Source organism: Peromyscus californicus, unplaced genomic scaffold, assembly GCF_007827085.1.
Source record: "Peromyscus californicus insignis strain IS unplaced genomic scaffold, ASM782708v3 Scaffold_19__1_contigs__length_69161282, whole genome shotgun sequence".
Lineage (NCBI taxonomy): Eukaryota > Metazoa > Chordata > Mammalia > Rodentia > Cricetidae > Peromyscus > Peromyscus californicus.
Window position 1 is genome coordinate 55,614,873 of NW_026294491.1, and position 72,089 is coordinate 55,686,961.

Sequence of the window (72,089 nt, forward strand, 5' to 3'; positions counted from 1 at the left end):
GGAAAGACTTGTCCCAACTGCCCTCTGGGCAGGACATAGGAAAACCTTCAGGCTACAATGTCTTCCTTAAATCTTCAAATTCCTTGATACAATTTTTGATGTTTTAAAGATTTTGTACCCTGAGGTTCATTCTCATTGTAAAGTATTTTTGTAAAAGTACAGGATTTGGTGGAATGGGGTCACACTGTTGGGGCCGTACATATTATGTTTTAGCAATTTGACCAGGAAATGTGGATTTCTTTCATTGATTTTATGTCTGATGTTAGATTCTATGGTGCATCAGAGTTATCCCAGTGCACAGGATGTCTTAAAGATAGGATTATTCAGGTGTTCTAGGGTCCATTGTACTCAGCAGTCTGTGTGGGCATAGAAGATATAAGATCTGGGTAGGCCAGAAAATTGGATATGCCAGGGGTAGGATCAGGAATATTTATCAAACTCGGTTCCACTATTGCATATTAATTGAAGTGTGTACTGACTAGTGTAAACACTTGTGAAGACTAAGAACCTTAATGTCAATAAAAATTAAGTAACTGTATTATAAATATTATAATACCATACTGGAATTAACAAACCTCAAATCATAAATTCAAACAAATACTAGGAGAGGATTAATATGCAAATAGTAAGATTTATTTAAATTTTTTCAAACAATCAAAGTCAACACAGTCACCTGGACATGCAAATTCTGCTCATTACATTTCATTTTTATAAGGTGCTTGAAAAACTCAACAACTAAAATGTAAATTGAAGTTTAGAATTTGAACCACTAATTCCAGCGCATGTGAAGAAGATCAAATGGTGGGAAGAGATCAAAGAAAGCTAATGGGGATTTGTTTTCAGATATAATAGCTAGGTAGAGCTAGGAAAGATGACTGACAGTTACAGTGGAAGTATAGGCTGTTCCTTTACTCCGTTGTGCTCTGGGAATCTGATTCTTATTTTCAGGATGGAGTTTCAGTGACCTTAGTCATACTGACAAACAGTATATCTTTGAGCTTGACTCAACTCCATAAATGTGTCACAGAATTCAGAGGTCAAGGTCCAAAGGTATTATTGATTATGTTATTTCAGAATCTTTGGATGTAAAATATTTCTACTAAATAGAACAACAGAGAAGAAAGGAATATTTACTGTTTGGAATCATTTCAATGTATCTGTACCTCTAATTTTCTAGTGGAAGGTGACCAGCCTAAGCAGAGGAGGTGCTCTTTCTTCACATAGCCCTGTTCATTTGTACTGGAAATTTAATGAATTTTGCCTTCACAGTTACATGTAGCTTTGCAGTTTTCTTTAACCATTGGATAGTGACAGAATAGTGAAGGATCGAATGTTACACAGTTCATATTCACATCTTCATATTCACAACTATTTGCTGAAAAAAAACAAAAGAATTCATTATTTAGAGACAAAATAAAACATATGAATTGGTAGAAGGGGATTGAGCAAATGAATGAATGTCCTTTAAAAATAGAGCTTTATGACATGTCTTTGATATGAATTAATGTATTTCTTCACTCATAAAATGCTTGAGAAATTTAAATTCAGTGGTTCTTTGAGGAACTAAGCTATCTAGAGGCTAGAAAGATGGCTCAGTGATTAAGAGTCCTTGCTCTTCTTTCAGAGAACCTGGTTTTGATTTTCAGAATCCACATCATGGCTTAAGATAACCTATAACTTCAGTTCCATGGGACCCAATGCTCTCTTCTGTTCTTCATGGTCACTGGGTTCAATTGAATGTGCATGAATACATACATGCACACAAACATTTATAAACATAAAATAAAGATAAATACTAAAAAAGAACCCCACTATTTAAAATGTCAGTCATTATGCAAGTAATTTCTAAACTTGTGAATGGTAAAAATTTAAACTCTATATTCTTAGCAAAACAAGTTTCATAAACATGTTCTATAGCTACTGTTCCTAGCAGCCAGCCTCTTTATGTAAAAATACTGACCATTAAATCATTCCAGAATATTCTGTTGTCCATGATTGCCCTAGATTATGGTGATATTTTATTTGTATTAAAATGTTATTTGTATGTTAATAAATGAAGTTGCCTGGGGGTCAGAGCTACTAGCAAGCCATCGGAAAGCAGGGCAGTGGTGCCGTACGCTTGTAATCCCAGCACTTGGTATAGTAAGTCTCTGTGTGTTCAGGGATACATCCAGTATTGGATACACATGCCTTTAATTTCAATACTAATCATAGTCTATACAGACAGGCCGTGAAGAGGTGGTCACGTGGTTGGGTTTACAACCAATGAGAAGGCAGAACAGGAACTCTATATAAAGACTTTAACACAGGGGTAGCTCTGGTTCAGAGAGGTAGGACCACTGCAGAAGGAAGGGTAAGATTTTAGCTATTAGCTCTGACCTCTTGGCTTTCTTCTTTGCATTGGTTCTGTGTTTCTTATTTAAAAAGACGGTTGGTTACATCTACACTAGACTTTGAATCTGTTTTTCATACAAGATGAGCTAATTTTGTGAAAACAGAGGCTTGGAAAAGTAGGTAGTGGAGAATTTTCTTCTGATTATTAAATATTTATACTCAAATGTACAGTAGTGACCAGAAACCCAACAAACTCAATTGAAATTCATGACCCTACAGTCTTTGTCATGTCTTTGATGTATTTCGACAGCTCATGAACCTCCATTCAGCTCACCCAGTCTCAGAGAATTGGAAACTCATAATTACCAAATAATTAAAAATATCTTGTTTATATCCTGTACTTTTGGTACCTTTTATTGAGAGAGAGTCTTATTTGTTGCCTAGGCTAGAGTCTAGTCCATACACTCATATACCTCTGCTAATTCAACCTCCAGAGAAGCACCACTACAGCCACATGGCTAGTCCTCTTTCACTTTGTGTGGTGGTTGTCTGCAGGCTTTACAGCCAGCAGGAGAAAAAAAAAAAACATGATCCATGAAGAGATAAAAATGAAAGTCAGCCTGACTTTATGATAACGGTGCTGGTCCAGAACTTCTAGAGTCTGGCCGAGATCATTTTATATTAGCCATGTTTAAGTCCAGCACAATTTTGGAAAAAAAGTTATCTGATAACAATTAACTCAGTCCCAAGTACACAGCAATTGAAGACATGTTTACATTGAGATTCTTTACAAAGTACATCTGGCTTCTTTCATAAGAATGGATACCATTGACTCAGAGATAGTGTCCAAGATTTAGGGTCTAGGGAGATGATTGAAGTAAACATAACACCTGCGGGTATCAGGATTGACCAGGCCCTAAGATGACATAGAAGTCACTTAGGCTGTTGTAAAGCACAAGTGACATCACTTGTAAGAATGGGTTTTATGACCTAAAATCAATGCTGAAGATTTACAGGTAAAGGGTCTAGGATAAGTACAACAAATTCTGGGAGATACAGTGGAGACTGTCTCATGAGCTAGCAAAGGATCACCAGGATGTAAAACCTTGTAATACCTGACATTCCAGAAAGAGCAGTTATGCATCTCATTCCACTGAAGAGATAAACTCTATGTTTAACTTTCCTGACTTCCCTGGTGCTTATCTGTGTGCACTAGGCCTTTTGGCCCTTTATACCTCTCCATATGCTTGTATATATTCATCATCACTGAACAAGCACAATTAACATAAAAGTGTTAGTATTCTTCCTCCTCTCTCTGCAACCCATTTTCATAACTTTTGTATTAATAACACAAAATGACTAGTTCTTAATCGATATCTCCTATTATGCTTTGTCTAAGAGCTCTTTGAAGGATACACTATACATAACACCTGGGAGATTGATACATGAAGATCAAGAAGATTGGTATCAGACTAGACTACATAGTGAGTTCTAGGTGAGCTTGTTTACATAGTGAGACCCTATTTCAAAACTTAAAACAGCCTACACCACAAATAAGTAAATTTAAACTTCAAAAATAAAAATAAAGGTCATTTTCTTTCTCTTTCCGTTTGTTAATTTTTCAATTTGCTATTTGTTAGTGCTGGGATAGTCTCCTTTAAAAGCACATTAAGCAGAGCTGTGGATATTTGGTTTTTCCTTTTTTAGTTTATAATCTTAATATCATTAGTACTGTGAACTTTATTTAAACAAATGCACAATAAAGAATTCTGTAATTCACTGGAGAATGCACAAAAATCCCAGTGAATTGCCACCAGAATTTTTTATATGAACTTTGATGTTATTTTTTATTTTTATAAATACCTTATTGCTGTTACAGTTCCTTTATGTAGCCTGGGCTAACCTGGAGTTTGATCAATACTCCAACCTGGGTTTGAACTCCTGATTATCCTTCCTCTGCCCACAGAATGTTGGGGTTAAATTAATTCTGTGTATTTATATTCATAATAATACTAAAAAAGAGATACTATGACATTCATTTCACTTCCTTCCTGTGATGAAATCTCTCATACCTTTATTATGGAAGGAGAGAATTAACTCACACAAGTTGTCCTCTAACCTCAACACACAATCACACACAGAAGCCATTTCACACATGCATGTGCCTGTACATATACAGAGTGACACAAATATCCATTCACAAATAAATAAAATAAAAATGTAACACAAAATTCAAATGATGCTCTAGAGGAGCTTAAGAATTTATTGTATTAAGCTCCTTGGTGGCCAAAGAATTGTAGTATATTTCTTCCTTCTCTGGGCTGACCTGTTTACTATTATCTCAACCACTTAGATTTATATTGCTTTGTCTTCTTAAAATGCCAACATTAAGATCCTACTGTTATTGAAGATAAGAAAATTCACTTGAAATTTATGGAATTATAGCCACAGGAATATTTCTGTAGACTCCAAATAGCAATAATACCAATATAGTTGCAAGTATGCACTGATTCAGATGTTTTCTTAGACAATACAGAGTATCCTGTTTTTCAATGTCAAAAGTACATACATCCTAAACAAAGGAAAATTTGTAATTCTAAATTCTCTTGAAAATAAGACCATGCTATTAAATCTTAAAACAGATTTGATATTATTATATTAATAAGTTAATAAAACTTACTGCAGAGTCGATCTTCACAGTGATAAGGACAAAGGACACACGGTTCCCCTATTGTGTAAGGGATGTATTCCCGTCTTAAAATATTACCACTGAAAATGAAATATAAATCATCAAATACTTTTAATTTTTCCTGTACACTCAAATACTTGCATATATCACACACACATTGTATATGTGTATATATACATATATATACATGGAATCCTATTGAAAGCTTTAGTTATGCCATACAAAAAATCCCTAACATTTCCTAAGAGTATTCAGATATAAATGTGAAATAATAGGATGATTAATCCAGTCACTTTTTCCCTCAACCATCATGTCAGAACCTGAGCAACTGAAATAGAATAAATAAGAATCTAAAAGTTTAGAAATGTTTTATTGTTGAAACACTCTCTTCATTTCCTGATAAACCTGGAAAATACATAAGAGAGGAATGCTGCTTGAGTGTAAAAGATATTTCCTATAGAGAAACTTAGATACAAGACAATGCTGTGATTCCTATAGTGTGGATGAGGTACCGATGATGATGTACTGAGCTTTAGGTATTTAGTGTATAATTGTTAAAGTCCTAATGCTTAAGAATGTTTGGGGTTTTCTAAAGGTAGCATGAGGGTTTGAGACTTCTATGCTTATCAAAATGAGAATATTAATGAGAAAAACTCTTTATATATACTCTCTGAAGGGTGCAGTACTCTGAAAGTGCCAAGCCGACGCCTCAGTAGGAGCATCACTTAGCTGATCATCACAGGAAATTAGAAAAGTCAGATTCTCCATTGCACTAAGGGTGGCAGGGTGGTGTGTGCAATGCCCAAGGGCTTGCAGCAGAACCTCTCCTCTATATGCAGAACACAGCTCTAGGTGTTAAGAGCAATGTTAAGAATGAAAAAGTCAGAAAGCAGTGTACAAGATATGTTACTTGCTCCTCTTCATTACTCCTCTGACACTTCTAGGTACCAGGCTCCAGATGCTTGCTTGACCAGGCAGCTGGATGGTGTCCAGTAGCTTCCTTTTTTGTATTACTTAGTGCCAACAGAAACATGCTTGAAAATTCTTTGAGGATCCTACTATTCAACCCACAAACAGATTAGAAATGAGTCATTTAAAAGACTTGATTTGTAGACCCTCAGCCTCTTGTATAAGTTTCTTGTATTAAAAGAATAATAGAGCTGGAGAGATGTCTCAGGACTTAAGAGCACATTCCCCTTTAATAGACTTGGGTTTGGTTCCCAGCATCCACTTCAGGTGCCTTGCAGATGTCTGTAACTCCAGTTCCAGGGGATTTGATGACTTTGGTGTCCACAAGTGTTTAGGGTTGACAAACTGGGGTTGGATAACTTATTAGGCGTCTTCTCCAATGAGAAAACTGATCCTTTCTTAACACCCATAGCTTACCCATAATTCCTTGTCCAGGTCTATGTAACCTTTTGTTATCACCCTTGATTGCCTCCCTGAACTCAAAGATAAGAGCCTATTGTTAAAAACATCACCAACTTCAGACACAGGAGTTGGAGAAATTGAGCTGGAATTGACCTGTAAGCCTCTTTCCTCCAGATTAGCTCTCATAGTATTAAAAGATCCTATGTAAGCTGCCAAGGGAAAAAATAACCAATAGTTTTATCTTTCTGCAAAACTGTAACAATGACTAGCCTGCTTGCTATTTTTCCAAGCTTAATTTCTGTTGCTTTATTTATGCATGTGAACACCCATACACCCACAAAGGCCAGAACAGGTCCTTAGTCCTAAAGTTAAAAATAGATATGACCTACTTGACATGGTTTGTTGGGTATCAAACTTGGATTCTCTGAAAGAACAGTAAAAATTCTCCTCTACTGAGTCATCTCTATAGCCCAAATGTTGCTACCTTATGCCTTTAAGAATTCACTAAGTCTTAAACTTCAAAGGCTCTTTGAGAGGTCCTTAATATATTTCAAATAGTTAAGAAAGCTAAAATCTTAACACTTTTTCCTTAGAATTTACTAAAAAATTCTGAAAAATTCATTTATTATATCTTTATTTTAAAGCCAGAAATTTACTTCCCTTCTATGCTATGTTTGAGCTCTTAAAAAAATTCCCATGGAAAAAATGAATATATATTCATAATCTGAATGTTAGCTGAATTTTTCTTTAAAAATCTTTAATTACATCTGCATCTATGTTTGTCCATGTTAGGCTTTGTGCGTGTACAATAACAAAGCTGAGATCAAAAATTTGTGAGGAAGTGTGGGATAAGAAGATTTCAAGCAGAGGGAAGTATGGAAATGAAGGAAATACAGTACTCCTATATGAAATTCACAAAAAAATAAAACAAACTCTTTTTTTGGAATTTTGAGAAACTATTTTCTGTGTTGTCCTGTCTGGTCTCAAACTCACAAAGACTGCCTGACTCTGTCTCCCAAGTCCTAGGATTAAAGGTGTGAAACACTACCGCACCTCAACAATTAAATTTTAAAAACAGATACAACAACCTATATAATAAGGGGTAGAATCAATTAATTAGAAGCACCACAATCACTAACCTGTGTCATTCACTCATGTTCACTCCTGGTCTACTCTTAAAAGTTTGCTTTGTAGCCTACAATCATAGCATGAACAGACAATAGGAATTCACAATCTTTATACTTGGGTCCTCATGAGGTTACCATTAAGTCCAGAAAACAGCAATGGAGGAGGGAGAAAAATCATTTTTAAAGATGAGGAAAACGCTTCCGAGGATGATTCATGGAACTGATGAGATGGACATTTCAAAGATTTAGTTAAATAAGTTTCAACTCTAGGGAATATTTAGAAGTTTTTATTTCCCTCTCCATGTGTAAAATATCTTTAATTTGCTTTTATACTATGATAATTTAAAAATGTCAAATTGCATTTGAAAATGAACTTTGAAGCAGATACTTACAGAGGACAATAAGGACAAACATATAAGAATTTCAATGACTGGTCAGGGCAGTCAGCAACTCCACAAGCAACTTGGAAAGATGAATTCCAAGCAACCTATACACCCAGAGACAAAGACAAGGCACAGGTCAGATAGGAAAACAATGCAGAAAAGCAAATACAAAATTAAAAACACCATTGGTATATTTTATTTCTATATGCCTTATAGATATATTTAAGTGACTGAATCAAACTACAGATGTGAGAACATCCCTAAGGGGCTGCTGTTTTTCAGCCAGTCTGGCAAAACTTTCAGGAAGCACTCAGTGGAGTTTATAAAGGCAGAGAGTGACTTCAGCCCCATCTCCAAGAAGCTTTCTTCTTCTTTGTCGTCTTTGACAGTTTCCATGATGATGAGGATGCAGAAGGCTGGGATGAGGCCAAGGAGCTTCATGTCAAAATGAAAGTCATCAAAGAATCTGTGGACACCAGGAAGACCCTGGTGTGATGGATAACTCCTCTGACACTACTTTCAGCCCTATAGGCATGTGACCATAAACAGCTAAAGGGTCATCTGGATATCGGGTCAATTCCTGGTCAGACACCAAATTGACCAAGATGTTGCTGGTGACCTCTCTGAGTGCCTTTGCAAAAACAAGTATCCTATGTCCATAGAGCCCTGGCCTTGAAAGATGAACCAGAACTTCCCCCCAGTATCATAGAAGAGATGGTTCAGTTTGATACTCTAAGCTGTGATCATGAGTATCTTCTTATCTGTGTGGACAGGGATCATGAGTGGCTTGCAAACCTTTCTGGTTCATCGTGATGGAAGGCCAACACTCAGCATATTTCCTACAAGTTGTGTGTGGTAGATGCTTCTTTGTGGAGCTCTGGCCTTGGATATCCTAGTTTCCTCCTGAAACTGTGTTTCAGCTCAAGTCTCTCAGCCTACAGGTTCTAATCAGGTCAGGGATTGTGAGCTGACCCATGCCTGTACTACAGATGGATCTTTCCTTTACCAAGCCAAGCAGGATCCCCACATTACCTACTTCCTAGTTATTGAAGGCCCTCTTTGACAGTGGACAGGATGGAGTCACAATCTTATAATTCTTGCTAAAAGAGTCATTTTATTTGATAGGAAAGGGCCCAAGGCCCTGGCCTTTAGATCCAGCAGGAAGGTAGCTGTCAGGGTTTTTGGTAATAAAAGTCCAGGAGACTTTCCCCTTTTCACTCAGGAGCCATACAGACCTGATGTACAGTCCTGTTAAAGTCTGGGGAGGTGCCTTAGAATACAGGCCATTACCCCTGTTTGGGGACTTGAGTCAAGAAATTATTAGTTAGAAAAATAATCAAGTATGTTCCATTACAAAGATTAGATAAGCCATTGAAAGCTGGCAGCTCAAATAGCCAATGAGTGTCAAGACCAATGAACAACCAACAACTCAAGATCTTCCCCAAGGTGTACAGATGGTGTGCACTCTCTCTATACTCCCTGAAATTGGGAGAATGTGATAGGATGACAGGAAGTTCAAAGCCATTCTGGGCTACATAGTGAGACCATGTCTCAAAAAGAAAATAAAAACTCTCTCCTGAAATTCTTTATTGAAATCAATCAAGTAATTAAAAATATTTCCTTGCCTAGCACTTACAGAGACAGTAATTTTTCTTACCTGAGTATAATTTCCAACTATTGCATCAGCTGGATGTGGGCCTGAACCAAACTTGAAATCTTTGGCTTCATCAAACCAACTTTGGATTACATGAGACCATGATGCTGGATAACTTGCCATAAATATATTCTCACCACATGTTGTGTCTAAGAAAAAAGACAGACCACTCACAAAGACAGCAATAAAGGAAAAAGGAGGAACTCCCACACACACACATACACACACACACACACACACACACACACACACACACACACACACAATCCCTGCTTTTTAAAGTCATTACTCATATTACTTTTGAATATTGCTTAAGAAAAATGATTCAGACCTGATGAACCTTTAGCTGAACAGTAGCCATAGGTATTCAATATGTGTGTGCTAAACACGATGAGCACTAAGTAGATAGAGAAATCTTTTCTTCAGTAGCTTCTATCCTCAAACTCATTCATTCACACATTAAATTCTCCACACCTGTGTGCATATGTGTATGTGTGTGTGCATGCCTGTGCCTCAAGTGTACCAAATGTGGATTTGCAGTCTTAAAGAAGACCAAGATTAACTCCTTTCATTTCTCTCCTGAGTAGCTAGAGATTTTTTTATAACAATTTTATGTATTTAGGATTATTGTTCTGTGTGAGCCTTCTTTACAGTCAGTCTTTAAAAACTACAAGTACAAAGCAAACAAAACAGAAAGGATTATATTTTCAAAGTATATAGGTCATCTGTGGTGATATTTTATTTGTGCTCTAATAAACAAAGCTTGCATGGAGATGAGAGGAAAAAGCTAGAAACTATGTTAAGCATAGAGGCTAGCAGTGGTAGCCCATGCCTTTAATTCTAGCATTCGGGAGGCACAGAGTCATCTGGATCTCTGTGAGTTCAAGGTCACATTGGGAACAGAGCCTGGCATGGTGGCACACACCTTTAAACCCACCACTAGTTGACCATAGAAGTCTGGAGGTCTATACAGACAGATAGGAAGTGATAGAACTGGAAGGGAAGAGGAAGTGATACAGCTGGATGGAGAGAAGAAGTAAGATGACAGAGCTCAGAAAGGTATATAGGCATGAGTGTACAGGAAGTAGTTGTCTCTTTGGCTGAGGATTTCCTAGAAGTAAGACGTGGCTGGCTTGCTCTCTGATCTTTCAGCTTTCACCACAATTCATAGCTCCGGGTTTTTTATTAATAAGACTGTTTAGCAATTCATGTTACAGTCATGTCTTACCTAGAATATTAAAACTTCATAGGCCATATTTTCTTCAAAGAATGGGAAAAAAGCATCTTTAAACCTCCAAAAATAGCTTATTATTTTTATCAAGCTCTGTAAATAAAAAATTACTTTAAACTTTAACAATATTGTAGCCTTTTAAATTATCTTTTAGTCATTATGTTATTAAATTAGAAATGTCTAAGAAGTAAAACCTTTAAAAGAGATAATTAATTTATTAGGTTTAAATTGGGCCAAAGGTGATCATTTTTAATGTTTTAAGAAATATATTATCTCATGGTCCATTTATTAATTTTGTTATCATTTTTACACTTCCTTATGTAAATATTGTTTCATAGTTTATTTTTAATTTAACATAATATGTCCTTTTAGGCTTTCATAAGTTGAGCTCACAAAAAATGAAGGAAGAGCTGGGTGCACACACATTGGTGGCTTTCACACAAAATCCCAGGACTTAGGAAGCTAAGGTGGGAAGGTCAGAAATTTGAAGATATCCTGGGATATACAGTGAGACCTGTTCCTCCCCATCAAAAATAATGAAGGAAATAGTAAATGTAAATACTAAGATATTTGATATTTTTTGAGAAAAATGAAGAATTAGTTGATCAAATTAAATTTATTTTTTATAATTAAAAAGATAGCACGGAAACACAAAAAGCCATTTCATTAATAATTGGGTTGAAAACAGAAATTCTAATTTCAGAGTGCTGGAGAAATGGCTGAGCATGTAGGAATATATCTCCCTATTTCAGCAGACTTCAATCCAACGCCTAACATCCATACAGTGTAGCTTACCATCACCTGTGACAACAGCACTGTGACAACCACCTGTAACCTGTAAGCTCCAGAGGATCTGGTGCCTTCTTCTGGCCTCTAGAAGCATTCTTACATACATACATACATGCATAAATATACATGATACACATACACATAGATAAAACCATAATAGGATAACATTAAAAAGAGAATCTAATTTCACATTTTCTTTATAAGGCCATAATTAGCAATTATTTTCATCCAGACATCAGTTTCCAATCTTCAAAGCAGAGAAAGAGACGATCCATATCTTGCTTCAATGGGAAACTGGTTGCAAGGCACAAAACTGGCCTCAGGAAAGACAGTTTGTGTAAAATATAAAACATTCAATAAGCTCAAACTGCAGACTTTCAGAGCCATCTCTGCCCCAGAGATATTTAAATTTTTAAAAAGGCAGTAACAGAATGGGTGTTTATTTACAATTTTTTGTTAGCACAATATGAGAAAATGGGCTTTCCTGTGTTACTCTCCATTTAAATATAAGTGATTTTTAGTTTACATACTGGTGGTCCTGGAATCTTCAGGACTGTGCATTCACTCGGGCATCATTGCTCCATTGCTAAAGAGGAAAAAAAAGAAGATATCCATGGAGTAACTCAAACATCAGAGTCACATGATCTTTGCACACAGGCTGATATCATTGCAAAATTTCTGTAGGTGCCTTCTGATTTTCATCATAATCAATATATAATATAGTATATGTCTAATTTTTTATGTTAGCATGTATATTATCAGCTTTCATGGTAGTGGTTATAAATAAGTTTATTTTGTATGTTTTCCTCCTCCCATCTTCCTGATTCTGTCCATCCTCCCATGCATGCCCTCTCACCCACAGCCTCCATTTGATGTCACACTTGTTCTCTTTCCTTCCATTTGCCATGCCTTCTATAGTCCTTCCCAACCCCCAACACTGATCTTCTTAGTAGTTTCATAAACTATGTCCGAAGATACTCGCTCTTATCTGTGGACTGTTCTGTACCCAATAAATATAAGTAGTCTGTCTTCCCAAGGCCACAAAAAAGTACTAAAACTTTTAATGGTCTAAAATTACTGAAATCACAAAAGGAATCATTAAAGACTGAATAATTGCTATAGAGTGTGTATCACTAACAATGTTGAAGGACTAAGACTATTTTTACAGCTGTAAGAAGATGCCTCATAAATCCTAGCTTCATTTTTTACCTCATTAAATAAATTTAAGAGACACATGGACTTTGGATCTGGATCCAGAGAGTAGACTATTTAGATGAAAGGTCATTGGACCTTAAAGGAGAAATCTTCTGACTTTAGGAAAAAAGAGTGAGCCAAAATAACATCATGACTTTTCACTGGAGACCAAACTCAAAATATTTGATTTTAGTTCAGTAACTATAATTGATGTAGCTCCATAATACCAATGAGTCACTGTTATAAAAGAAATTTAATGAATACTACTCTGATCGTTGCACAGCTAAACACAGTAGAGAAGTAGAGAACCAACTCAGTCTCTACATGCATGCTATAGCATATGGACACACACACACACACACACACACACACACACACACACACACACACAAGCACATAAACAAAACAATGAATACTTTTTGTTTTTTTTAAAATAGAATCTATAATAGAGGCAGACCCTCTTAAAGCACACAGGAGAGGCCAGATGCTATCCTCAGACTCCAAACACAGCTCTCCAAATGCAGTGTTCTGTTGTGAGCCCTCACCATCTTTAGTAAGTCACTACCAGGTGGACAAACCATTCTTCTGAGTTGGTTGTGCTTGTTTACAATCTCTTCTTGGACTGACACTCTAGTGGTCGTCAAATCCTCAAAATTCATATTCTGAATGGAAATAAAAGTAAAGTCATGTTAGTGTATGTTAAGGTTGCATTTAAATGTGAATAAGTAGTCTAAGGTGAATGAAAGTCATTTTAAAGTACTCGGACCAATGTTAGTCATTAAGCCTTGATAATAAATTTAAGAAAAGCTATGACATTTCATGAGAAACACTTTAAATATAAATTTTAAGAATAAAATGAATTTATGGTATGTCAAATTAAAAACTCTTCTGAGGCTACAAATGTCAATTTTGATTTAAGAGAGATCTATAATAATAGCCATGCAAAGTAGAGAACCTTAAGTGATTCACACTCAGTTAGGCTGTAGCAAGGAAGTGCTAAGGATGAAGACATATAATTTACTATAGACATTAAGAGGCAATAACCTTCTGACCAGGAGTTTGAAAGCTTGTGAGATGATGTGTAGGTCCTTAGCCAATACGTGTGTGCATTAGAGAATTTTATATGAAACAGGGTTTTGTGATCAATCTGAAGACAGCTTTATCTAATAGAACATCCAAGTCAATTTGGAGACAATGGGTTCTTGAAAATATTTAGCATTACTGACTTTATATTTCACTGGACAGTAATAACCCTGATAAGTTAGCTCAGATGTTGATATTTAAATTTACCTTTTTCATTTGTGTGGCACAGGTGGATGGAGTGATATTATGTGAATTGGCAGAGATATAAGAGCCACTTGCTGATACAAACATACTCCATAATGTGCTGTTTTGTAGTGTAGAGCAAGATGTTACAGCATAACTATTGATGGACTGACCCTCACATACATTTTATCTCAGTGCTGGGATCAGTTGTTTCTCCTTCTTGCAGTCTTACTTCCCTCAAGACTTTGCAGATATTGCAAATCTAATCACACTGCATTGCCAGGGGCTGCGACATGTCCATCCATCTTTCCCTAATGATTTATGTTCTGAAGGCACTAATGACAGACAGCCTTGTGTGAAACAACCTCTCACAGCTAGTGATTTTTAAGGCAGAAAGGATGTACATGTTAAAGTCATTGCTTGAAAATCCTCACATTTTATTTTAATATAAAGTAACAATATCCCCAGATGTTTATTTATTAAGGGAATGGCATCGTTTTCTAAAACATTTATACTTAAGTGTATATGTTTGAGTAGAATATGGGTTTGTGTAATGAGTGCAATGCCAGTGGAAGCCTTAAGAGAGTATCAGATTCCCTGGAGTGTGAGTTTCACGAGGATGTAAGCCTCCTGAGGTGGATGCTAGAAACCAAAGTGTCCTCTTCAAGTGCAGTAAATGTTCTTATTCACCAAGCCATCTCTCCAACCCCCAAAACCCAGACTTTTCATTTAAGCCTGAAAATTCTACCTGAAGATGTTTTATTTCTAAAGACAATATATATGGCTTCTGAGAAAGCCGTTATTATTTTCTGCTTCTTATGCTACCTTCCGTGGTAGCTAAAAATTCCATGAAACAATACATGTGCTTACATTTTCTTGACAGAAAGTTGTACAGATTTAAAGAAAAACATACTAGAAACACGGAAATGTGAGTTTAAAATGTTAAAGGGTTTGTTTTGGATAGAAAGGTGCCCTAATAATTACAACACCACAAAGTAAAACCAAGAGAAAAAACAATAAGTGACTCAGAGAGATGAATCAGTTCTCCATGGTAACTCTCAAAGAAGCCTTCATTCATAAAACATGGCTTGAATGTCTCTGCTATGAGATCTTGAAAATTTATAAAGAAGTATCAATAGACCAAAGAGAGACGGGACAGGGAAGGGATGAAGGGAAAGAGAATAGATGGTTCAAAACTTCTGTAAAATACAATCAATTTAAGAAGGAAATTGGGAATGCAAACAACTTGGAAGAACACCTAGATAATAATCTCCAGGTTACTAATTTGATTATGGTAACAAAAGACATATAATTTATATTCCAAAACAGGTTTAACCAGTTATTGGCACTCGGTACTCTTTAGGAATTCTAGTAGTCTGCAATGCAGAAGCCAAAGAAGAGAATGAAGGCTACAGCAATCCCCAGTGCTTCTAACTTTTAGTAGCTTTCTAACTAAGGGGAGGGAATTTTTCTGGTACTACACATTCCATCATTAAAGAAGGTGACTGAGCCTCATCTGGGATTGTCTAAGCATAAGAAGATATTATAAATAACAAATATTTGGCTCATTACATACTTATTGTTTGCATAGTAGATATACTTAACCACTCTGGTGTGTGTGTGTGTGTGTGTGTGTGTGTGTGTGTGTGTGTGTGTGTGTGTGTGTGTTGCTAAGGATCAAAGTGACTTACTCCACACTCTGGCCTTTCAGAATTTTGAAGAGTGATGCGATAGCTTCCTAGCCTTCGTGGTTGCCTAGATTTTTCTGATAAGATACTAAACCTTACCCATACCTCACAGTGTTCACGAAGAATGGATGGGGGTAATACAGCAGCCAGGAACAACAACAATGGGAATAACGTCAGGTCTAGAAAACAAAGAAGAGAAAAAAAATCTGCATTTAAATGTTTAGTACAAGGAGTTCTGAGTAACACAGAAGGTAGGGGAGAAGTAATGAGGTTCATTTCCAGGATTTACTAGCAATATAACAAGAGGGACATACTATTTATATCATCAAAATGGTAATAAAATCAACTCAAGAAGCCTGCTGCAAGCTGGTGCAATATGGAATAAATCAAAGTTCCTAAGTGCAGCTCCCCAAAGCATGCACCTAAGAGTGCTCCGGGTTATTAGCCTCTTCTCCAGAGTCAAACTCTAATCCATGGAGGTCCTCTCTTCAGAGTTTAGAAATTTAGGAATTCTTCCTTTGTCCTTTCAAGAGTAGCGAAAGTACCCAGCTATTACCATGGCAGGGCACTACTATGACATGATTAGCCCTTGTTTGATAAGTAAAGTTTAATAGTAAGCTCTGCCCACTCTATTATAGGATGTTTGTTTGTTAGTCATTCATTAAAAGTTTTTCTTTTATTTTAGAGACAAGATTCCACTATGTAGCCCGGTCTAGCTTCAAACTTACAACTTTGCCTCAGAATCTCAAGTGCTGAGATGTATCTGTACATTACCACACACAACTCTTGTCATATTTTTACATCGATGTCTTTAACTTGGCTCATGTGCCCAATTATATTAACACATTTATTCTCAAAAACTGGTCCATAATACCAAGACTGAACCTTGAAAACTTAGACCTTCATCATCATGTTTTACATATAATGGTAAAGGTATGATAAATTAATGTCATGTCCAACAATAGGGAAACCATTTAAATAATTTGGAACATATTCTCTTATTAAGGGTATTAAGTAAAACACACTATCATACACGCACGAGCACACACACATACACACACACACACTTGATTGTGTACTGGTATGCATGTCTATATATATATATATATATTCATACGTGTGGAAAACTGAGGCAGACATTAGGTGTTCCCAATTTCTCCCTACCTTATAAGTTGAAGCAGGATCTGTGAGGGAGCCCAAACTCACCATTTCAGTTAGTCTGGCTACAAAAGCTTGCTCTGGGTATTCTCTGTCTCTACCTTCTGCCTGCATTGAAGTTATTAGCATGCAGCCACACCCACCTGACTTTTATGTCTGTTCTGGTGATTTAAACTCTGGCGCCCATGCTCGCATAACAAGTACATTTTCTACTGAGACATACTGCCAGCAACTGCAGCAGGCTTTTAATGATTTCTCCTAACCAGAAAGAAGTTTTTCTTAAGCTACAATTAATAAAGGCCTATATAGATGGATGCAATGCATAAACAGGTAAAGTTCATAAAATTTTTCACAGCACCCTTTGAACCAATTTAGACACACAAAATAGCATAGATTATGTTTGGTGTCATTTGTTATGTGGCTCTCTTTGGGCTTCGTTTAAAACTCATAAAAACCTAGCAGTTAAACACTGTGATTCAATATCCCACTTTACACATGAATAATATCAGTGTTAGAGATTTAATACTGACGCGTCATAAAAATTTGGGGAGCAAAATGAAATCTAAGTACTGGCTGTGTGACATCATAGCCTTCAGTTCTGAGAGCCAGATGCTCGGGTGATATAGAAGATTATGTAGACAAGGAAATATGTCGATCAAACCCCAGCAGAGGTGCCTGGGTGAGTGCATTACTGGAAGAATCACATGATAACTAGTCACATTCTCCTGAGTATCTACTGTAATATTTTCTAAATTCCAATGTCATATTAAATCATCACTCAGGTTGCTTCATCATGTTTCTCTGAATTATGAAGCAGTCAGCACAGAACATAAATTCTACAAAACAGCTAGAAGTCATTATGGACACAATCTGGACAAATATCCTGTAAGAAAAACAGCCTTGTCAATTCCTGAAAAACATTCTCTCTCTCTCTTTTTTTTTTTTTTTCATTTTTCAAGTTTGAATACCCCTGCTTCCTTGAATTTGCTAAGCAGTGGCACTGGAATTCTGAGCTCTGCCTGATCTACAATACTTGAAATTTCTGACATTCACTTAAGCAACTTACTTCTGTCTTTTGTAATGAGCTGTCTCACCTCAAGGACTGAGATTTACCGCATAGCAGTCTATTATCAAGTAGCTCTTGGGATTGACACTTATCATAACTTTGACTGCTTTTGAATCCAACATCATAAGTTTAGATGTTGACTAGTTGAGTATATCATTTAAACACATGAAGAAAAGTATGAATAAATATCCTTTGGAATTACAATCTTCCCCAAAGTCATATAATTCCCTTTTAAATGATATTAAGTAGTGTCATAATATCCTAATATTCTCCAGTCATTTCCTGTCTGCCCCAAACACAAATATCTATGAGGGTAACTGCTTTGTCATACAAGATATATACACCATTTATACATGTAATGAACCTACAAGCTACCTGAGTATATTCACCTATAATCAGAAAAATGAAATGATTTATTTTCTGCTTGTCTTAAGTGTATTTTATGGACCAGTTATATATTCTGATGATCACCAATAACACATTTATTTCAAGTTCATAGCTATAATGTTGAGTTGGACAATTTAAAATCATTAGCAAGGCTACCTTCTCATACATAGTCTAATAATATTTGCATTAGTGCACAGAAAAATTCCTGCACTCCTAAATAGTAGTTCTAGTAATGGTACCTCTAATGTAACTACTTTGGAAAGTCACAGATATTATTTCTGATTTTAGAATAAAGAAATTCATTCTCACATCTCTGTAAAAAAGCATTTCCAGATTAAAAATAAGCTACTTAAATCATGTATACTTAGCTTTAGAGATTAATTAAAAAATGTATTCAATAAAATTATCAGCAGGGACTGTCAACAGTCCAGATGTGCAAAAACCAACTATAACATTTTACTACCAATAAGTTATGAATGCACTGGCATCAGGCAATTCATCTTAAAATAAAATAGTACTACTTACTGCTGATGTCCGAGCAGAATGAAATGTTTGTTCTGCTGGAAGAAGAAAAGTGGTGACAGACAAGAGTCGGAACTGTGTACATGTACTCTACCTATTTCCTGCTTTGACACAATCTGGTTGTGCAAGCACATCTTGGTTAAAAAGGTATGACACAAGATCTTTCGTTGCAGATTTTATAGCTGGTCATCTAACTGAAATTTTGACATCATATGGTGACTCTGTATATGGCTATCAGAAACAAATTATTAGAGAATTTTACTAGCTCTTAAGTGCTCATCTAATGTGATAATGTATCTATATATTTTTCAGTAGATGCTCTTAACCAACTCATTTTCGTCTTATCAGAGCTGTATTTCACTCTTTTAAGGGGGCTGCAGAGGCGACTCAGTGGTTAAGAGTAACTTACGCTCTTACAGACAGTATAGAGTTCACTTCCACCCATGTCATTTGTCTCACTACTTGTAACTCCAGCTCCAGGGACTTGACACCTTCTAGTCTCCCTGAACACTTTACCCCCATGCATATACCTCTACATAGAAGCAAATATATACATATATATGCATAATTTTAAAAAATAATTCCTTTGAGAATAAATGTTAGATTATACTTTTCATGATCTCTAGAGAATTCAAGATGTCTACACAGAAATATAAAACATCTCTGATTAGTTGTTGGACCAATTTGATTTAGAAAATAATTGTATCCCTTACCTTTGTAAATTCAATGTGATAGTGCTTTACAGTGTGTATTGGTAAAGAATCCCAGAGCCCTCTGGTGTTTTTAAGGTCCCTAGTATTAGCTTTTATTTTCTGGTCAAATGAAGTTGAACACAATATTGAGCAACATATCAAACTTTTATTATTTGAGTGTGAGAATCCACACAAAGTTTTGTGATTTCTAAGCTTGTTTTGACAACATAAAAATGAAGCAGGATAGAATAACAACAACAAGTTTCCTAGGCAATGATATTAAGAAATCTTTTTTGATAAATAAGCAAGAATAAATTATGCAATCACAAATAGTACATACATAGCACTGAGAGGCATTTCTAGAGGTTCATATTGTCATATACATTGTAATACATCATGCATAATTCAATAATCTATTCTCATTTTCTTATTTATCTTTAAGTTCACTGATTTATGTAAAAAAGACATACCAGAGAAGATAATCTACTCAACAAATGTTTTAATTGTATATAATAATAGGCTTACATATTAGACACTGTTTAAGACAATCTTTAAAGCTCAGGGTGGACTTAACCATAAGAAATTAAAGGCTCACAGGATGCTTAACTCTCTTTCATCACCCCTGATGTGTATTTTTTAAATATACAAGTGAAAGCTTGGTGGTGATGGCACACACCTATAATCCAAGCACTCAGGAGGTAGAGGCAGGTAGATCTCTGTGAGTTTGTGGCCAGCCAGGTCTACAGAGTGAGTTCCATGACAGCCAGAGCTACACACATATAAATTCTTTCTGGTCAAAACAAACAAACAAACAAACAAACAAACAAATAAATAAATAAATAAATAAATAAATAAATAAGTAAATAAAATAGATATACAAGTGAAATATGAACTTTAAGTAAGTAAGTAACATACCTGAATCACATTACCTTCGGACATGCTGTCTCTACCTCCAGCTTTCTATGGAAGAATGTGGCAAGTGCATGATCAGAACAGTCTCCCTCCTCACCCTGAAGGCTGCTTAATGGTGTGCAAAATTGTCATAAGCTTGAGATTTCAGTTCTCATGAACATTGGTGAAATTTTTATAATGATGTCCACTTTGATGTATACGTGGGAAAACTGTTTAGTTTACTTGTGATTAGATGATATAGTACATATCATCCATTGCCATGTATCAGGTAATTTCAAGGCCTTTCTTTGTATGTGCAATGCTTCTTTTCTTTTTTACCTGAGTAAAAGTACTCTATACATCTGTGAATTACATGAGAATAAGTTGACTTTACTAACCAATATTGGAGTAACTGGTTCCATGAGAAATTCTCACAAAAGTGAATGAAAATAGCTTGAAAGGCAAACATCTTCTGGCTTATGATTCCTGCTTTACAAATTTTCATAAATTTATTACTTTATGATCATTAAATATGCTACAATATATAAGGTTGCTGTGGTTCATGAAATAACACACATGAATTCAAGCATCAAAGTGATATTAGTTTTTCAATTGGGTTGTCACTTGTCGGTTTTGTTTTCTAATTTCTCACTATATTTGTGACCTTTTCTTTGTTGAAATATATTATAGCAAATGATAATTTTTCATAACTCATGTTTCCTAAATGTAGACCCCAGAGAATCTACAACTTACAGCTTACTGTTTAGTTGGAAAGTTAAATAGGTAAATCAATTCTTTGTCTACACTACATGTATTTGGATTAGTGTCATAATAAAACTTGTAACTGAGTACATGTAATTGTTGAGGTATCATAATTCAGCAAAAAGCTATAATGAAGGGAATGAATCTATACATGGAATGTCAAAAATCTAGAAAACAATATGCATTTAGGTAAAGTCTAGTTTACTACAATCAAAATGGTTAATGTTGTAGACAACCCCTTAAAAATGTCTTCTAGATTTACAGGTCTATGGGATAATGCATGATAACTCAATTCATGTGTACAATGTGAGATAATAAAATCAAAGTAGTCAGCAATTTTGTCTTTATCATTATGACTTCATGCTTTCAATGTGTAGTTATTTTATTTCAACTCCTAGTTATTGTAATATCTATAGCAAGTCGTCATTGTGATCCCTTTATATGTCATAAGACATCAGAGCTTACTATTTTTGTCTGTGTTTTAGGACATGCTCTTTAAACTTCTTCTACACTGCACCATTGCCTTTGAGAGTTGGTCCAAATTCAAATTGCTTTTTCCATTATTCGAAATATTATACATTTAATAAATATATTTAAACAGATATCTTGTATGCTGAGACAAAATTACAACAAAAGACAATCTCACTACTAAGTAAAATAGATAATTAAATGACAGGAATTATTTCCAAATTCTGTTACTCAGCAGCTAAGAAGTGTCCAGCAGGGCAATCTAGAATGTAGTATCTGAAAATAATAGCATTTTTCTTAATACACAAATATTCAGTGGACTTTCTTCCACAGTTTCACCACATTTCTCATTTTGTGCATTAAGAATCATTGCGTTACAGTGAGTCAGAGAAATTTCAGGTATTGGGTTAAACATGTAATCTAAATAAAGAAAAATAATTTTCATATTTACAGTTTTTTAATTTATCAAATTATGCTCATTATCCAGAGTGAGAAATAAGTCCTTTCTATTGGTGGTTGATAACTGATTCAAGATACAAGATTAGCTTAAGTGTCTATACCACTAAATCACCTTCTATAATTTCCTCAGTTTGCAAATCTGTAGAGAAAACCACTGCACAAATGATATTTCTTTTTTTCTGTATATTTTAGTACATAGATGATTGCTTTTAACTGTTTAGAGAAAATAAAGTTCCATAGTTTTATGCATTTTGTAACTTGTTTGTTAATCTTTGACCTTAACGTTTATGGCTTTAATCTCTCTTTTGTGCTAGTTTTAAAACTGTCAGGAAGAATATCAAGGTCACTGAAGAAAACAAATGCTACTTTCTAGATAGATAAGCTCCAATTAGTGGGCTGTTTAATGAAACTATGTAAGCATAGCTCATATGTTCATTAAGAAATACATACCTGAATGACTAAATCATGCCATATTGATATTTTTCTCATCTATGATGAGAAAAGACATTTTTAAAACTATAATAAGTCACAATAAATATCATTGTGTAGATAAGTCTTCCACAGGATGATGAGACTTCCTGGGAAGTTGGCACTTGTTAAACCAAGGAAATCACTTGATCAGGGCCAGAAGTCAACCCTGTTGGCCAACACATACAATAGTTGAGGACACAGTCTTCTCAGAGTCCTTCTTCCTGATGTTCTGTGTAATCCCTTTGGGATACACAAATAGAATCTACCATACGATGACATTAGCAGAGTTACAAAAGGATATATCCCAAAGGTAATATTGAATTGTTAAGACATTTACCTTATACGTGACTCACCCATTATCATATCCAAAGTTGAGCACAAACATGTTTTCAATAATACATATTGAGTTATTGAATATTTAAGTCAAGAGGAAATGAGAAAAAAGTGGAGGGAGAAGCAGGCCAGTTTAGAAGAACAGGGAGGGAGGAGAGACAAATAACAGTAAGGATGTTTGAAAAAAAAACTCTAAAGAAACATGTTATTTTGTGTTTTTCTAAATTTACATATAATACATATAAGCATATGTTTATATACATGCATACACATATACACTCATATACACAAAAAAAACTTATATGTGCGTGTATATATACATATATGTGAATAAAAGTTAATTCTGCCAGTGAGGCTAACAATACTCCCTCTAAGAGCTTTAGACTATTAACAAAACTCTAGTACCTGACATTAGAATGTTCTGTTGAATTTTTGGTTAGGGGAGTCCAAGTGACTCCTAAAACAATATAGGCTTTTTGTTGTTGCCCTTTGATGCAGCCTAGAAGTTAAAGGTAAGTCCCTGTTTCTGAAAACACCACATACTTCAGGTACAGGGCTCTGTCTCACTGGCTCTCATCTGAAAGCTTCCTTCTAGAATTTCCTATGCAATGTGACAGTGGAGAATAGCAATCAATAGTCTTAATCAGCTGTTATGCCTATAAACCACAATAATGGTAAGATATCCTCAAAGGTTCATAGTAGTAGTCTTATGTAGGCTGTAACCAACAACATCTAATTGTACTTAAAGACCCCTCAATAAGGGGTGAATTATGCTTGGTACTAGAAACCTAGACTAGTTAGAAACCCAGGGCTAGTCAGGTCATGGGTCTTAGAGGAGAATTTGCCATCAGTTTACTAGACCAGTATATTTCCTACTTTGAAAAAACACCAACTGTACAAATTGTTCAGAACTGCTGTGGTATGAGTAAGGCTTATTTATCCCTGCCCTGCTGGGGACCAGCTTCAGCAGGGATCAGACTCGAGAAGGGTGGATGCAGCAGGCAATATAAAGAAGTTGCACAAGACAACAGTTTGAAATTATTTCTGAGGCTCTAGGAATATTTTATTTGATACTGTGCTCAGGAGGCAGTATATAGAAGAGAATACTTGATTATATCTATCCCAGAGCCACAGAGATTATTTTTAGATCCTACAACAATGATTACATCATTCTATACTGGCATTTCAAAAAATATCTAATACAGGTCTATTTTTCCAACATGAACCAAAACATTCTTTAAAAGACATAATCATAAAATTCAAAGATCACAGTTCCTGGAGCAAGTAGACAGAGTTTAAGTAGGCGGTGGAGGAGAGGCCTTTAATGTTTCCTCATGGTCACTGTTGCCAGACAATTAAAACCTTAAAAGCTAATTCTTAACTTATAATAAGCAAAACAAAAATTCTTATCAATTTATACTATAATCTATTTTAAACACATATATATATATATATCCCAATTTATACATCTATATAATTTCTACAACATTCCTATCTTTCTTATTTTTATAATCTTCTAATGATTAACTCATAGTGAAACCATATCCTTTTTCTTGATTCTTAGTTTTCAAATTTGCATTTTATATCTATAAAAGCATTAATATCTTCACTAAAAAATAGGCAAAAAGTGTTCCCAAACTTATTTGTGTGTTTTTTGTACTTTCCCAATCTTGGTCTTCATCTCCCTTTCCACAGTTTAGTTAGAACATACTGTTCAGTCATCTCATCAATATTAATACTTTCAAATGCATAGGTTTTATATTACTTTTTTCAATAAATTTATTCATCTGATTTCCTTTCCCAGACCATCTCAGACCATCAATATTTTGAGGGCAAAAGGGAACAAGTCAGTGAATCCTAAAACCACTACACAATGATTTTATTTTTTAAGTAATAAAACTAAAGGAGGAAGTGAGGCTGTATCCAGTCAACCAGAAACTGGACTTTATCACACAGTTTCTTTAGCCAAACAACAGTCTTACAGTCTCCTTAGCTAAGTGACGAGTACTGGAACTTTGTTATGCGGTCTCCTTAGCCACACAACAGTCATATATTCTACTTAGCTAAATGGTGAGTGGAGCCACCATCTTCCCCTTTTTTATTTTTTGTTGATCCATTTGAAATTCCACTGACAGTGTTCTGATGCCTCATGCTAGTCATTGTAAGATGACTGGAAAAAGAAAAATAATAAGTAAGAAAATAAAAATTATCAATTCCAAATTAATAAAAAAATGGCCAAACAGTAGGGGAACCTATATATTTCCTAATAGCCTTAAGGAAAGAAGTTGAGACTTTTTCCACTTTGGAAGAATCAATATGAGTTTTACTTATAGCAGAAATTTTTTCAGGTAGATTATGAAAATCCAAAGAAAAGTTTGAATAATCCCAAACTCCCTTAAGGTGAAGTTGAATCCTTTCCCAAGAATGTTCTGAAGCATTGTGTGATAAAGGAGTAAAATGAATCCAGTGGAATTGTGAGTGACAGTCTATTGATAATCTAACCTTAATATTGTGAATTTGATTTCCTATATGAAGCACTGCTTCTTCCAAAGCATTAAGTCTTTCCTGAATACCTCTATCCATGTGTTTCTGAATCATAAGGGCAATAGAAACATTTTTTGATAATTAATTCACATGTTGAGCTGCATGAATTTGATTAACCAAAGCATCAGTAGAAAAAAAAAAACTATCTGCAATAGGAACTAATGCAGTAACTTCTAAAAATAAAGTTGCCACACAACGTTTACCTCTGCAAAAAGCATGTACTACATTATTTATAACCTGTAAACCAGGATTAACATACCAATCTCCAGTATTATTAACAGGAAGTAAAATATGACATGATTGGCCTAATGTAACAAAAGCCTCATATGTTACATTATAAGTAATACAATTGGGACCTGTCTCAACTGAATGTACCAGGCTCTGCTGACTCCCCATGGGAGGAGACCTTGACTTGGAGGAGGTGGGATTGGGGGATGTTTCGGGAGGGACGGCTGGGTGGTGGAAAGAGGGAGGAGGGGGGATCTGTGGTTGATATGAAAAGTGAATAAAATAATATTAATAATCATGAATAATAAAGAAAATATTCAATTAGAAAGAATGCAGTGTTTACAAACTATTTTAAATGAACCACTGTTAGTCTAAAAAATACATAAAGAACCAATGGATTCACTATGTAAAATTGCACAAGGAGCTCCAACACAGGCGTCTCTTGATCATTTGTATCAAACATTACTGGATAACACCTGAGCAAAGGTCCCCTGCTCTGTCACCTTCTCTAACTGCTGCAGCAAAACATACAGGCTCCTTTTTATTTTTGGCTTCTTTTTAGGTTACCTTTGAAAAGGCGATACTGAGGTGGCCAATCCTCCTTAAAATTTTGATTTCTTCTTATTCTCAGTCACTTTCTGTTTGAAAAGATTCCCCATTCTTCTTATCTCTTTTCTCCTCATTACTAACCTCCTTTCCTAAAGGATCTTTAAAAAGAAGAGGAGCAATTGATTTATTTTGAGGAGAAGTTTCTGTAGATTTTTTTACATTTAGGGAAATCCCCAACTTCCATTGGAGCCAAAGCCTGCTGGCTTAATCACCAATAAGCTAAAGCATTTACAGGTATGCCTTGTGGCCCATTGGATTCATACCAATATCTAATATCTTCTCCTACTTTATTCCAATTATCAATATCTAGGGAGCCTTGATCAGGAAACCAAGGACTAAGCTCATGCACAAACTGTAAAAACTCACAAACTTGATTGTCATCTACTTTTATTCTTTTCTTTTTCAATTATGTTTTGAGACATCTACAAAAAGCTTCCTTTCCTTAGACTCCACCTGTCCCATTGTATTAATTTTTCTTTTTTCTTATATACTCTCTTCTGCCCTATTCAATGACCAGGGGATCTTTATTAATTCTTTCTTATTAACCACATTCACCCAGCCCAACTCTTTGACAGAGAGTCTGCAGCACCCTTGTGGGATTCTCGCTACACCAGAAACACCTTATTAATACTTATCCTACTTCAGGTCTGATGTTCAGGCACCACTTATGCTGGGCACCAGCTGCAGCAGAGATCAGGACGAGAAAAGGGTGGATGGAGCAGGTGATGTAAAGAACTTGTGCCGGACAGCTGTTTGAATCTTTTCTGAGCCTCTAGGAATATTTTATTTGATACTGTGCTCGGGAAGCAGTGTATGGAAGAAAGTATATGTCTCTCTCTCCCAAGGAAAAAAAATTATTTTATGTCCTACAGCAATGATTACATCAGTCTATATTTGCACTTCAAAAAATATCAAATACGTGACTGTTTTCTCAACATGAACCAAAATGTCCTTAAAAAGTCATAATCATAAGATTCAATGATCACAGTTCCTGGAGCAAGTGGACAAAGTTTAACTAGGCGGGGGAGGAAAAGCCTTGAATGTTTCCTCATGGTCACTATTGCAGACAATTGGGATCTAAAAGGACAATTCTTAACTTACAATATGCAAAACCAAATTTCTTATCAAATTATATTATAATATATTTTAAAACTTTGTATATATCCTAATTCATATATCTACATAATTTCTGCAACATTCCTGTCTTTCTTATTTTTATAATTGTCTAATGATTAACCCATAATATGAAATTATATCCTTTTTCTTGATTCTTAGTTTTCAAATTTGCATTTTATATCTATAAAAGCACTAATATATTCACTACACAATGAGCAGAAAGTGTTCCCAAACTCATTTGTGGTTTTTTTTTTTTTTTTTACTTTCCCAATCTTCATCTTCTTCTCCATCTCCATGGTCTAGTTAGAACATTCTGTTCAGCAATTTCATCAATATTAATACTTTCAAATGCGTAGGTTTTATATTACTTTTTTTTTATTTTTTTTTTATTTTTTTTTAATTTATTTTAATTTATTTTGCAATACAATTCAGTTCTACATATCAGTCACGGATTCCCTTGTTCTCCCCCCTCCCGTCTCCCTCACCTTCCCCCCAACGCCCCCCCCCCCCATTCCCATCTCCTCCAGGGCAAAGCCTTCCCCACAGACTGAGGTCAACCTGGTAGACTCAGTCCAGGTAGGTCTAGTACCCTCCTCCCAGGCCAAGCCAAACAATCCTGCATAGGCCCCAGGTTTCAAACAGCCAACTCATGCAATGAGCACAAGATCTGGTCCCACTGCCTGGATGCCTCCCAAACAGATCAAGCCAATCAACTGTCTCACCCATTCAGAGGGCCTGATCCAGTGTGGACCCCTCAGCCATTGGTTCATAGTTCATGTGTTTCCATTCATTTGGCTATTTGTCCCTGTGCTTTATCCAACCTTGGTCTCAACAATTCTCGCTCATATAAACCCTGGATGCAGAGATCCATGACTAGGCCCTGGGTGGATCTCTGGGAGTCCAATCAATGAGAATGAGGAGGGTTTATATTACTTTTTAAATAAATTTATTCATCTTATTTCCTTTCTCAGAAGATTAGTGACTGTCAATATTTTGAGGGCAGGAGGGGAACAAGTCAGTGAATCTTAAAACCACTATACAATGGTTTTATTTTTTAAGTAATAAAACTAAAGTATGAAGTGGGGCTGTATCCACTCAACTGTTAATCTAAAAATACTTTATGTTGATATGGATTTAGTTTATTGATATAAATTTAAGGTCAATTTTGTTATACAGTATGTATATTTCTACTCTTGTTTAAGGTATTATGTTTATACAATTTAATTAAAATTGCATAATTAGGAAATACAGATTAATAATTAGCCATCTATCATAATCAAACATATAATCTTGTTAGTTAAGTTTTCTAGATATACAAAGAAATATTTTAATTAGGTAGGCAATCTTCAAACACTTCAAAGACCTACATAATATGACATTTAATCTGCATTAAGTACTTAGATTTTTCTGGACAGTGAGTCATATATGCTCCTGGCAGCACCAATTACTTCAGAAAGGATGATGGGCATTGAAAAACTCATTTTGAAACTTGCTTATAATGTGGAAAAAGCTAGCCATTTGGACAAGGAACTGCTCTTTCCTGGACTGCTTGATAAACTGGATATGCAAGACCCATAGGAAGGTGAACACTGAACTTTGCCAAAACAAGGTGATATGGTCCTTCAGGTTCCTGCCTCACAGAAGAAACTGCCATACATTCTGCAGGACACATAGAGAAGCAACTGATCAACTTTGCCATTATGTAGAACAGTCCTTCAAATTTCCTTCTTAACTGAAAAGTCTGTCAGACACTCTAGCACTATAGGCTGAAGATAGATGCCCCAATGTTACAAAAGAACATTGGGTGAGTGTCTAGGCAGACAGCTGCCTGTCATTTCTAGCATTTTTTTAGAAGTTGCTTACAATGTACTTCCTGTTTACTTAGGTAATAGTATATTATTGTGGGGTCTTTGATGGAGTTGAAGACTAGATATTTATAATTATAGTTTTCCTTAATTATGATATAAGGTAAATTAGATACAAAACCTTAGACTCACAAAAATATGATGGATGATAGAATATTTTCTTTAATTTTGCAAAATACAAATAGACTTTAGACAATGTAACTGTAATTCCTATTGATGACTGTTCTGTTATATGTAATTTTACTATATTAAAATGAAAATCTTCCTTTTTGATTAGACATAGAAGGGGAAGTGTGATGGGATGTCTTTATGTAGGCTATGATTGTGTGTTGCTAACATTGGTTAATAAAGAAGCTGCTATGGCCTATGGCAAGGCAGAATAAAGTCATGCAGGGAATCCAAGCATAGAGAAAATGCAAATCAAAGCAGGGAGAAATGCAAATCAAAACGACTCTGAGATGCCATCTTACACATATCAGAGTGGCTAAGATCAAAAATACTGGTAATACCTTATGTTGGACAGAATGTGGAGCAAGGTGAACACTCCTGCACTGTTGGTAGGAATGCAAACTTGTACAGCCACTTGGGAAATCAGTATTGCGGTTTCTCAGAAAATTGGGAATCAATCTCCCTCAAGACCCAGCTATACCACTCTTGGACATATACCCACCCACGGAATGTTCAATCTTACCACAAGGACACATGCTCAGCTATATTCATAGCAGCATTATTTGTAATAGCCAGAACCAGGAAACAACCTAGATGCCCTTCAACTGAAGAATGGATAAAGAAAATGTGGTACATATACACAATGGAGTACTACTCAGCAGAGAAAAACAATGACATCATGAAATTTGCAGGCAAATGGATGGAACCAGAAAATATCATACTGAGTGAGGTAACCCAGACTTATAAAGATAAACATGGTATGTACTCACTAATAGGAGGATACTCGATGTAAAGCAAAGGATAACCAGACTGCAACTCACAGCTCCAGAGAGGCTAGCTAGTAAAGAGAATCCTAGGAAAGATACAGGGATTGCCCAGCAAGGGAGAAATGGATGAGATCTACATGAGCAATCTGGGAGTGAGGTGGGTAATGGAGGGCAAGGGTCAGGGGAAAGAGAGCTTAGGGGAGCAGGAAGGCCTAGTTGGATCAGGAACATAGTGGGAGAACAAGGAAAGAGATACCATGATAAATGGAGACACCAAAGGAATAGGAAGAAGCAGAGTACTAGAGAGGTCCCCAGGAATCCACAAAGATGACTCCACCATAGACTACTGGCAATGGTAGAGCAGGTGCCTGAGCTGGCCTACTCTGGTGATTGGATGGCCGAACACCCTAACTTCATGATAGAACCCTCATCCAGTGACTGATGGAAGCAGATGCAGAGATCCACAGCCAAACCCCAGGTGGAGCTCCCAGAGAGAGGGGGGATCATATGAGCAAGATAAATAGAGACCATGATTAGAAAAAGTACAGAGAAAACTGGCAAAACTAGTGGAAACACATGAACTGTGGGCCAATACCTGAAGGGCCTCCATGGTACTGGACTAGCCCCTCTAGATAAGCAAGACAGTTGTTTAGCTTGAACTGTTTAGGGGTCCCCCAGGCAGTAAGAGCAGGACCTGTCCTTAGTGCATGGGCCAGCTTATTGGAACCTAGTCCCTGTGCTGAGACACTTTGCTCAGCTTTGGTGCAGGGAGGAGGGGATTGGACCTGCCTCAACTGAATGTACCAGGCTCTGCTGACGCCCCAAGGGAGACTTTGCCTTGGAGTAGGTAGGAATGGGGGGGGGTTGGGAGAAATGATGGGGGGGTGGGAGGAGGGAGTACATGGGAATCCATGGTTGATATGTAAAATGAATAGAAAATCTCTTAATAAAAACAATTATTCATTTTACATACCAACCATAGATCCCCCTCTCTCCCTTTCTTCCCCTCCAGTCCCCCCACCAAGACTGACCATCCCATCTCCTCCTCCAGAAGGGTGAGACCTCCCATTGGGAGTCAGCAAAGCCTGGTACGTTCAGTTGAGGTAGGACCAAGGCCCTCCTCACTGCAACAGGGCTAAGCAAGGTGTCCCACCATAGGTAATGGGCTCCAGAAAGCCAGCTCATGCACCAGGAACAGATCTTGATCCCACCACCAGGAGCTCCTCAAACAGACCAAGCTACACAACTGTCTCCCATATGCAGAGGGCCTAGTCCAGTCACTTGTCATTGTAGAGCCTTCATCTAGTAACTGATGGAAGCAGATGCAGAGGGCCACAGCCGAGCACCAGGCTGAGCTCCAGGAGTCCAGTCAAAGAGAAAGAAAAGAGATAATATGAGCAATGAGGGGCAAGTCAAGATCATGATGGGGAAATCCACAGAGATAACTGAACCAAGCTCATAGGAACTCACAAACTTTAGACTGACAGCTGTGGAATCCTGCAATTTTAATAGTACAATTACTGATCATGAAGTTCAGATGATAAAATCTGTTAAGTGTGAATTGCAGTATAGTTTATTTTCTGTATTCACCTTTATTCACTTCTCATTAGAACGATAGAACAAGCATTAGTAAGTTAAACTATTTCACACGAAACTAGAGTGCAGTCTCATAAGCCCAAGTGTTGTGGACTGACCATCTGAAAGATGAAGAAAAGAAGAACAAAGAATATGAAAGTACTGACTACTGTGGGATGTCTTGCTGTACGCTGTGAATATGTGTTGCTATGACTGGTTAATAAAGAAGCTGCTCTGGCCTATGGCGGGTCAGGTTAGAGCTAAGCAGGAAATCTGAAAAAGACAGGAAGAAGAAATGCAGAGGTGGAGGAGACATGGCAAAACATAGATTAAGAACTATGGGTTAATTTAAGTATAAGGGCTAGTCAGTAATAAGCCTGAGCAAATGGCCAAGCAGTTATAATTAATATAAGCTTTTGAGTGATTATTTTATAAGTGGCTACAGGACCATGGGGAGCAGGACAGGACACGGGAAACCTGCTGGTTACAACTGACACCTGAAAAGTTCTTAATACATCAAATTTCACTCCTCCAATTTCCTTTCAGAAAAGCACAGGTCTCCCAGGGATATCAACAAAACATGTCCTATCATGTTGTAATAAGACTAAGTACATCCCCTTAAGTTAAGGCAAACCAAAGCAGGCAAAAGAGTCAGAGAAAGCCCCTGTTCCCACTGTTAGGAGTCCCACAATAAGACTAAATGACACAACTGTAACATGTGCAGAGGTCCTAGGTCAGTCCCATGCAAGCTCTCTGGTTGTCACAGTTCAATCTCTGTGAGCCCTGATGATCCCAGGTTAGTTGATTCTGTGGGTTTTCTTGTGGTGTCCTTCACCCCTCTGGCTCCTAAAATACTTTCTCCCTATCCAATTCTCCACAGGTGCCTGCCTGAGGAGATTTCTACCAAGGTCCAGAACAGAAACTACAAGAGGCTAGGACATGATCTGAGGGCTATCAAATGGATCTAAGTACACTGAGTTATTTAGTCCACTCACATTATTCTTCTCAGTCAATTATACCTACACAGCTTCTTTTCTGTTCTCATACTTAGCTCCTCTTATTTCCTTCTGCTCTTTTCTCACATCTGTCTAGTTCTTTCCATTTCTTGACCCTCTTTGTTTATTAATTAACAACTTGTTAGTAAAAACTACAAGGTAAATGCTCATGGACAGGTATTCTGATATGAGTTACACTTGGCAAAGACTTGGTCAGATTAATTTGTGACTGACAATAGCTGTAGGTTGTAAAAAGTTCTGGCTATCTCTTAATGGGATAGTTACAAGGGTTACAAGAGAAGGAATTAAACCAATGAGAGACTTAGTAAAAGGGCAAAGAATATTTGTACTCTTTTATGTGATTAATAATATCCAGACATGGTTAATCAGTAAACAGGCTTTTTCAGTTAATCACCTGAATCTCAGGACCTATACATAAATAGTCTATTGAGCCTAAAATCTTGCAAAAATTGGTGTAGAAATAAGTTCAAAGTGTATAATGTTTTTTGATCAGAGTGAGGAGGTGCCAGTGGAGGAAGCTTAGGGCAACACGAGTGCTACTGATCTCTTGAAGGACTAAGATATACCAAGGCCAGACACCTGCACTATCACTTCTAGTTCGATATAATTCTTCTGAAGGGTTTTGTTCTAACAATGCCAGGCACCTGCAATTCTACTCTGTGAAAGTTCTACGAGGCCAATATTTACCTTCTCAGTGGCTAAGGATGGAGAACAAGACCTATAAGTGTCTACAGTCCACATGGCACAATAGACCCAATTATGAAGCATTTAGTATGTTTCTAATCATAAAAAATGTACAGTTAAATAAGAAACCATTTTCTACACTATCCACACTAACGTGTGCCCATAAGATTAAGATGCAGTCATGAGATTACATGTACACATAACATGGAAATGCACGATAAAAGAAGTGGTATCACGGCTGATATTGCACAAGAAGTTTACAACAAGAAACAGCCAATTTATTAAAATGCAGTAATTCCATAATACCTTGCATGATGGTTTCCTCTAACAGAACCCTTATTTCTGATAGGTTGACCTTCTGAACTCTAGTTGTCACCTGCTATATACTCTCATGGTTTTGCTAGAAGCAGCTCTCAATACCTCCCTGTCTCCTGGAGGATTTCATGAGCTCTGACTAGTATTTCACTCTGGGTCTCTGCATCTGCTTCCATCAGTCGCTGGATGAAGCCTCTCTGATGATGATTATGCTAGGCTCCAGGCTGCAAGAAAAGCAGAGTATCATTACAAATCATTTCATGGACTCTCCGGCCCCCCACATGTTTGTTTCTATCCTAGGTCTCAGGCCTATCAAGCCTCTGGTTCCTGATCCTCCAGGCTGTGTCAGGCATGGGCTCCCTCTGGTGGCAAGAGTCTCAAGTAGGACCAGACATTGGTTGGACACTCCCACAAGCTCTGTAGTACCTACCTTTACCCAGCACAACTTCCAGGTCAAATTGTATGACAAATTGTAGGTCAAAGTTATTATGACTAGATTTGTTTCCCAATCTCTCCACTGGAAAGCCTTGCATGGTTACGGAAGATTTCCAGTTCAGGCTATGTATCCTCCATTACTATAGTTTTCCATAGTCACCATTAAAGATGCCTGGGACTTCCTACCGTACTAGGTTTCTACCACAGCAAATGTCCTTCAGTTCCACCAATCTCTCCCAGGACTCTCTCCTTCCATTCCCCAACTTGTTCCCTCCTGTTGCTATCTCCACCTGCCCCAAGTCCACCTGTGAAGTCTATTCTATTTCTCCTTCCCAGAGAGATCCATGTATCCTGCCTTGAGTCTTTCTGGGTCTGTAGATTGCAGCATGCTTATCCATTATTTTACAGCTCATATCCACTTATAAGTGAGTACTTACCATTTTTGTCTTTATGAGTCTGTGTTACCTCACTCAGACATCTGGTAATTTTAAATACAGAATCAGTTAGTATTGACTGGGGGAAGGACATTTTTAGTAATGGAGATCCCACTGTCACATTGGTTAATGATAATGTTGTTGATGGAGGGCAAGTGTGGGTATGTTGTAGTCACATCCACAGTACCCACTGCTCAGAGTCCCTGATCTGAGAATGTACTCTCTGTGTAATATACACCTAACTTCTTATTTTCTATGCACTAAGAAATTATTTTATGTGTATGGGTGTTATGCCTGCATTTTTGTCTGTGTAACATGCCATGATTATTGTCCATGAAGGTCAGAGAGGGTGTCAGATCCCCTGAAACTAGAGTTACAGGTGATTGTGAGCTTCCATGTGGGTTTGGGAAATGAACCTAGGACCTCTACAAGAGCAGCCAGTGATCTTAACTACTGATCTATCTCTCTATCCACAAGCATGTGCATTGTATGCTACTAGAATCAGAAGAGTGATGTTTAGAGATGCTAAAAAAAAATACACTAACCCTCTCTTCTCTGAAGTATTAGGGTCAATCTGCATTTATTACTAAGTGACTTACTGTTCCTTTTCTGAGTTTTCATGCACCTTTCACTGTTTTAAGAAATAGGGAAAAGTTGAATATTTAATATGAGAAGGATCAACTAAATCTAACGTATGGTTTAGCAGTAAATTCCCCTATCGCAAGTAACAAATATTGAGGGTTATGAATATGAGCAAACTGGTGAATTTAGATGATGAACAAATATTTACTTTAAATGTATATTTATGAAAAACAATTGTCTAAAAGGGTCAATGCAGTATCTTAACATGAAAAAAATTTCAAGTGCTTTTTTATAAAATAAAAAACAGCCTAAAATGGAGATGACATTTTATTCATGTTCCTGATGAGAACATTATTGAAAACAAGTCCCAGGAAGGGGATTGCAGACAGGTATGGCTGGAGAATGACTATATATTTTCAATTACTGGGAGGGACATAGGAAAATTATATTCTTCTAGCTCTTATAATTTGATGCCAGCTAGAGGACATTAGAGATACCTCACTGCAACCAGCAAATCTCAAGCTTTGTTGACATAATAAATTTCATTTACAATGGATACTCTGTTCTTTCTTAAGTGACAGCATTTCAGGAGAATGAGGGTGTGTTTGCTAGAGGAGGTCATGACCCTGTAGTTGTTTTCTGCCTCTATTTGACCGAAATTAACATAAATCTTGCTTTGGACACTGAAGACAGTAAAAACATCATGGGTACTAGATTTGCTCATCAATCCCAACAGATTCTTGCCTTGGAAGAGCCCACTAAATATCCTCTCCAGGACCTACAGTCTTATCTGCTAATTTGGTGGTGAACCTTGTCTCATATTTATCTAAGAGGACCAAGGCTGTTTTATAGTATTAAAATACCAAGTGGACAGAATTCTTTTATTTTGTCAACATTTATACATATTCTCTAGGCACCTTGATAAGTCATATTCTTTTGTGTAAGCAAATTCCTTCTACACCTCACCTGCTTGAATTGCTTACAAGTGCAGAGCAGTCTTGTTTTGTATCTGTGTTATTAGGAGGAAAAATGGTGAAATGCTTGTAAAACCAGCTCCTTGGGGATCTGCTATAACATAGTTATTTTAATACAGTAGCTGTGTGGGTTGTGTTTCTATGAAGAATATGGGATGAGATGTATCCTGCCAGCCTTGATATAGAGTGGAACATGTAAAATTTTTGAATGTGGGTTCAATACATGAGTAAGGCATCTCGTTTCTTTTTTTTGCATTAGCAGTGTTAAGGTTACATGGGACTTGCCTTTTAAACATATTTTCTACTTTGATAATAATAGATCTATTAATTCTATTTATGTACTGATACTTAACAAAGATGAGCATATAGTTAAGAATATTAAGTTCTTTTTTTTTTTTTTTTTTTTTTTGGTTTTTTGAGACAGGGTTTCTCTGTGTTGCTTTGCACCTTTCTTGGAACTCACTATGTAGCCCAGGCTGGCCTCAAACTTGTATTTAATAAATAAAGTATACCTGGAAATCAGAGTTCATGGCCATGAACCGGAGTCAGGTGGTGGTAGCACATGCTGTTTTTCCGATCACATGGCAGTCAGAGTCTCTGTGCGTTCAAGGACACAGCCAAGTGTGGTGACACACGCCTTTAATCCCAGTACCAAATATAGAGACCTGGAGGTCTGTATAGACAGGCAGTGATGAGGAAATGATGTGGCTGGACTTAGAGACAATGAGAAGGCACAACAGGAAGGCAATAAAGGCACAGGTTAGACAGGAAGAGGTTCTCTTGGGAAGCAATGACAAGGTGGTAAGCTAAGATTAGTTGACTGCTATTGCTCTGATCTCTACGGCTTGCACCCCTGTACTTGGCTCTGTATTTCTTATTTAATAAGACTGTTTAGAAATTTGATTACACATAATATAACCTGATTAAGGTCCCCCTCCCAACACCTCCCCACTCTATTCCTCCCAGTTCCCCCCTATCTGGATCCACTTCCTTTTTGTCATTCATGGAAAACAAACAGGCTTCTAAAAGATAATAAAACAACACAGGATCCAGCACATCAAAAGTGAACAAAACAAATGGAAGGAAAAGAGCCCACACCTTCAACAAGGTGAACCACTTCTGCTCTGCCATTCCAAGCTGACTAGATCAAATCCTCCAAACCTGTGTGCCTACATACACCCGTCTGCCTTCTCCGTTGTTTCTGATCTGTGTCATGGTGAAGGGAAGTCTGGCTAGCATAATTAGTCTGTCGAATTAAAACAACTTAAAAGGGAAAAAAACACACAGAAAAAAATAACCCAATGAAAATAACAAAGCCAAGTGGTTTAGATCGCTACTGGGGAAGAAAAAAAAAAAGCAAGGAGTGGAGGAGGACTTAGGTGTTAAGCAAGAAATAAAAAACAATATAAATATCTGAGTGTATCAATAATCTGCTTCCAAATGGGAAAACTGACTTAGCCCATGCCAAAAGGACCGTGATAGGAAACAGTTTAGTGGAGACTGTGGAAATATAATGTACTAATGGTGAGCTACAATTTGGATTAATATGATGCTTATCTCTTGTGTGAAGGAATGTCACTCATGAAATTTATTGTGAGCAACAGTTGAAGGAGAAATATTCTTTCAGATTTAAAATCTCTGGTTATATTATGTAAGGACCTACCCCCATAATACAATATGCAACTGTCCAGTTTAGGATATTAAAAATTTGTTAAGCATCTAAAATTAAAAAAAAAACAGCAAAGCCAGATTGTGATGCTTTCTAGAGGATGTAAGAACATGGGAGTTGATCTCTGCTCTACAAAGAGGTACAATGCAAACACACTGCTTAGATGTAGGAAACAGTTGAGATAAGGGGAAACATGGCCTCAGAATTGAAGCAAGAGACAACAGCCAAGAGAAAACAACACATTCTAAGAGTGAGAGTCCACCACTGAAAACATCCTGGGAAGCAGTGCCAGAATGGGGGTTCTGGATCTGTTAGAGAATGAAATCCTGTGATAAAACCCTGAGGGAGAGACAAGGAAACAGTATTTAGACCTTCACACTTCCCAGTTCTGTCTCCAAGGGCTTTATCAGATGTGCACAGTTAAAACTGGGAAAAACTTCCTGTTCTTTGTATCCAGATTTAGAAAAAGAAGGAGTACATACCATGTTTGTCTGTCTGAGTCTGGGTTACCTCACTCAGGATGATTTTTTCTAGATCCATCCATTTGTCTGCAAACCTCATGATGTCATTGTTTTTCTCTGCTGAGTAGTATTCCATTGTGTATATGTACCACATTTTCTTTATCCATTCTTCAGTTGAAGGGCATCTAGGTTGTTTCCATGTTCTGGCTATTACAAACAATGCTGATATGAACATAGCAGAACAAGTGCTCTTATGGTGTGGTTGAGCATTCCTTGGGTATATGCCCAAGAGTGGTATAGCTGGATCTTGGGGGAGATTTTTTTGATTGTACTCACTCATAGGAGGATACTAGATGTGGAACAAGGATGACTGGAATGCTACTCACATCACCAGGGAGGCTACCTGGAAAACAGGACCCCAAGAAAGACACAGGAATTGTCCAATGACAGAGAAATGGATGAGATCTACATGAACAACATGGACATAAGTGGGGTAATGAAGGACAAGGGTCGAGGGAAAGAGAGCTTGGGGGAGCGGGAGATCCCAGCTGGATCAACAACAGAGAGGGAGAACAAGGAATAGGAGACCATGGTAAATGAAGACCACATGAGAATAGGAAGAAGCAAAGTGCTAGAGAGGCCCACAGAAATCCATAAAGATACCCACACAATAGACTGCTGGCAATGGTCGAGAGACAGCCCGAACTGACCTACTCTGGTGATGGGATGGCCAAACACCCTAATTGTCGTACTAGAAACCCCATCCAATTACTGAGGGAACTGGATGCAGAGATCCATGACTAGGCCCCAGGTGGAGCTCCGGGAGTCCAATTAGAGAGAAAGAGGAGGGTTTATATGAGCAAGAATTGTTGAGATCAAGGTTGGATAAAGCACAGGGACAAATAGCCAAACAAATGGAAACACATGAAGTATGAACCAATGGCTGAGGGGCCCCCAACTGGATCAGGCCCTCCAAATGGGTGAGATAGTCAATTGGCTTGATCTGTTTGGGAGGCATCCAGGCAGTGGGACCGGGTCCTGTGCTCAGTGCATGAGTTGGCTGTTTGAAACCTGGGGCTTATACAGGGTCGCTTGCGAGGAGGGGATTGGACCTGCCTGGACTGAGTCTACCAGGTTGATCTCAGTCCTCAGGGGAGGCTTTGCCCTGGAGGAGGTGGGAATATGGAGTAGGCTGAGGGGAAGGGGAGGGGGGTGGGAGGGGGGAGAACAAAGGAATCCGTGGCTGATATGTAGAACTGAATTGTATTGTAAAATTAAATTATAATTAAAAAAAAGAAAAAGGAGGAGGAGGAGAGGGAAGAAGAGGAGGAAAATTAACAAATGAGTATTTTTGTCTCTTACACATTTTGTGGCTTTTAAAATGAAATACATATATTTTCATATCATAAACCAACTGTATGAATACACTTGTCATATATTACTAATTATTGTTTGCTTTCTCAAGTAAATTTTTATCCATGCCCTGAAATTGATTTTGAGCTTCCACATTAGTGGACACATCAGTGGATTTTACTTTTTTCCTTTTCTAAAAAGAAAATTACTGAGATTAATAAGTACTTCTTTTCCTTACTTAGAAAATAATGTTAGTAGAGATCTAATTAGTTAGTTACATTTGCATGATAACATAATGACCTTTATCCCATCTTTCCCCTATAGCAGATTGTGTGTTATTTCCTACATTCAGAGAGAAATAGTCAAGTTGAACTAGAGTAAAGACAACATATTCAACTTACACGCCTCACTTATTTAATAGGTGACATGAGAATGTTTCCTCCTTATGAAGTACAGAGGCAAGTCCTGATGAGATCTTGAAGAGAGTAACAAAAGCATGACAGAATTAACAAGATGTGCTCATGTTGTACTGATGGCACACTGCTTGCTCATTACCTGAGGCTAGATACAGAGTAGACATTAACCAAAGTTAACTTCAGATGTAAAGGCACAAAGTTGGATTCAGCACTCCATATTGGAAACAGGAAGCAAGAGCACTTTGACAATTGCATGTTGCTCAAGTCCTCTGCCCCAGGAAGGGCTTTACCTTCCAGCAGCTGGAGACTTGTTCAACCTCTAGTCCTCATATGGCTAAAGTTGTTTTCAGTATCTCATTTGGCACAGCAAGTAGCAGTATCTCCATCCCCTATAATGGTGACACAGCCCTTGGAGGTGGCCTTTACAACTTCATTCATGAGGGCTTTGGTTCCCTTAGCAAAGGCATCCCATTCAAACACCCCCATAGGTTCATTCCAAATAATAAGCTTTGCCTGGGTCACAATTTGAGCATTGTTTTTAATGCTCTCGGGACCATAGTACAAACCCACTCAGCCAGTTGGTGTACCAGAGTCTAGAGTGGCTTGTCCAACTCTTGCATGCTCATGAAACTTGTCAGCAGTTACAAAGTCAACAGGAAAGATTATCTTTACACCATTGTTTTCTGCTTTGGCCATGATCTCTTTTGACAATTTTGGCTCTCTTCTTCAAACAAGGAAGCACCAGTCTCCATGTTCCTGAGTTTCTTCAGGAAGGTGTAAGCCATCCCACCTCCAATAATCATGAAGTTGACTTTGTCTAACATGTTTTTGATGAGTTGGTTATTGTCTTTCACTTTGGTTCCACCAAGGATAGCCAGGAAGGGTTTCTCTGGGTGTTCTAAGACCTTGGCAAAGTAATCTAGTTCCTTCTTCATGAGGAACCCAGATGCCTTCTGGGGCAAATTTACTCCCACCATGGATATGTGGGCCCTGTGTGGGATGCCAAAAGCATCCTTGACATAGATATCACTGAGTTTTGAGAGTGATGCTCTGAAGGCTTCTACTTTAGTGGTTTAGTGATAATCTTTTTCCAGCAGGATCCTGACCCTTGCCTTTCTTCCTCTACGTGGAAGCGCAGGTTCTCCAAAAGGATGACAGACCCATTATCTGGGTTGGCAGGACTTTTCTCGACTTCAGCACCCACACATCCTTCAGGAACAAAACATTCTTGTGCAGCCCGGATTTGAGCTCAGCAGCAATAGGCACTAAGGAATATTTGTCTAAAGACACCATCAAGCCGGCCAAGGAAATTCATGAGAACTATAGACTTGGCTCCCTTTTCCAGACAATGCTTGATGCTTGGGATGGCAGTCTTGATTCTCTGGTTGTTCGTGATTTGGTTGTTCTTCATAGGAACGTTAAAGTCTACTCTCATGATGACTCTTTTCCCCTTAATGTCTGCTTTGTCCAGAGTCACCTTACTAGAATGAGACATCTTGATGATATTAGTTCCAAGTCTCCTGCCCAACCACCAGTGATAGACTTTGAAAGGAAATCCAGCTCTGTGATTGGTCTTGATCCTGTCTATCTTGGTTTGGAAAGTTATGGCGGGTACAGACTCAAACTGCCATCCTAGAATGCTAAACAGTAAAACTGAGAGCTAAACACTAAAGATGGCAAATTAAAAAGCTTTCAAATAAAAAATGCCATAGGGCTAGACTTTTTCCTCCTGGTTCTCATTTCTACATCCTCTTTCAAATCTATTTTATTTTTAAGAAAAAAAAAGCATAATCAACCATGAGATTAAAAAAATTACATAACTCTTCCCCACAACCAATCTCCATTTATATTACTGAATAAAATCATCAGCAATGCAAATGATGAAAATTTGAAAGCAATTTTCTTTAATTCAAGGTAACATAAGATGTGTCTTCTGTCCTTAATGAATATTTCCGCTGAACTTGATGTTAGGAGTTGTGATATATTGTTGCTTTATGTGGGAATCATGTATTTCTCTTAGCATAGGGTTCTTAAATTATTTATTTACTTTTAGACATTGGTGAAAAATGCGTGCTGCCTCCTGCAGGAGACAACCACAGGATACTTGCAAAGAGAACATCACATATCTGTCAGGTTTCAGGAGTTATGATATTGTCCTTTTTCTTTCTTTCTTTCTTTTTTCTTTTGTTTATTCCCTGTATGATTTAGAAATCAAGTATTTCTTGAGTTGAAATTTTCTACCAAAAATGAAAATGAGTAAAAAAAAAATTCAAAAGCATATTTACAAGGTTGATTGAGTGGTGAAACTAGTATGATATCTCTCCAGGTTGCTCTTTTTGTTCAGAATTTTTTGGGCTGTCTGAGGATATCAGAGTTTCCAAATGAATTTTTGGAGGTTCATTTTTCTGTTTCTGTGATCACTGTCATGTAGGATTGCTTTAAATCTGTAAGTCATTTTAAGTAGGTTGACCAGTTTCACAATATTATTTCTACAAAACCGCAAAAGTGTGTGTGTGGCGGGGGGGGGGGGGGGGGGGGGGGGGGGGCAGTGTTTCCTCATTCCAGTGTCTTCATCCATCTCTTCTAAAGATGTAAACCTTTCATTGTCAAGGTCTTTCACTTCCTTAGTTTTCTCCTAGAATTTTCTTTACTTTTTGATGCTATTGTGAATGAGAGTGTTCCCTCTTCCCATGATATCTTTCTCAGTATGTTTGGTATGGCTGTATGGAAAAGCTACTAATATATGTAAGGTAACTTTGTGTCCTACTTTTCTAAAATGTTGGTAGTTTCTTTTTTTCTGCTGGAATTTATCGCATCTTATATATAATATAATCAAAAATAGTAATAATTTGAGCTTAGGCTCATTTTTAGCTGGTTCTTATAACTTAAATTAACTTGTTTTATTAATCTATATGCTGCCCTGAGGCTCGTTTACCTCATGTATGTACTTCCCATCCAACCTACTCTGTGTCTCATGGCATCTCCTCATGACTCCTCAGACTCTGCTCTTCTCGCCAGCACTCTCTGCCCCAAAAATACTGTCTAGCCATCAGCCAGTCATCTTTTTTTTTATTAACAACGAGAGCAACACATTTTCACAGTCTACAAAAGGATTATTCCACAGCGCTTCAACCATTTTGTCTAATTAAAAAGGAAGGATTTTACTTTAACAGAGTAAAATTATATACAACAAAACATTATCAATTAATAATTATAGTTACAATATCCAGTCCTTTTGTATTTGGCAAAATAGAGAAAATACTCCATCAAATGTCTTCTCCTGAGGAACCAGAGTTTCATATCTAATTTACTTTCTACCATGATTAGGAAGAACTGTAACTATCTAGTCTTTAACCCCATCAAAGACCTGAGAATGATATATTATTCCTGAGTAAACAGGAAGTACAGAGCAAGCAACTTCCAAAATTAAGAGATGACAGAAACCATTGGCTGCCTGGTCAGACATTCTAGGTTCTTCTGTAACACTAGGCATTCAACTTTGGTCAAAGGCCTAGTAATCTGACAGACATTTTTGACATGCAGGGATTTGAAGGACTTTCCTACCATGTCTTGGCAAAACTTGGCAGCCACCCTTTTGTACATCCTATTGGTCCAGCATACAATGTACACTGTCAGCAATTGAGGCAAGGGCAATTTCTTTGCCCAAATGGCTAGTTTTTGCCATAAAGAAAGCAAAATCCATATGGAGGTTCTTAGATACCCATCATGCTCTTCTCTTTAAAAAAAATTGGTACTGTTTGGAGTAGACATGTCTCACTGTCATGAATAGCTTTAGGTTATTAAACATCCTGAATGCCATATTCTGTAGATCTTTGAAGTATTTGAAGACCATTTATCTAAATATATCTTTTTAACCTTGAAAATATGCTAATATGAATACAAGTTTGATTATTATAGATGACTAACTATTCACCTGTATTTTTAATTTTAGCAAATTATAGTATAGCAAAAATAACTTTATATTTCTAACAATAAACCAAAATCTATACCAATGTAAAATATTTTGAGGTTAATATTTGGTTTTTGGATTAAAGTATATTTATCATATTTCGTATCATTCCAATATCACATGCACCTTTTTTCCTTTAGAATGAGATCTTTGAATTTAACTCTTTTGTTTAGCATTTTCTCTGACTACGACCAACAACAACTTGTAACCAACCCTCATAAACAGTGACAAACATCCATAATATATTAAATTATCACAACCCATCCATACCTCATCTCATGGGAATGTAAGCATTATTTTTTAGACTACATTCTGTTATTGGTGGGTGATGATATCTTTAGGGAAAGCTTGAGAAAATCAAGATAATTGTTAAGTCTTGACTAGAGTAATTTGTGAGGTTGGACCATTCAGCAAGCAGCCTTGAGGCTCTTTGAGATGAAGAATTCTGAGAAGACTGTAACAGAGGCATTTTGAGATGCTTGATCACCTGGGCCAAATATTTTCATTGGTGTCTGGTCTGTGTGTTCTGATAATGCATAAACTTTTAAAGATAACCTGCATATCTGTATTAATGCAGTATAAACTGTGTGTTGTCCAAAGATGATTTTTTATTTTATATTTGAGCAGATAAAATATACATTACCTGCTTTGTAGTTTTTCTAGGTTTGTTTCTTTATGTATGTAATGAGGATTTTCAGGGGGATCTGCCCCTATCAAACCTGATCCATATCAACCTGGAATGAATCCACAGCCTCTCATTTCCTGTGGAAATAAAAGCATAACCTCTTTTCCAAAGCAACATATCTCTGACTTCTATTTTGAAGTCAAGATATTTTTAAAATATATAGGTTGTTTTAATATGACAGCTTTCATAATCAAATGTCTCTTAGTAGCTATTGTTTCTTTATCAGTAGTCAAAAAATTTTAAAGACAACACCATAGCATATAGGATCCAGACTACCTGTTTATTTTCTATGTTTGCATGGCTTTTTCCTTCATATTACTTTATTTTTTCTTTAAAGACTTTATTATTTTTAAACTATTTTTATGACTGTCTATACCATTTCTCTTTTCTCTCCCAAGCCTATGTACGTTTTTAAACACACTGTAAACCACTTAGAGTTTTTTTTTTCCTGTCTGGATATTTCCTTACTGCATATCTGTAATCTTTACTGTCTTCATGAGCAAAACTTAAATTCACCATGCATTTTAGTTCATAGTGTTCTGGTGGAGCTCTCTCTGGCAGCACTCCCACTGGTAGCTCAAGCCAGAAGGCAACAGCTGGGAGATGTATCTCTGTACTGCAGTTGGCATGAGAGACATGAGACAAGGAAGCCATGTTTGGCTCTACTTTTGTGTGTTAAGACCTTTTTATAAAAAGCTTTTTTCAGGTCTTATGTGGATGTAGGTACCCCACTTTGGGTGCCATATGTAGGCAGACTTTTCTGTTTCACCAGCTAGTTGCCAAATAACCACACAGAGACTTATTATTAATTATAAGTGCTTGGTTGATAGCTTAGGCTGATTTTTAGCTAGCTCTAATAACTTAAATTAACCCAATTTTATAAATCTATGTGCTGCCCTAAGGATTATTTATCTCACGTACATGAGGATCCCATTCTGCTTGCTTGGCATCTCATAGAAGATCCTCACGACTCCAGTATACTCTCTGCCAAAAAAATACTGGTTAGCCATCAGCCAGTCAGCTTTTTATTAGGAATGAGAGCAACACATCTTCCCAATGTACAAAAGGTTTATCCCACAACAATGTTGGATTTTGTCAAAGGCCTTTTCTGCATCTATTGAGAAGATCATATGTTTTTTGTCATTTATATGATTTATTGTATGCATTGGTTTATGTATTAAACCTCCTGTGAATCTCCTAAATGAATCCAACTTGATCCAGTTGGATAACTTTTTTTATATATGCCCATGTTCAGTTTGCAAGTATTTATTGAGGTTATTTCCTTCTATTTGTATTAGGGATATTGGCCAGAATTATCATAATCATCCATATTGTTAATATTATTCTACTTTCCTTTCACTTTCTCTCTCCCTCTTTCTTCTTCTGTTTCTCTTTCTCCTCTCCTTCCTCCTCCTCTGCTTGCTTCTGTTACTTTACCTGGTTTCTGTTTTAGGTAATACCAGTTTTGTAGATTAAGTTTTTTAGTGAAGTTTCTGTTCGTAATTTTTTTTTTTTTTTTTTTTTTTTTGGTTTTTTGAGACAGGGTTTCTCTGTGTAGCTTTGCGCCTTTCCTGGGACTCACTTGGTAGCCCAAGCTGGCCTCGAACTCACAGAGATCCACCTGGCTCTGCCTCCCGAGTGCTGGGATTAAAGGTGTGCGCCACCACCGCCCGGCGTTGTTCGTAATTTTTTTATTATTAATTTTTACATCCTGACCACAGTTGTTCCTTCTTCATCTCCTCCCAGTCCTTTCCCCACCTCTTTTCTGCCCCAATATTCACTATTCCTCTATTTCACTCTAGAAAAGGGGAGATTTCTCATGGATATCAACCAAACATGGCATATCAAGTTGCAGTAAGTGTAGACACCTACCTTTGTATTAAGACTAGATGAGATGATCTGATGGGGGGGAAAATGGTCAGAAAAGCAGGCAAAAGAGTCAGAGGCAGCTGCTGCTCCCACTGTTAGGAGTCCCACAAGAAGAACAAACTACACATTGTAACATATGTGCTGAGGGTTTATAAGGGTTGGCAGTTCAGTCTCTGTGAGCCCCAGTGAGCCCAGGTGAATGGATTATGTGGGTTTTCTTGTGGTGTCCTTGACCACTCTAGCTACTGCAATCCTTCCTTCCCTTCTTCCACAGGAGTCATTGATCTTAGCTGAAAGTTGGCTGTGGGTCTGCATCTGTTTCCATCAGTTGCTGGATAAATCCTCTCTGATAATCTTTAGACTAGGCATCAATCTATGAGTATAGCAGAATATTGTAGCTAGAGCTTTCCTGCCTGGCCCACAGTCAGGACAAATCTCTCTCACCTGCCAGTCCCACAGCCACTCAGACCCGACCAAGTAAACACAGAGACTTATATTGGTTACAAACTGTATGGCCGTGCAGACTTCTCGCTAACTGTTCTTACAGCTTAAATTAATCCATTTCTATAAATGTATACCTTGCCACATGGCTCGTGGCTTACTGGCATCTTCACATGCGGCTTGTCATCTTGGCGGCTAGCAGTGTCTCTCTGACTCAGCTTTCCACTTCCCAGCTTTATTCTCCTCCTTGTCCCACCTATACTTCCTGCCTGGCCACTGGCCAATCAGTGATTTATTTATTGACCAATCAGCAACACATTTGACATACAGACCATCCCACAGCAGAATATCATTAGGAATAGCACAATATTGAGTTATTTAATATTCATGAGTTTATATAATTACTAGAGCATTGCTTGCTGTTAAATTTAATCTTGTTATGCATGTGTTATGTAAAATACATGAAGTCATTTCAGTTTGTCTGAATCTGTTAAAATTTGCTTTATGTCCCAAGGTGTTGTTCATTGTAGAGAAGCTAAGTAAAATGTGCATATTTTTGTGTTTAGTAAAATATTCTACAGAAATCCATTAGGTCTACTTGATATTTGATGCCATTTAATTATGATGTTTCTATTTTTTTTACATTACTTTTCTATTAGAGAAAGTGGGGTATTAAAATCACCTCTTTATTATTAGGTTAGTGTTCATCTATGCCCTTATTTCCAGTAGTACATTTAAAAAATGTGCATAACTTTTTATTTTCATTATTATTAATCAACTGTTATTGTTGATGCTTTAATAAAAGACTTATTTAAAATATAAACACAGTGGGGGGTTGATTATTTTTCTAGTAGAAAGTATTTTCAAAACAGTGACTCAAGTTTCAGAAAAACAGGCGATTTAGGTCTTCATCAAAGTGACCTAAACATATACTCAGTATGAAGCTTCGTATGTCTTAAGTATAAGGTCATCTATAAAATAAGAGCCTGTTCTGAAGGGATTTTATTTATTTGTTTTTTGAGCGCAAGAAAGTGGACAGCAAAATAAATTCACAGGTCAATATAAAAGAAAGCTCATCAGATTAACAGCTGATTTCTCAGTGGAAACTGTAAAAACCAGAAGAGCCTGGAGCAATGTATTTCACATTCCAAAAGACCATGAATGCCAACCTAGACTATTGTTCCCAGCAAAACTATCTGAATATCTGAAGGAGAATAAAATATTCTCCTTTTTCTATGCCTAAAAGTTCAAGATTTGATGTTTCCATGGCAAACCACACTTTTGCATGTTGCTTTCCTGTATGTACCTATTTAATGTTTAAAGTCTTTACTTGAATGGCCCAGTTCTTTTGATTTTGCTTTAAGTCTTGATATTCTATCATCTACTCCATTCATCTACTTGACCTTCCCTTGAACTTTGGTTACTTTTTCAATTCCACCTTTCTTTCAGCTGGAGTTACTTTTAATATTTCTTTCTCTTCCTGAATATAATTTTCAATTTCTGAATTGTCTTCATCATTTTACAATACATACATACATATGTATATATATATGTATATGTATATATACATATATACACACACACACACACACACACACACACACACACACACACACACACACACTAGACATCACTCAGGCACTATTATCTTCATGTTATTTGAGATGTTTGTTCATGTCTTGCTATGAGATAATGTTTTTGTACACTGGCTTAATAAAATGCTGATTGGCCAGTAGCCAGGCAGGAAGTATAGGCAGGATAATCAGACAAAGAGAATTCTGGAAAGAGGAAGATTGAGTGAGGAGACACCAGCCTACCATCCAGGGAGAAGCATGTAATGGCACAAAAGTAAAGCTACGGAACATGTGGCAACATATAGATTAACAAAAATGGGCTGAGTTTAAGTCTAAAAGCTAGTCAGTGGTAAGCCTGAGCTAATGGCTGAGCAGTTTTAATTAATATAAGCCTCCATGTGTTTACTTGGACCTGAAAGACTGTGGGACTGTGGGTGAGAGATTTGTCCTGACCATGAGCCAGGTGGGACACAGAAAAACTTTCAGCTACAAATGGCGCCAAAATGTGGGGCAAGAGTTTCCACCTAAAACCTGAGTAAGCTTTAAAAACAAAAAACAAAAAAAAAAAAAAACCAAGATTCTAAAATGGAGCTAAAAACAGCTTCCTAGTTGTCTCTCTCAGGCTAGCTGCAGCCTGTGGGCTTAAACTATAGTATGGTGGGTTCACAGCAGCATATGGGTTGAGTGCATCGTGGCAGATTCCTGCAATTGTACACAGTGGTTTCTGCAAACTATGCAGCACAATGTTTAATGAATTTAGCTTTTTATAAAAAAAAAAAAAATGAAGAGTTTTTTGGGCTACATGCTCCTGGATGGAGGCATAGACCCACTGCCTACAAGAGTCAAGTGGTGATCATTGTTCTCCCAAGCTTGTAGTAAACAAAGTTCTACCATGTTGGAAGGCCAAGGTGGGCAAAGCCAGCAGCCAAAGCTGCCCTTTCCTTCCTAGTAATGCTGAAGTTCAAAGTAATAGATTCCCAATAAGTCAGATTCAGATGGAATAAGACTTTAAATGATTTACAATGTGTGTAAAAATGTATGTAGGCTTGAAAGAAAGCGGAAAACTGGGATAGACTGCTATGGGATGTCCTGTATGGCAAATGTGTTGCTGATTGGTCAGCAAATAAAACACTGATTGGCCATTGACTAGGCAGGAAGTATAGGCGGGACAAGGAGGAGAATAAAGCTGGGAAGTGGAAGGCTGAGTCAGAGAGACACTGCCAGCTGCCACGATGACAAACAGCATGTGAAGATGCCGGTAAGCCACGAGCCATGTGGCAAGGTATAGATTAATGGAAATGGATTAATTTAAGCTGTAAGAACAGTTAGCAAGAAGTCTGCACGGCCATACAGTTTGTAACCAATATAAGTCTCTGTGTTTACTTGGTTGGGTCTGATGGCTGTGGGACTGGCAGGTGATAGAGATTTATCCTGACTGTGGGCCAGGCAGGAAAACTCTAGCTACAATAGACAGTTAAATAAAGAAATAGTTTAAAAAAAATAGTCTTTAAAGAGACAGTAAAATTAATATAAAAAATAAGCCACTTAAAGATGGAAATTACACAGAGAGTCTGGATTATATTGTCTTAGGGATTTTAAACTGCAGATTGTAAAAGCTGCTGAGTTAAATCAATATGTATATTTTAGAGGTATCTCAATTTCAAAATTTATGTCGAAGGATGTGTTGCTTTAGAAAGGAGACTCTCTTTTTGTTTCCACAGGAGGCAAGAATCTCTGTATTTGTTCCAGGTTAAGATGGATCAGATTTGATCAAGCCAGACCTCCAGAAACTTAACAGATAGTACCTATCAACAAAGGTTTTAGCTATTCTTCCCAGGACTTGACCATTGTCTCAAATTTTCTTAGGATCCCCATAAGACTACCAGTGCCCCCTATCAGCAGAAAGTAGCCTAGAACTATGCCCACATTCCCAAAAAAATGGCTTATGTATATTTGTCTTTGTTTAGAGATTGGTTATAAATTGTTCTTGGTCATAGGCAATATCTTTCTAAAGAAAAAAAAGGGGATAGGATATAGATATGATAGGATAAAAGGGTAGATTGTTGAATCTACTTTTAAAGAGCAACAACTTGCTTAAAAATTTTTTTATTGCTATGGATTTTAGTTTATTGATACAAATTTAAAGTTAAATTTTTATACTATAAGTATATTTCTACTCTTGTTTAAGGTATTATGCTTATGTAACTCATTTAAATTGTAATGGATAATTAAGAAATACAGATTAGTAATAAGTCATCTATGATAGTTGAACTTATGTTAGTTTTCTAGGTATACATAGATATAACTCAATTAGGTAGGTAATCTTCAAACACTTCAAAGACCTACAGAATATGTTATTTAAAATGTTTTAAAAACTTAAGACTTTCTAGACAATGAGATACATTTGCTCCTGGCAGCGCTGATTCAACAAGATAGATGGGCATCAAAGACACTCCAGATGGAGTTTATCTTCTTCTTGGCAAAAATAGCTATTTGGGCAAGAATCTGTTCTTGCCTAGACTGCTTGACAAAATGTTGTATCGACAGGACATGCAGGACCCATGGGAAGGTGACCACTGAACTTTGCAAGATGGAATGGTCCTTCAGAATCCTGCTTCACATAGGAGAATGCCAACATTCTACAGGACACAGAGAGAAGTGACTGAGAGACTCTAGGCCTATAGGCTAAAGATGGCTGCCCCAACATTGCAGAAGAACTTTGGGTGACTCTCCAGGCAGCCAGCAGTCTCTGTCATTCTAGATTTTTAGAAGGTGCTTACAATGTTCTTCCTGTTTACTTAGGTAATATATCCTTCTAGGGTCTTTGAAGTAGTTGAAGACTAGATAATTATGGTTTTCCTGGGTTATGATAACTGTTTTGTTATATATAATTTTACTATGTTAAAGTTAAAACTTTCCTTTTTAATTAAACAGAAAAGGGGAAATGCTGTGGGATAATGTCTTTGTACATTGGTTTAAGAAAATGCTCATTGGCCAGGAGCCAGGCAGGAACTATAAGCAGGATAAACAGACAAGGAGAATTCTGGGAAAAGGAAGGGTGAGTGAGGAGACACCAGCCCGCCTTCCACGGAGCAGCATGTAATGATATACAAGTAAAGCCATGGAATACGTGGCAAAACAAAAATGGGCTGAGTTTAAGAGTAAGAGCTAGTCAGTTGTAGGCCTTAGCTAATGGCTGCGCAGTGTTAATTAATATAAGCCTCTATGTGCTTACTTGGGGGACGTGAGTGGGAAAGACTTGTCCCAACTGCTGGCTGAGCAGGACACAGGAAAACCTTCAGGCTACAATGTCTTCCTTAAATCTTCAAATTCCTTGATAAAATTTTATGATGTTTTAAAGATTTTTGTGCCCCGAGTTTCATTCTAATTGTAAAATGGTTCTGTAAATGTATTGGATTTTGTTGGATGGGGTCACACTGCTGGACTGTACATATTGTGATTTAGCAATTTGACCAGGGAATGTGGATTTCTTTCACTGATTGTCTGTCTGATGTTAGATTCTAGGGTGCATCAGAGTTATCCCAGTGCAAAGGATGTCTTAAGGTTGGGGTTATACAGGTGATCTAGGGTCCATTGGACTCACCAGTCTGTGCCGGCATAGCAGATATATGATCTGGGCTAGGCCTGAAGGTTGGATATGCCAGGTTAGGATTAGGATTATTTATCAAACTTGACTCTACTATTGCTTATTAATTGAAGTGTGTACTGATTAATGCAAATTCTTGTAAAGGCTAAGAACCTTAATGTTAATAAAAATTAAGTAAACTGTATCATAAATATTGTAATACCATACTGGAATAAACAAACTCCAAATCAGAAATTCAAACAAATACTAGGGGAGGATTAATATGCAAATAGTAAGATTTATTTAAATTTTTTAAAACAATCAAGGTCAGTGCAATCACCTGGACAAGCAAATTCTGTTCATTACATTTCATTTTTATAAGGTGCTTGAAAAACCCAAAAACTAAAATGTAAATTGAAGTTTAGAATTTGAACCACTAATTCCCACACATCTGAAGAGGATCAAATGTTGGGAAGAAATCAAAGAAAGCTAATGGGGACTTGTTTTCAGATATAGTTAGCTAGGTAGAGCTAGGGAAGATGACTGACAGTTACAGTGGAAGTATATGCTGTTCCTTTACTCCATTGTGCTCTGGGAACCTGATTCTTATTTTCAGGAAGGAGTTTCAGAGACCTTAGTCATACAGACAAACAGTATAGCCTTGGGCTTGACTCAGAAATCAGAGGTCAAGGTTCAAAGGTATTACTGATTATGTTATTTTAAAATCTTTGGATGTAAAATATTTCTACTAAATGGAATGATACGGAAGAACGGAATGTTTACTGTTTGGAATCATTTCAATGTATCTATACCTTTAATTTCCTACTGGAATGTGACAAGCCTAAGCAGAGGAGGTGGTCTTTCTTCACATGGCCCTGTTCATTTCTACTGGAAAATTAATGAATTTTGCCTTCACAGTTGCATGTAGCATTGCAGTTTTGTTTAACCATTGGATAATCACAGGTTAGTGAAGTCTTCAACTCTGCACAGTTAACGTACTTATTTTCATATTCACAACTATTTGCTGAAAAAAGAACAAAGATATTTATTACTTTGTTATTATTTTACTCTATTAACAGTGACAAAATAAAACATATGAATTGGGAGGAGTGGATTGAGCAAATGAATGAATGTCCTTTAAATTAGAGTTTTATGAGATGTCTTGAAATAAATTTCTTCAGTCATAAAAGGCTTGAAAAAATTAACTTAAGTGATTCTTTGAGGAACTAAACAATTTAGAGGCTAGAAAGATGGCTCAGTGATTAACAGTCTTTGCTCTTCTTGCAGAGAAATTAGTTTTGATTTTTAGAATCCACATCATGGCTTAAGATAACCTGTAACTTCAGTTCCATAGGACCTAATGCTCTCTCCTGTTCTCCATGGTCACTGGGTTCAAATGTATGTGCATAAATACATACGTGCACACAAACATTTATAAAAATAAAATAAAGATAAATACTAAAATAGTTTCATTAACATGTTCTATAGCTACTGTGCCTAGCAGTCAGCTTCTTTAGGTGAAAATACTGACCATTAAATCATTCCAGAATGTTCTGTTGTACATGATTGCCTTAGATTTTGTTTGTTTACTTTTTTTGTACCAGAGAAGCTAATTTTGTGAAAACAGAGACTTGGGAATGTAGGTAGTAGAGAATTTTCTTCTGATTATTAGGTATTTATATTCAAATGTCCAGCAGTGACAAACAACTCAAGAAAACTCATTTGAAATTCACCCTATAGTCTTTGTCATGTCTTTAATGTATATTGACAGCTCATGACCCTCCATTCAACTCACCCATGCCTCAGAGAATTGGAAATTCATAATTACCAAATCATTCAAAATAACTTCTTTATTCCTCTGTACTTTTGGTAATGTTTATTGAGACAGAGTCCTATTTGTTGCCTAGGCTAGAATCTAGCCCACACAATCACATACCTCTGCTAATTCCACCTCCAGAGAAGCACCACTACAGGCACACGGCTTGTCCTCTTTCACCTTGTGTGGTGCTTCTCTGCAGGCTTTCCAGCTCCAGGAGGAAAAACAAACATGATCCATGAAGAGATAAGAATGAAAGTCAGCCTGAATTTATGGTAACAGTGCTGGGCCAGGAATTCCAGAGTCTGGCCCAGACCATTTTACATTAGCCATGTTTAAGTCCAGCACAATTTTGGAAAAAAAAAAAAAAGTTTTCTGATAACAATTAACTCAGTCCCAAGTACACAGCAATTGAAGACATGTTTACATGGAGATTCTTTACAAAGTACATCTGGCTTCTTTCATAAGAATGAGTACTGTTGACTCAGAGATAGTGTCCCAGATTCAGGGCCTAGGAAGATGACTGAAGTAAACATAACCCCTGTGGGTGTCAGGATTGGCCAGGCCCTAAGAAGAATAGAAGTCACTTAGGCTGTTGAAAAGCACAAGTGACATCAGTCGTAAGAATGGGTTTTATGACCTAAATCATTGCTGAAGATTTACAGATAAGGGTCTAGGATAAGGAAAAAAATTCTGGGAGATACGGTGGAGCCTGTCTCATCGGACAGCAAAGGATCACCAGGGTGTAAAACTATGTAATTCCTGACATTCCAGAAAGAGCAGTTATGCATCTCATTCCACTGAAGAGATAAGCTGTATGTTTAATTTTCCTGACTTCCCTGGTGGTTACTTGTGTGCACAAGGCCTTTTTGCCCTTTATACATCTCCACATACTTGTATATATTCATCATCACTGAACAAGCACAGTTAACGAAAAAGTATTAGTATTCTACCTCCTCTCTCTGCAAGCCAATTTCATAACTTTTGCACAAATAACACAAAATGACTAGTTCTGAATTGATATATCCTACTTGGCTCTTTCATTATGCTTTGTCTAAGAGTTCTTTGGAGGATACAATTTCCTTAACACCTGGGAGATGCATACAGGAAGATTCGGAAGATTGGGATCAGACTAGATTACATAGTTCTAGGTGAGCTTTAGTTACATAGTGAGACCCTATATCAAGACTGAAAACAGCCTAAACCACAAATAAGTAAATTAAACTACAAAAATAAAAATAAAGATCATTTTCTTTCTATTTCTGTTTGTTATTTTTTTAATTTTCTGCTTGTTGCTGCTAGGATAGTCTCCTTTAAAAGCACGTTCAGCAGAGCTGTGGATATTTGGTTCTTCCTTTTTTAGTTTATAATCTTAATATCATTAGCATTGTGAACTTAATTTACACAAATACACAATAAAGAATTCTGTAATTCACTGGAGAATGCACAAAAATCCCAGCGAATTGCCACCAGAATTTTCTATATTAACTTTGATGTTATTTCCCATTTTTATAAATACCTTATTACTTTTACAGTTCCTTTATGTAGCCTGGGCTGACCTGAAGTTTGATCAATAATCCAACCTGTGTTTGAACTCCTGATTCTCCTTCCTCTGCCCCCAGAATGTTGGGATTATATTTATTCTTTGTATTTATATTCATAATAATACTAAAAACAAGATACTATGACATTCATGTCACTCCCTTCCTGTGATGAAATTTCTCACACCTTTATTATCAAGGGAGAGAACCAATTCACACTAGTTGTCCTCTAACTTCAACACACAATCACACACAGAAGCCATTTTACAAATGCAGGTGTCTGTACATATAATGAGCGACACAAATACCCATTTACAAGTAAATAAAAGTGTAACACAAAATTCAAATGATGCTCTGGGGGAGTTTAAGAATTTATTGTGCTAGCCTGGCAGTGGTGGCTCACACCTTTAATCCCAGCACTCAGGAGGCAGAGTTAGGCGGATCTCGAGGCCAGCCTGATCTACAGAACGAGATTCAGGATAGGCCCCAAAACTACACAGAGAAACCCTGTCTCAAAAAGCAAAACAAAAAAAGATTTTATTGTGCTAAGCTATTTGTCCTAAAGTTATTGAGGATAAGAAAATTCACTTGAAATTTATGGAATTATAGCCACAGGGATATTTCTGTACACTCCAATAGCAATAATACCAATATAGTCACAAGTATGCACTGATTTTTAGATGTAACCTTAGACAACATAAAGTATCCTGTTTTTCAATGTCAAAAGTACATCCTAAACAGAGGAAAATTTATAATTCCAAAAATGATGTTAAGTACATTTTTGTCTCTTGAAAATAAGGCTATGCTATTAAGTCTTACAGCAGATTAACATTTTATATTATTACATTAGCATGTTAATAAAACTTACTGCATAGTCCATCGTCACAGTGATCAGGACAAAGGGCACATGGTTCTCCCACTGTGTAAGGAATGTATTGCCGTCTTACAGTATTACCACTGAAAATGAAATGGAAAACATCAAATACTTTCAATTTTTACCTATACACTCAAATACTTGCGTATATCACCTCTCTATATATTTCCATATATATATATACATACATATATATGGATTCCTATTAATAGCTTTACCTATGCTATACAAAAACCTAACATTTCCTAAGAGTACTCAGATATGTGAAATGACGGGATAATAAATCCATTCACTTTTTCCCTCAACCATCATCTCAGAATCTAAGTAACTGAAATAGAGTAAATAAGAATCTAAAGGTTTAGAAATGTTGTAATGTTGAAACACTCTTTCATTTCCTGATAACCTGGAAAACATATAAGACAGGAATGCTACTCGAGTATAAAAGATATTTCCTATAGACAAAGTTAGATACAAGAAAATGCTGTGATTCCGATAGTGTGGATGAGGTAACGATGATGATGTACTGAGTTTTAGGTATTATATATTTAGGTGTATAATTGGGAAAATCCTAATGCTTAGGAACGTTCGGGGTTTTCTGAAGTTAGCATGTGGGTTTGAGACTTCTATGCTTATCAAAATGAGAATATTAATGAGAAAAACTCTTTATATAAACTCTCTGAAGGGTGCAGTACTCTGAAAGTGCCAAGCCTACCCCTCAGTAGGAGCATCACTTAGCTGATCATCACAGGAAATTAGAAAAGTCAGATTCTCCATTGCACTAAGGGTGGCAGGGGGTGTGCAATGCCCAAGGGCTTGCAGCACAACCTTACCTCTATATGCAGAACACAGCTCTAGGTGTATGAGCAATGTTAAGAATGAAAAAGTCATAAAGCAGTGTACAAGATCTGTCATTTGCTCCTCTTCATTACTCATCTGACACTTCTAGGTACCAGACTCCAGATGCCTACTTGACCAGGCAGCTGGATGGAGTCTAGTGGCTTCCTTCTTTATATTACTTAATGCCAACAGAAACATGCTTGAAAATTCTTTGAGGATCCTACTATTCAACCCACAAACAGATTAGAAATGAGTCATTTAAAAGACTTGATTTGAAGACCCTCATCCTCTTGTTGTATAAGTTTCTTGCATTAAAAGGATAATAGACGTGGAGAGATGTCTCAGTACTTAAAAGTACATATTCCTCTTTTAGAAGACTTGGGTTTGGTTCCCAGCATCCACTTCAGGTGGCTTGCAACTGTCTGTAACTACAGTGCCACAGGATTTGACGACTTTGGTCTTTACAAGTGTTTAGGGTTGACAACCTGGGACTGGATAACCTATCAGGAGTCTCCTCTCTGAAGAAAACTGATTCTTTCTCAACACCCATAGATTACCCATAGCTCCTTATCCAGGGCAATATAACCTTTTGTTATCACCCTTGGTTGCCTCCCTGAACTCAAAGATAAGAGCCTATTGTTAAAAACATCACCAACTTCAGACACAGGAGTTGGAGGAATTGAGCTGGAATTGACCTGGATGCCTCCTTCCTGCAGATTAGCTCTCATAATGTTAGAAGATGCTATGTAAGATACTGAGGGGGAAAATAACCAATAGTTATAACTTTCTGCAAAAACATAACAAGGACTAGCCTGATTGCTATTTTTCCGAGCTTAATTTCTGTTGCTTTATTTATGTACGTGAACAGTCACACACACACAAAGGTCAGAAAAGGTCCTTAGTCGTATTGTTAAAAGTAGTTATGACCCAGGGACAGAGTGGGTGGGGCAGGGAGGAAGATACCATGATAGATGAGGACATCATAGGAATAGGAAGAGGCTGGGTGCTGGGGAGGCTGTCAGGAATCCACAAGGTTGACCCCACCTTGGTCTGCTGGCAGTGGTCTAGAGGGTGCCTGGACCAGTCTAACCTGGTGACCAGCCTAGCAAATAACCTAGCTGTCATCATAGAGCCTTTGACCAGTGACAGATGAAGGCAGATACAGAGATCCACAGCCAGGCACCAGGCTGAGTTCCGGGAATCCAATTGATGAGAGAGAGGAGAGATACTGCAGTTGAGGGACATCGAGATCATGATGGGAGGATGTGCAGATATGATGGACCACACTAGTGGAAACCTATGAACTGTGGACTGCTGGCTGTGGAGCCCCCATGGGACTGGACAAGGCCCTCTGGACATGGAAGACGGTTGTTTGGCTTGAACTGTTTGGGGGTACCCAGGCAGGGGGATCAGGATCTGTCCCTGGTGCATGGGCAGGCTTCTGGGAATCTGATGCCTGTGGTGTGACACTTTGCACAGCTTTGGTGCAGTGGGAAGGGGCTTGGACCTGCCTAGGCTCAGTGAGCTGGGCTCTGCTGACTCCCCATGAGAGACCTCAATTTGGGGGATGTGGGGATGCAGGGTGGCTTGGGAAAGAGGGCTGAGGGGTTGGAGGAGGGAGGACGAGGGGGAGGGTCTGTGGATAGCATGAGGAGTGAGTAGAACATTTCTTAATAAAGAAAAATGAAATAAAATAAAAAATAAAAATAAAAAATACAAAGCTAAAATAAGAAATAGTTATGACCTACTTGATGTGGTTGTTGAGAACCAAACTTGGATCCTCTGAAAAAACAGAAAAAATTCTACACCACAGATTTATCTTTAAAACCCTGTGTTGCTGCCTTATACCTGTAAGAATTTACTAAGTCTGAAACTTCAAAGGCTCTTTGAGAGGTCCTTAATGTATTTCAAATACTTAAGAAAGCTAAAATCTTAACACTTTCTCCTTAGAATTTACTAAAAAAAATCTGAAAAACTCATTCTCTAGATCCTGATTTTAAAGCCAGAAATTCACTTCCCTTCTATGCTGTGTTTGAGCTCTTTAAAAACTTCCATAAAAAAATGAATACATATTCATAATCTGTTAACTTAATTTGTCTTTAAAAATGCTTTAATTACATCTGCATCTGTTTTTGTCCATGTGTGGCTTTGTGCATGTACAATAACAAAGCTGAGATCATGAATTTGTGAGGAAGTGTGTGGTAGGAAGGATTCCAGTAGAGGGAAGTGTGGAAATGATGGAAATACAGTACTTCTATATGAAATTCGCAAAATATAAAAAAAAAACTTTGCATTTTTGAGACAGTGGTTCTCTGTGTTGCCCTGACTAGCCTCAAACTCACAAAGATTGACTGCCTCTGCCTTCCAAGTCCTAGGATTAAAGTTGTGAAACACTATCGCACCTCAACAATTAAATTTTAAAAACAGATCCAATAACCTATATAATCAGGAGTAGGATCAATTAATTAGAAGCACCACAATCACTAACCTGTGTCATTCACTCATGTTCACTCCTGGTCTACTATTAAAAGTTTGCTTTGTAGCCTACAAACAAAGCATGAACAGACAATAGGAATTCACGATCCTCATACTTGGGTCCTCATGAGGTCACCATTAAGTCCAGAAAACAGCAATGGAGGAGGGAAGAGAAACCATTTTTAAAGATGAGGAAAATGATTCATGGAACTGATGAGACGGACATTTCAAAGATTTAGTTAAATAAGTTTCAACTCTAGGGAATATTTAGAAGTTTTTATTTCCCTCTCCATGTGTAAAATATCTTTAATTTGCTTTTATACTATGATATTTTAAAAAGGTCAAATTGCATTTGAAAATGAACTTTGAAGCAGATACTTACAGAGGACAATAGTGACAAATATATACATATTCCAGTAATTGGTAAGGGCACTTAGCAACTCCACAAGCAACTTGGAAAGATGTGTTCCAAATAACCTATACACCCAGAGATGAAGACAGGGCACAGGTCAGAGAAGAAAATAGTGCAGAAAAACAAACACAAAATTAAAAACACCGCTGGTATACCTTGTTTCTATATGTCTTATAGACAAAGTTAAGTGATTGACTCAAACTACAGATGTTAGAACATCCCTAAGAGGCTACTGTTGGTCAGTTAGTCTGGAAAACTTTTGGGAAGTACCGAGTGGAGGTTTTACGGAGACTGACAGTGGCTTCAGCCCCATCTCAGAGAAGCTTCTTCTTTGTCACCTTTGAGAGTTTGCAAGATGATGAAGATGCAGAAGGCTTGGCTGAGGCCAAGAAGCTTGGTGTCAAAATGAAGACATCAAAGAATCTATGGATACCAGGAGGACCCAGGTGTGATGTATAACATCTTTGACACTGCTTCCAACCCCACTGGCATGTGACCATAAACAGCTAGAGGGGAACCTGGATATCAGGTCAATTCCTGGTCAGACATCAAACTGACCAAGATGTTGCTTGTGACTACTCTGAAGTCCTTTTGCAAAATCAAGTGTTCTTTGTCTATAGAGCCCTGGCCTTGGAAAATGAACTAGAACTTCCTCCCAGTAGCACAGAAGAGACTGTTCAGTTTGATACTCTAAGCTGTGATCATGAGTATCTTCTTTTCTGTGTGGGCAGGGACCATGAGTGGCTGGCAAGCCTTGCTGGTTCAGCCTGGTGGAAGGCCAACACTCAACATATTTCCTAGAAGTTGTACTTGGTAGGTGCTTCTGTGTGGAGCTCTGGCCTTGGATATCCTGGTCCCTCCTGAAACTGTGTTTCAGCCCAAGTCTCTCACCCTGGAGGATCTGATAAGGCCCGGGAATTGGAGCTGCTGCATGCCTGTACCACATCTGTATCTTCTCTCTACCCAGCCAGGCAGGATACCCACATCACCTTCTTCCTAGGTTTAGAAGGCCCTCTTTGACAATGGACAGGATGGAGCCACAATGTTGCTAAATATAATTCTTGCTGAAAAGAATCATTGTATTAGAAATGAAAGGGCCCAAGGCCCAGGACTTTAGATCCAGCAGGAAGCTAGCTGTCAGGGTTTCTGGCAATAAAAGTCCAGGAGATACCTTATCCCTTTTCACTCAGGAGCCATACAGAACAGATGTACAGATCTGTTAGAGTCTGTAAAGTTGCCTTAGAATATAGGCCATTATCCTTGTTTGGGGACTTGAGTCAAGAAATTATGGTTAGAAAAAAAAAAAAAGCAAGTATGTTCCCTTACAAAGATTAGATAAGACATTGAAAGCTGGCAGCTCAAATAGCCAATGAGTGTCAAGACCAATGAACAACCAACCACTCAAGATCTTCCCCAAGGTGTACAGTTGGTATGCACTCTCTCTATACTCCCTGAAATTGGGAGAATGTGATAGGATGACAGGAAGTTCAAAGCCATTCTGAGCTACATAGTGAGATCATGTCTCAAAAAGAAAATAAAACTCTCTGCACAGATATTCTTCATTGAAATCAGTCAAGTAATTAAAAATATTTCCTTGCCTAGCACTTACAGAGACAGTAGTTTTTCTTACCTGAGTATAATTTCCAACTATTGCATCAGTTGGATTTGGGCCTGAACCAAACCTGAAATCTATGGATTCATCATACCAGCTTTGGATTACATGAGACCATGATACTGCGTAACGTGACATGAAGACATTCTCACCACATCTTATGTCTAAGAAAAAAGATAGACCACTCACAAAGACAGCAATAAAGAAAAAAGCAGGACACATACATACACACACACATAAACACACACACACATGCCTGTGCCTCATGTGTACCAAATGTGGATTTGCAGTCTTAAAGAAGATCAAGATGAACTCCTTTAATGTTTTTTCTTGGTAACTAGAGATTTTTGTAACAATTTTACATATTTAGGATTATTGTTCTGTGTGAGCCTTCTTTACAGTCATTCTTTAAAAAACTACAAGTACAAAGAAAACAAAGCAGAAGGGATTATATTTTCAAAGTTTATAGGTCATGTGTGGTGATATTTTATTTGTGCTCTAATAAATAAAGATTATCTGTGGATCAGGGGAAAAAGCTAGCCACTATGTTAAACATAGAGGCTAGTCAGTGGTAGCCCCTGCCTCTAATCCTAGCATTCAGGAGGCAGAGAGTCATCCGGATCTCTGTGAGTTCAAGGCCACATTGGGAACAGAGCCCGGCATGGTGGCACACGCCTTTAAACCAGCACTAGTTGACCATAGAAGTCTGGAGGTCTATACAGACAGACAGGAAGTGATAGAACAGGATGGGAAGAGAAAATGATGTAGCTGGGTGGAAAGAAGAGGTAAGACGTCAGGGCAAGAAAGGTATATAGGAGTGAGTATACAAGAAGTAGCTCTGTTTTGAAAGCTGAGGATTTCCTAGAGATAAGACATGGCTGGATTGCTCTCTGATCTTTCAGCTTTCACCCAAATACCTGGCTCCTGGTTTTTGGTTAATAGTACCATTTAGCAATTTGTGTTACAGTCATGTCTTAACTAGAAAATTAAAATTTCATGGGCCATATTTCCTTCAGAGAATGGAAAAAAAGCATCTTTTAACCCCCAACAATAGCTTAGTATTTTTGTCAAACTCAGTAAATAAAAAATTACTTTAAACTTTAACTGAATATTGTAGACTTTTAATGAATTTTTAGTCATGTTATTAAATTAGAAACTTCTAAGAAGTAAAACCTTTAAAAGAGATTATTAATTTACTAGGTTTAAATTGGGCCAAAGGTGATCATTCTTAATGTTTTCAGAAATATTTTATCTCATGATCCATTTATTAATTTTGTTATCATTTATATACTTCCTTATGTAAACATTGTTTATTTTTAATTTAACATAATATGTCCTTTCAGGCATTCATAAGTTGATCTAAAAAAAAAATGAAGGAAGAGCTGGGTTCACACACATTGTTGACTTAGACACAAAAACCTAGTACTTAGGAAGATGAGGTTGGAAGATCAGAAATTTGAAGATATCCTGGGCTATACAGTGAGACCTGTCTCCTCCCCATCAAAAATAGTAAAAGAAGTAGTAAATGTAAATGACAAGATATTTGATATTTCTTGAGGGAAAAATGATGAATTAGTTGATCAAATTAAATATACTATAATTGAAAAGATAGCTTGGAAGCACAACAAGCCACATCATTAAGATAGTGAGTTAAAGACAGAAATTCTAATTTCAGAATGCTGGAGAAATGGCTGAGCATGTAAGAGTATGCCTTGCTATTTCAGTAGGATTACATCGAACTCCTAATGTCCATACAGTGTAGCTTACCACCACCTGTAACAACAGCACTGTAACAAACACCTGTAACCTGTAAGCTCCAGGGTCTGGTGCCTTCTTCTGGCCTCTAGAAGCATTCTTACATACATGCATACGTGCATAAATACACAGAGACACACAAACACATAAATAAAACAATAATAGGATAAAATAAAAAAGAGATTCTGATTTCAAATTTCCTTTATAAGGCCTTAATTAGTAATGATATTGATCAAGACATCAGTTTCTAATCTTTAAAGCAGAGAAAAAGACAATCTATACCTTGCTTTAATTGTAAACTGGTTGCAAGACATAAAGCTAGCATCAGGAAAGACAGTTTGTGTAAAATATAAAACATTCAATAAGCACAAAGTAGAGCCTTTCAGAGCCATCTCTGCCCCAGAGATATTTAACGTTAAAAAAGGCAGCATCAGAATTGGTGTTTATTTACAACTTTTGTAAGCACGATATGAGAAAATGGGCTTTCCTGTGTAACTCTCCATTCATTTGTAAGTGACATTGAGTTTACATACCAGTGGTCCTGTCTCCTTGAAGACTGGGTGTGTAATAGCACCGGTCTGCCCATTTCTGTGCATTCACTTGGGCATAATTGCTCCATTGCTAAAGAGGAAAAGGAAAGAACATACCCATGGAATAACTCAAACCTCAGAGTCACATGATCTTTGCAGACAGGCTAATATCATTGCAAAATATCTGTAGGCACCTTCTGATTTTCATGCTAATCAATATATAATATAGTATATGTCTAATTTTTTATGTTAGCAAGTATACTATCAGCTTTCATGGTGGCATTTATAAATAAGTTTATTGTTGTAAATTTTCCTTTCCCTTCTTCCTGATACTGCCCATCCTCCCATGCATACCCACAGCCTCCATTTGATGTCACACATGTTCTGTTTACTTCCACTTTCCATGCCTTGTATCATCTCTTTACCCTCTTGGTCTTCTTACTAGTTTCATAACCTATGTCCACAGTTACTCCAACTTGTATATGGCCTTTTCTGTACCAAATAAATACAAGTAGTCTGTTCTTCCAAGGCCACAAAAAAATTACTAAAACTTTTAATGGTTCAATAACATAGTGAAATCACAGCAGAAATCATTAAAGACTGAGTAATTCCTGTAGAGCGACTAGCACTCACCATGTTAAAGTACTAAGACTATTTTTACAGCTGTAAGAAGTTGCCTCATAAATCCTAGCTTCTTTTTTCCCTCACTGAATGAATTTAAGAGACACATGGACTTTGGTTCTGGATCTGGAGAGTAGACTATTTATATGAAAGGTCCCTGGAATTAAAGGAGAAATGTTCTGACCTTAGGAGAAAAGAGTGAGCCAAAATGACATCGTGGCTTTTCACTGGCGGCCAGAGTTAAAAAAATTGGTTTTATTTCAGTCACAATAATTGACATAGCTCCATAATACCAATGAGTCACTGTTATAAAAGAAATTTAATGAATTCTCTTCTGATCATTGCACAGCTAAAGCCACAGAGGTAGAGAACCAACTCTGATCTCTACATGCATGCCATAACATAAGGACAGACACAGACACATATGCAGACAAACAAAACAATGAATACTTCTGTTTTTGATTTTTTAAATAGAAGGTAAAATAGAGGCAGAGCCTCTTAAAGCACACAGGAGAATCCAGATGCTATCCACAGGCTCCAAACACAGCTCTCCAAATGCACTGTCCTGTTGTGAGCCCTCACCATCTTTAGTAAGTCACTACCAGGTGGAGAAACCATTCTTCTCAGTTGGTTGTGCTTGTTTACAATCTCTTCTTGGACTGACTCTTTAGAGGTTATCAAATCCTCAAAATTCATATCCTGAATAGAAATAAAATTAAAGTCATGTTAGTGTATGTTAAGGTTGCATTAAAAAGTGAATATGTTGTCTAAGGTGAATGAAAGTCATTTTTAAAGTACTCAGGCCAATCTTGGTCATTAAGCCTTTATAATAAATTTAAGAAAATATATGCCTTTTTATTAGAAACACTTTAAATAAAAATTTTGAGAACAGAATGAATTTATGGCATGTAAAAATAAAATTTCTTCTGAGGCTAAAAATGTCAATTTTGATTTAAGAGAGATCTATAATAATAGCCATGCAAAGTAGAGAATCTTAAGTGATTCACACTCAGTTAGGCTGTAGCAAGGAAGTGCTAAGGATGAAGACACATAATTTACTATAGACCTTAAGAGGCAATAGCCACCTGACCAGGATTTTCAAAGCTTGTGAGATAAGGTGTAGGCCCTCAGCCAATACATGTGTTCATTAGAGAATTTTATATGTAACAGGTTTTTGTGATCACTCCAAAGACAGATTTATCTAATAGGATATCCAAGTCAATTTTGAGACAATGGGTTCTTGAAAATAAATGAGCATTACTGACTTTACATTTCAATGGACAGCAATAAGCCTACTAAGTTAACTCAGATACTGATATTTAAATTTACATATTTCATTTGTGTGGCACAGGGGGATGGAGTGATATTATGTGAGTTGGCAGAGATATAAGAGCCATTTGCTGATACAAACATACTCCAAAATGTGCTGTTTTGTAGTGTAGAGCAAGATGTTACAACATAACTATTGACGGACTGACCCTCACATACATTATATCTCAGTGCTGGGATCAGTTGCTTCTCCTTCCTGCAATCTTACTTCCCCCAAGTCTCTGTAGACATTGCACCCATGGATCTAATCACACTGCATTGACAGTGGCTGCGACACGTCCATCTCTCCCTAATGTTTCATGTTCTGAAGGCACCTTGAAAGCCTCTCACAGCTAGTGATTTCTAAGGCAGAAAGGATGTACATGTTAAAGTCCTTGCTTGGAAATCCTCACATTTTATTTTAATGTAAAGTAACAATATCCCCAAATGTTTCTTAAGCGTATACGTTTGAGTTCAAGTACAGGTTTCTGTAGATGAGTGGAGTGCCAGTGGAAGCCTTAAGAGAGTATCAGATTCCCTGGAGTGTGAGTTACATGTGGATGTAAGTCACCTGAGGGGTGTGTGTGTGTGTGTGTGTGTGTGTGTGTGTGTGTGTGTGTGTGTGTTTGTTGTTAAGGATCAAAGTGACTTACTCCAGACTCTGACCTTTAACAGTTTGGAAGAGTGATATGATAGCTTCCTTGCATTCATGGTTGCCTAATTTGTTCTGAGGAGATAGTAAACCTTACCAATACTTTTAAAAGTACTTGAAGAAGGGACGGAGGTAACACAGCAGCCAGGAGCAACAACAGTGGAAATAACGTCATATCTAAAAAACAAAGAAGAGAAAAAAGATCTTCATTTAAATGTTTATCACAAGGAGTTCTGAGTAACGCAGAGGTTGGGGGAAGTAATGAGATCCGTTTCCTAGATTTACTAGCAATATATCAAGGAGGACATACTATTTATATCGTCAAAATGATATGAAAATCAACTCAAGAAGCCTGCTGCCAACTGGTACAATAAGGAATAAATCAAAATGCCTTAGTGAAGGTCCTGGAACCCTGCACCCACAAATGCTCTGGGTCATTAGTGTCTCCTTTCCTGTCAAACTCTAATCCATAGAGGTCCTCTCTTCAGAGTCTAGAAATTTAGGAATTCTTCCTTTGTCCTTTCAAGAGCAGCAAAATCACCCAACTATTATCATGGCAGGGCACTACTATGACACGATTAACCCTTGTTTGATAAGTAATAGTTTGATAGTAAGCTCTGCCCACTCTATTATAGGATGTTTGTTTGTTATTCATTCATTAAAAGTTTTTCTTTTCTTTTTGAGACAAGATTTCACTATGTACCCGAGTCTAACTTCAAACTTACAACTTTGCCTCAGAATCTCAAGTGCTGAGATATACCTGTACATTACCACACACAACTCTGTCATATTTTTACATCAATGTCCATAAATTGGCTTATTTGTCCAGTGTTTTAATACATTTATTCTCAAAGTCTGGTCCATAATACCAAGACTGAACCTTGAAAATCTTAAACCTTCATCATGATATTTTATATAATGGTAAACGTATGATAAATTAATGTCATGTCCAACAACAGGGAAATAATTTGGAACATATTCTCTTATTAAGGGTATTAAGTAAAACACACACATGCACACACACACACACACACACACACTCACTTCATTGTGTGCTGGTATGTATGTCTCTCTCTCACTCTCTCTCTCTCTCTCTCTCTCTCTATATATATATATATATATATATATATATATATGTAGATATATAGATATAGATATAGATATAGATAGGTAGATATAGATATAGATATATATGCATGTAGAGACCTGACCTGAGGCAGACATTAGGTGTTCCCAATTGCTCTCTAATTGATAAGTTGAGACAGGATCTGTCAGGGAGCCCCAAACTCACCATTTCAGTTAGTCTGGCAACACAGCTTGCTCTGGTTAATCTCTGTCACTACATTCTGCCTGCACTGAAGTTATTAGCATGCAGCCACACCCACCTGGCTTTTACATGGGTTCTGGTGATTTAAAATCTGGTGCCCATGCTTGCATAGCAACTGCATTCTCTACTGAGTCATACTGCCAGCATCTACAGTGGGCTTTTAATGATTTCTCCTAACCAGAAAGAAGTTTTTCTTACTCTACAATTAATAAAGGCCTATATAGATGGATGCAATGCATAAATAGGTAATTTTCATGAAACGTTCCAAAACACCCTTTGCCCCAATTAGGGCACACAAAATAACATAGATTATGTTTGGTGTCAGTTGTTATGTGATTCTCTTTGGGCTTCGTTTAAAATTCATGAAAACCTAGCAGATAAATACTGTGACTCAATATCCCACTTTACACATGAATAATATCAGTGTTAGAGATTTAATACTGACACATCAGAAGAATTTTGGGAACACAACTGAAATCTAAGTACCGGGTATGTGGCGTCATAGCCTTCAGTTCTGAGAGCCAGGGGCTGTGGTGATTTAGAATATTAAGTAGACAAGGAAATATATCAATCAAACTCCAGCAGAGGTACCTGGGGTGAGTGCTTTACTGGTAGAATCACATGATAACTAGTCACATTCTCCTGAGTATCTACTGTAATATTTTCTAAATTCCAGTGTCATATACAGTGTTCACTCAGGTTGCTTTGTCATGTTTATCTGAGCTATGAAGCAGTTAGCACAGAACATAAATACTACAGAAATGCTAGAAGTCATTATGGACACAATCTGGACAAATATCCTGCAAGAACAACAGCCTTGGAAATTCCCGAGAAGTATTCTTTTTTTTTTCCAAGAATAAATACCCCTGCTTCCTTGAATTTGCTAAGCAGTGGCACTGGAATTCTGAGCTGTACCTGATCTACAATACAAGAAATTTCTGACACTCACTTATGCAACTTACCTCTGTCTTTTCTAAAATGAGCTGTCTCACCTCAAGGATTGAGATTTAGGACAAAAAAATCTATTATCAAATAGCTCTTGGGATTGACACTTATCGTGACTTTGACTGCTTTTAATCCAACATCAGAAATTTGGCCAGATTAGCAGGCACTGTATGTTCAGATGTTGACTAGTTGAGAACATCATTTAAACACATGAAGAAAAGAATGAATAAATATCCTTTGGGATTACAAACTTCTGCAAAGTCATATAATTCCCTTTTAAATGATATAAAGTAGTATCATAATATTCTAATATTCTCTTGAATCATTTCCTGTCTGCCACAAACACAAATATCTATCAGGGAAACTACTTTGCCATGTAAGAATTCCACACAATTTCTACATGTAAAGAACCTACAAGCTACCTAAGTATATTCACCTATGATAAGAAAAAATGAAATGTTTTGTTTTCTGCTTGTCTTGAATGTATTTTCTGGACCAGTTATATATTCTGATGATCACCAACAGCACATTTATTTCAAGTTTCAATAATGTTGAGTTGGACAATTTAAAATCATTAGCAAGGCTACCTTCTCATCCATAGTCTAATAATATTTGCATTAGTGCACAGAAAAATTCCTGCACTCCTAAATAGTAGTTCTAGAAAGGATACCTCTAATGTAACTACTTTGGAAAATCACAGACATTATTTCTGATTTTAGAATAAAGAAATTCATTCCCACATATCTGTAAAAAAGCATTTCTAAGTTGAAAATAAGCTATTTAAATCATGTATACTTAGATTTAGAGATTAAATAAAAATAAATGTATTCAATAAAATTATCAGTAGAGACTGACAACAGTCCAGATGTGCAATCACCAACTATAACTTTTTACTACTGATGAGTTAGTTATAAATGCACTGGCATCAGGAGATTCATCTTCAAATAAAAGAGTGCTATGTATTGCTGATGTCCGAGCAGAATAAAGTGTTTGTTTGCTGGAAGAAGAAAGGTGGTGACAGACAAGAGTCGGAACTCTCTATATGAACTCTACCTATTTCCTGCTTTGACACAATCTGATTGTGCAAGCACATCTTGGTTAACAAGGTATTACACAAGATCTGTCATGGCATACTTCATAGCTGTCATCTAACTGAAATTTTGACATCATGTGGTGACTCTGTATATGGCTATGAGAAACAAATTATTGGAGAATTTTAATAGCTCTTTATTACTCATCCAGTGTTATAACATATCTATATATTTGTCAGTAGATGCTCCTAACCAACTCATTTTCGTCTTATCAGAGCTGTATTTCACTCTTTTAAGGGGGCTGCAGAGACGACTCAGTGGTTAAGAGTAACTTATGCTCTTACAGACAATATTGAGTTCACTTCCACCCATGTCATTTGTCTCACTACTACTTGTAACTCCAGCTCCAGGGACTTGACACCTTCTAGTCTCCCTGAACACTTTATTCACGTGCAGATACCTTTACATAGAAGCAAATATATACATAAATATGCATAATTTTAAAAAATAATCCCTTTGAGAATAAGTGTTAGATTATACTTTTCATGATCTCTAGAGAATTCAAGATGTCTACACAGAAATCCAAAGCATCTCCGATTAATTGTTGGACCATATTAATTTAGAAAATAATTGTGTCCTTTACCTTTGTAAATTCAATATGATAGTGCTTCACAGAGAGTATTGTCAAAGAACCTCAGAGCCCTCCTGTAATTTTAAGGTCCCTAGTATTAGCTTTCATTTTCTGGTCAAATGAAGTTGAATACAATATTGAGCAACATATCAAATGGTTATCATTTGAGTGTGCGAATCCATACAAGGTTTTGTGATTTCTTATCTTGTTTTGAGAACAGAAAAATTAAGCAGAATAGACTAACAACAACAAATTTCCTAGGCAATGATGTTAAGAAAACTTTTTTGATAAAAAAGCAAGAATAAATTCAGTCATCACAAATAGTACATACATAGCACTGAGAGGCATTTCTGGAGGATCGTGTTGTCATATACATTATAATATGTCATGCATAATTCAATAACCTCTTCTCATTTTCTTATTTATCTTTAAGTTCACTGATTTATGTGAAAAAGATATACCAGAGAAGAGAATATATTCAACACATGTTTTAAATGTATTTAATAGTAGGCTTATGTATTAGACACTGTTATAAGACAATCTTTAAAGGTCAGGGTGGACTTGACCATAAGAAATTAAAGGCTCAGAGCTTGTTTAAGTATTTTTCATCACCTCCTCATGTGTCACTTACAAATATACAAGTGAGAGCTGAGTGGTGATGGCCCACACCTATAATCCAAGCACTGGGGAGGCAGAGGTAGGTGAATCTCTGTGAGTTTTAGTCCAGCCAGGTCTACAAAGCAAGTTCCAGGGCAACCAGAGCTACACAAGAGAAGAGCTTGTCCAGTCAAAACAAACAAACAAAAAAAGACAAGCAAATAAATAAATAAATAAATAAATAAAATAGATATACAAGTAATATATGAACTCAATAAGTAAATAACATTCCTGAATCACATTACCTTCAGATATGCTGTCTCTACCCCCAGCTTTCTATGGAAGAATGTGTCAAGATCATGATCAGAACAGTCTCCATCCTCACACTGAAGGCTGCTTAATGGTGTGCAAATTGTCACAAACTTGAGATTTCAGTTCTCACGAAAATTGCTGAAATTTTTTAATGATTTCCACTTTGATGTATATGTGGGGAAATACTGTTTAGTTTACTTGTGATAAGATGATAGAGTACATATCATCCATTACTATGTAGCAAGTATTTTCCAGGCCTTTCTTTTTCTGTGTTGAACGCTTCTTTTCTTTTTTACCTGAGTAAAAGCACTCTGTACATCTGTGAATTACAAGAGAATAAGTTGATTTTGCTAACAAATAGGGAGTAACAGGTTCTGTGAGAAATTCCCACAAGAGGTGGATGAAAATGGCTTAAAAGGCAAACATATGGCTATTGATTCCTGCTTTATGAATTTTCTTAAATTTAATACTTTATGATCATTAAATATGCGATGATATATAAGGATGCTGTGGTTCATGAAATAACACACATGAAGTGACAT

General features: G+C 37.0%; 1 protein-coding gene and 2 pseudogenes across 1 annotated transcript; all 3 read right to left on the minus strand.

The window, feature by feature from the left end:
- Positions 1-7,909: 7,909 nt before the first annotated feature.
- On the minus strand, positions 7,910-34,355 carry LOC128113941 (cysteine-rich secretory protein 1-like; annotated as a pseudogene).
- A 5,926-nt stretch (positions 34,356-40,281) lies between these two features.
- Positions 40,282-41,641, minus strand: LOC128113942 (phosphoglycerate kinase 2-like; annotated as a pseudogene).
- Positions 41,642-53,167: 11,526 nt separating this feature from the next.
- On the minus strand, positions 53,168-66,879 carry LOC128114118 (cysteine-rich secretory protein 1-like). The gene is made up of 7 exons (XM_052743970.1): positions 66,808-66,879; positions 65,327-65,443; positions 64,127-64,214; positions 61,857-62,002; positions 60,197-60,291; positions 56,497-56,585; positions 53,168-53,295 (listed from the first exon to the last, which is right to left on the minus strand). The coding sequence occupies exons 1-7, from the start codon at positions 66,877-66,879 to the stop codon at positions 53,168-53,170; spliced, it is 735 nt and encodes a 244-aa protein (XP_052599930.1).
- Positions 66,880-72,089: the final 5,210 nt, after the last annotated feature.

What these genes read in the sequence shown, in the direction of transcription:
- LOC128114118 (XM_052743970.1), bottom strand. Translation starts at nt 66,879, where the DNA reads ATGACGTTATTTCCACTGTTGTTGCTCCTGGCTGCTGTGTTACCTCCG. An exon ending in TAGTTGGAAATTATACTCAG is followed by an intron (nt 60,292 to 61,856) that starts GTAAGAAAAACT and finishes CTGGGTGTATAG; the next exon opens with GTTATTTGGAACACATCTTT. An exon ending in ATTTGTCACTATTGTCCTCT is followed by an intron (nt 56,586 to 60,196) that starts GTAAGTATCTGC and finishes TTTCATTTTCAG; the next exon opens with TGGTAATACTGTAAGACGGC.